The sequence below is a fragment of the Cygnus olor genome, chromosome 4 (assembly GCF_009769625.2).
Source record: "Cygnus olor isolate bCygOlo1 chromosome 4, bCygOlo1.pri.v2, whole genome shotgun sequence".
Lineage (NCBI taxonomy): Eukaryota > Metazoa > Chordata > Aves > Anseriformes > Anatidae > Cygnus > Cygnus olor.
In genome coordinates this window covers 14,108,442-14,180,530 of record NC_049172.1, presented here as the reverse complement: position 1 = coordinate 14,180,530, position 72,089 = coordinate 14,108,442, and the positions used below count along the sequence as shown (strand labels likewise).

The following is a 72,089-nucleotide window of genomic DNA, read 5'->3' as shown; positions in this document are numbered from 1 at the left end:
AGACTTAGGTACATTATATTTCAGAAATATATAGCAAGGAGGCTTATAATTTATCCTCATCTGTAGAATGTGAAGTAAGGTTTTAGAGACTCCTGCTTAGGGCTATTCTGCAGTGCAACTTTGATAAAATTGACAACCTATCTTTTTAGCCAAAGATTTATAGGACACATGACTGCTTCCAATTTGCAGATACACCATTTCGACCAGAAAAAGCATTTCATGTTGAAGGCTCCCACAGAAGACTTTGGGTGCAAGCGTAAGTGTTGAGAGGGAAGGGAAATGGCTTTTACTGACAGAGATTGATTTTTATACCTAGGTGAACCTCTCAATCCCTGGGGCTAGCTGGCATAGAGGCAGGGTGTCTAGCCAAATTATGGGCAAGAAGCTTAGTGGAAGGAGCGTGTTCTCACTACGAGCAAATGGAACTGGCAGGCACATGATTTCCTCTACATTTAGGATATTTGACATCACAGAAAAAGGTAGCTCTATATTACTTAAACCTCAAAAGCTCTAAGATTGAGATCAGTGGCTCCATCCCCTGTCCGTAGTGACCCTGGTCTTCTGGGGCACATGTCCCCAAGCCTACCTCTGCTTTGCAGCCAGAGCCTATATATTCCCCACAAGTAAATTACTGGAAATTGGGTATCCTGAGTTTTGTAAGAGAATAGCATTTGAAGGTGAGAGCAACAGAAAGCTAACCTCTGGCACTGCCAACAAACAAGCATGCCATCAAAGGGAGCACGGAGCTCCTTTCTGATGGTTTTAGGGGGGGGTCACAACTTGATACTTGAGGCTTCCCTGAAACACAGGTAAGGGGATTGGGGTTAATGTGATGGAGAGGAGGGATCAGTGTCTTCTCATGGCTGGAAATGAATGTCAGATTGGAAAGAAAATGGGGCAGAGACTAAGTGATCATCTATGCCCTGCCTCTGTCATTTTACAACTATAGTTTTCCCTCATGCTAAAATAACAGACCAACACAGACAGCTCTTTACATCTTCCTGCTTTTTACCTGCTCTGTAGGGTGTCCCTGCCCTGGTGTGGGTTGCCTGGGGGCTGAATGGATACGGGGTGCACCCTTGCAGCATGGAGTACCTCTGTCCATGAGCATGTCTTCAGTCTCGTTTCCCTTCCAGTGCCACCCCATGTTTCCTAATATCCCTTCATGTTTCTACTCCCCATCAGGCTCCTGCTTTTAAATATGTCTGACAGAGGTGTCGTAGGGTCATACAGCAGGCTGGTGTTTTGGCCCACAGTGGGGCATTCGCATTGTTTTCAGAGCTTTCTGGGGCAGGCACAGGGCATTTTCTGGCCTCCTCTCTCCCAGGGAACTGTTGCAGCCTCTGGCTTCCAAAATCCTGTGACATATTCCCAATACAGCACTCACGTGGGAACTAACTGGATGCCTAGGTGCAAATGCAGCAAGTCCTGTAATTTATGCCCAATACAACTGTACCTGCTTAACAAGGGTGTTATGAGGATTAATTAATTCATCTTTGCAAGCACTTTGAAAGATTAAGAACTGCAATTAAAGCGCTTGGCTTGTACAAAGCTGAGACAACAAAATGCCATGCGAGAAAACAATAACATAACTTTAATATTAGCGCTGCTGCTTCAAAAGAACGCACGGACGGTGGTAAGTTAATGAACTGCTTTTTAATGAATACTCTAACCTGAAGGGAGGGAAAAATGCAAAGATGTGCTAAAATATTCTGAATCGCTGAACAACTGTGGATAGTATCCAGAGGCTATACCTGGCTATATATAAAAGATGAGGTATGGGTTTTGTGTATGCTGCTTACTGAGTCTAGCAGAGTTACTAGAAAGACAGTTATCTTTCTAGTGTCTGAACATCAAAGGAAGATGAATCATAAGGCAGATACTACTCTGTCTGTCGTGAAAAAACTGTAACATGGTGGAAAAATCTGACCTGCCTAGGAATTGTACTGGAACAATTAGTAACTGCAGTTTCATGCTGTAAACCCTAATCACTGCACAGCAAAGCAGCAGCCATCTTTTCATCTGCTAACAGTAATGTGGTTCCTGTTCTTTAATTTGCACTTGGAAAGAAAACAGATTTGTTCTCTTCAGGAAAAACAAACAAACAAACAAACAAAAAAAAACACTAAAATCCCTACAGAGAATGAGCCCTTGAGTAATTTGTTTTGTTACCAAAACTTTCATGTTTTTCAGCGCAGGTTGGTTCTGTGAACTTTGAATACCACAGTGACTACAAAAGTAAAAGAATGCAACTAGGAATATTTGTGCAAATGTACTCTGACACCATTTTACTTCCTTCCTGCAAAGAAACAAATTGCAGATCTAAGATTAATGGAAACTCAGCAATGAAATGAGCATCAACTTGTCCTGCGTCTCTCAACTCTCAGGGCAACCACTTTCAGCCAGGCTTCTGTATGGGTACGACTCAGCAATAGATAATTTGAAATACATCCAGGGTAGCTCTGAAGAAACTCGATATACCTCTTATTACACCTTGGTGTTGTTTTACGTTTTGGTTTGGGTCCTTAGTTGCTGTCAACTAGACTAACTTTATGAAAGCAAAAGAAATTTGTGTATAACCACAGCAAAAAGGAGTGCAGAAACAGGTAAACAGCAGTAGATGGGAATAATATAAAGAGCAGAAACAGCGCTTGGACTTCCTGAAGGGCCCATACTACTCTCCAGAATTACTAAATGTGAACCTAAGAAGCAATTAGAAAACCAGAACCTGGAAACTTGTGCAGTCACATCTCTTGTCACTGAAATGAACCTGAACTATGGGCTAATAGCACTGACCAGCGTATAAACATAATGAAATTGTTGCACATATATCCCATTAAGATTTTCAAATAGCTGTATATCTGATTACTAGTTGATCGTAATGAACAAATTATCCACTGCATACTGGCTCCAAGCATTGCTCAACACCAGAGCATTCACTCCCTGATTTTACAGACCAAATTTATTCACTATTTGGCTGTTAGATTTATGTGGACAGACAGGGGAGTAAAACCATCCATCAGCTAAAGCTGAGGAGTCAGCATTGTTTCTTTTTCTCAGCTAATCAAAGATTATATTTCTCCCAGAATTGCAAGTGCAACTATCACACAACTCGTTAGCGTCTCCAAGTCTTTATTTGGCCTGGCCATTTCTGGCTACAGTACAGATGTGTATGGGCTGCCTGTGCCAGCAGGTCCCAGTACAACCAGATGAGCACAGCAGTGGCCGGTCTCACCAAGGAACACAGATGTGGTGCCTACCCCATCCACCTGTCTCAATATCAGAGCTCCAGTCCCAAAGAAGCATTGCAGCCAAACACTTTGACTGCATCGATATGAGCAGACCCCAGCAAACACCCTCATAAGAGATTTGCTCCTTGCCCACCTTACCCATTGCCCTCTTTGCTAAATCACATTCTCAAGGCCAGCGTTTCTGCTTCTCTTCCAGAACAGTGCACACACACTTTCAAGATAAAGCAGCAACTCTTGAGCCAGTGTCTACTTTGTGCTCATTTCCTCGAAGCTTTGTTGATTTTTACAGGATGTTGCCCTACAACAAAGATGCTAGTAGCTCCATTGGCACACACAATTCAAAACTTATTACGGAACACCTGCACATCCTTCACATTTTTATTAACATAGCTCTCACAGACTAGTAAAGTTTCATTAGCTACACTTAAAGACATGATTATTATGTTATGTGTTTATGTTATATAGAAATAAATCTAGAAAAATCTCAAGTCATATTCATCCATAAACACATATCCACTTCCACATGGCTATGCAAGAATGCAAGGTATCATATGAAATGCAAACTTCTCTACACTTGCCTCATGATAAGACCCACAGGGACCATTCTTACCTTAAGGATAAATTGCTTCTCTATTCTTAATCATTCCTTGCCTCTGTCTGAGAATACCAAATAACCATGGGTGATAATGACTTTGTGGTGTGGATACCCAAGTGCCCAGAAAAATCCTCAGCCACGCAGGAATTTGCACTATTCCTGAACTTAAATCTGAATTAGAATAGACTGCCAACATTTGAAATATCCATTAAAATACATATTTATGCAAAGATTTAATTTCATCAATTAAAACAGAACATCTTTTAAAATATCATATTGTAACTTCTCATCTAAATTTCAAAGAAAAAATCAAAAAGGTATCTTTTAATGAGGTAAAGCTACTTCATTTTGTTTTCTTTTATAAATGGAGTTTGATTGAAGCCTGAATGTTTCACAGAATGTTTTGATCTTGTTGAATAAGCAGTTTCTGTTGGAAAATTGTATTTTCATCATTTCTGTGCAGCTTGACGAAATTGGTATTGCTCTATTAACTTCAGTGATTTACAGCAAGTAAGGACCTGGCTTGTAACAGCAGCAATCTCTGTCAGTATCTCATGGACACCTTTAAAGAGAAAAGGTACTGTACAATGACAGAGCATATACTCTGGAACAATTGAGCATGCTAGGTACACAGTAAATTATTTCATATTAATAAGCTTTGTTTCAATGTCAGTCTTGGCAAGAAGAGTAGATGAGCAAAGAACCATTCCAGTGTATGCCCACAAATGCCTACCGTGCTATTTGCTTTACAAAACAGACTTCAAAATACCACAGAAATCTGGCCAGAAGGAGTAAGCAGGTTCACAGTAAGCCAAACTACAACCACACAAGAGAAAAAGCTGTATTTCTCTGAGAAGTGACAGTGGCTCTTATCAGCCACTACACAGTTTGGACAGACACCTAGAACTTGTGCTCATACTTGTTTAGTGTGTGTATAACATGCACATGCACTGACAGCATCATCTTTAATTCACAAAAACAGCTGCTGGCTCGTTTATTTCCGCAGATGACTCTCCTTATGCAGTGGACACCAAGCAAGGATTTACTGAAAGGTCTTGTGAGACTCAGCTCCCCTCAGCATCCTTATGGCACATATATTCACCCGATGAAGCGGGCCAGTACTTTTTTTTTAAGTGTATTAACAGCAAATGGAGGACCAGAGATAACATCAGGCCATTCCTTGATGAGGTTGATCACCTCACAAAAAGGGACATAGATAAAGCAGAGATGTTAATATCTTTTTTGTCTCTAACACCGATGATGGGCCCTGGGATTGTTTTGAGTCCAAAATGATCCTAACAGATTGGGCATAGTGCCGTGGAAAAACAGGAAGCAGTTGAAAGAAAGCCAGAAGAGAACAATATGAATAATTGAAGTCTAGAAAACAGGACCTACTCCAAGAAGATGGAACGAGTTTAGGGTTTAACCTAAAGGAAAGACTTGAGGGGAAGTATAACTATTAAGTGTAAAACATCACTCCTCAGTGTACTTAAAGATGCAGAGGAAAAGTTATGGAAGCAACTCGTAGCAATATGGTCTCAGGTTAGATACAGGAAAAAATTTATACATGATGTTCTCCAAAAGGCTGCCTGGGAAAGATGAATAATCCTCCCTGCTGGAGGCCCTGAACAGCAGGTTAGACAAATGTCCTCTGTCAGGGACAGCAGATGTAGAGTAGGTCCCAGATCTGTCCAAGTGCAAGTGATTTCTCCATCCCAAACCTCGCAGCTCTCTGAAGCATAACCTGATCCCACTGACCTTACTGCAAGCAGCCTACCAAACCATGAAAACCTCTCTGACAGCATGGAAAGATACGACAGCGGTTCCAATAATATTCACGGCTGGCAAACAAGTATAAAGAGGGGGATCTTCGTTGTGTAAGAGGTGGTAAATTCCTAGGTGAAGGTAATTCCCATAGGACCATTTTATACATCTTTACTCCAAGTGACACACTACTTTGCTTTGGAAAGAAATGCAACTGCAGAAGGGACCAAAAATGAACGTGATTTAGATGGTTTATACAAGACAGGATAGTATCTTGTAAAGACCATCAAAAATTTAAAGGCTGCATTGCCATTAAATTAACAGGAAGAATAATTTTGATTCAAAGCAGATTACAGGATATTCCAAAGACATAAAATATCTTTGAAATACATCAAGCTGTATTTCCAGTGCAGATATTTGAGCAAAATGCCCACAGGACTACCAGCTCTGCTCGTTTGACTTGAGAAGTTCCCCAGAGCTCAGTAAGGCTGCTTGGAAGGAAAAACAAGCCTGATTTTTCTTCTGGGAACAAAACCAAAACATTTTTCTTTCAGTTACAACCTTCTCTAGAAACTAGTGTGGGAGCTGAAGCTGTCATATCTACAGTCTACCTAAAAGTCATTTTCCCTCTTCTTTTGAATTTGGAAGGAAATTACTCAGTCATTACTGTGTTACTAATGAGGAAAACCCACCAGCTCCCAACATTAGATGATTAGGTATTTGCAATTTTGACTCTGATCAAGAAAAAAACCACCACCACCACCACCAACAACAAAAAAACCACATTGCTTTTGCTCAGGTATTTAGTGACAGTGAAATTTTAATGCCAATAAGGAAATGATTTTGCTTTGTAGATACAAAACAATCTTACCTTGTTATTACATAGAGCTTGCTTACTTTGAATTGCCAGTTTTAAATGGACACAGGTCAAATATAAGGAGGTCACACTCTATATGCCACAGTATATATCTATATATAGTATGGTATATCTATATACCACAATGAGAAGTCGCACTACAGCCCTGGTGGCCCAGCACATCATTCCCTCGTGGCTGTAGCACAGAGCAAAGCCTTCCTTCATCTCATTTTCCTTCCTTCCACCTGTCATCCTGCTAACTTTAACGCCACGGGAAACAGTCCGCACAAGGCAAGTCAAGGCCCTAATCTTGAAAAGAAACGACAAAGCATACACAAAAGAAAACAAAACCAAGAAGGGTACAAGTATGTCTCTAATGTGATAATGCTAATGGAGAGACAAACACAGACGAAGACTACACCTTATGGTTCAACAGAAAATATATCCTCTAGAATATTGTATTTTGGAGATTTATTATAGATGAGTTACAGTGATTCGTTTCTCCAAAGTAATTAAGTTTCTGTTGACACAAAAATCTCATAACTCAAGAAGTTCAGCAATCCCTTGAGTTACTTTCAAGAGAAAATGAAATTAAAGTATGTTGGATATAGACAAAGAACAGACAAGGCTCATAAAAGTGAGCTAATCGAAAAATTGTGTGCTATGGACACACACACACATTCAACTACTTCTGTAACCACTTGATTATTCTAATGTCCTTCCTTTTATAGCACATACTTTCATTAATTTATGGTCCATTGCACCAAAATGTCAACTGTATCAAAAGTAAAATTTTATAGTGGAGGAGGAAAGCATGATTGCACTCTGCTGCTTCAGGCTAATACAGTGGTGTTATGTCACCTGTTCTCCAAGGTTTACCTTTCCAATCTTTTTTTTTACTATTTTATTTAATCTTTTAAGATTACAGAGTAAACAAGGATCGGGGTTTTCAAGCTAATTCCACTGTTTCGATTGGTTTTAACTAACATATAAATTACATGTTCAAAAAAAACCTTAAATTTTTAAAACATTCACAAAAAAAAACTTAAAATGAAGTTAAGGCTGTAGTTGTCTACCTAAGAGACTACATGTTTAATACCTCTTAGGAAATCAAATCAAATCACAAGGGTCAGTAACTAAGAGCTACATAAAAGCTTTTCATGCCCTCACTCATAGAAGAGCAATCTTACTTACACGAGTTGCTCAACTCCCCAAAATAAAAGTGTTCTGTGCAAAAAGTCAGCACCACTGCCTGGTCCCAACGGAGAAACAGCTCTGTAACTTATTTCCTAAGCGCACACAGGTCCTGGAAATTACACAAACACATCACCCTCAGCTGACCCTCTTGCCAATCAGCTCCATGAAGAATAATTTTTTGTTTTCAAACTAAAATTTACAAAGCTGGCTGTCCATAGCAGCATTTCTAGCTTAAACAAAAAATTTGAATCCAACATTGTTTCAAGATGCTACCTTCTCTTTTTGCTTGGTTCATCTAGATATTGCTTTTCACCTTGTATAGTTTAAGGAAAATCATTTAATAAACACCTCCAAACATTCTTGATTTTGGTCTCCACCTCATGGGCAGATTCCTGCCTGGTATAAACTGGGATTAAAGTCATGTCAGGGATTTTAATTTACCCATATATAAAAAAAAATGTTGCCAACTGAACTCTAGATTCACCTCACATTACAAAAAAATCCCTAAATATCAAGAACTGATCCTAAAAAATACACCACATGAAACTTAGCAGTATGTTAAAGGTGGTTAATTTCCACCCTTCCAGCCTCAGAGTATAGATTCAAAAAAATGAGGCAAATTTCTTCAAATCAATCCCACGTGCCTACAATCCAAAGGGAAGTTTGCCAGTTTGACTTGCCACTATCTGTATATCACAGGATCCTCTAAAATATTACAAAAAAAAAAAAAAAGAAAGAAAAAAATCTCAAGGTAATCAGAAAAGAATGATTTTGAATTATGCTACCCAAAAGTAAGAGTAGCTAAATCCACAGCTAGTATAAATCCACATACTGACAGGAGCAAATCTGATTTACACTAGCTGATGAATGGTTTTGTGTGTTTATTTTCCTTATGAAAATATTATTAGCATTACTGCATAACTAATAGGATCTTCTAGCTTGATTTGTTCCCTAATTAGTTTTTAAACTTATGTAGTTGCTAGTCTTAGATGTCTTTATGTGTCTTCACTCTGAAATCTTAAATTAAATTTAAGCTAAAGGATTTGGATTAAAGCTCATCTTCGAGTTGAACGCTCCAAGAAAAAAATCTGATTCAGCTTTGACTTTTTCAAAAAGCTCCCCCTGAACATTAAAAAAAAAATTAGAGGATTTTTTTATTTTATTTTTATTTTTTAAAAATACAAGCTCCTTTTTGAGTTTCAGATTGGAGCATTTCATATGTTTTTAGATTTGGCTTCCTGAAAAAACTCCACCAGGAGCTACCAAATTTAAAAAAAAAAAAAAAAAAAGGGTCTTAAATCTACAGTTTACATATCTCTCTAAAATTATATAGGTGTATGATGCTAGTAGCAAGCAATGAGTAACCACACAATACCAGTCTGGGCAGTTAAAATCCCTTTACCACCTGACCAGACTGCAGTGCTTTCTCAGCCCTGATCTCATGTCCTAGCATAGACTGTCACTCTCAAATTAGGATATTCCTGCAGGCAGCTAAAAAGCAGCACGACTCCTGGCTCTTCTCAAGAGATGGGACAAGACCATGAGCTGAACAGGTTGCCTGCTTGAGACTTCTGAGATGCTAGCAACAGAATATAGGTGATATTTGAGACGTACCTCGTAGTACTTGATTGTACCCAATTAAGCCCTGACACTGTGCCAGGCATCCCACAGGCTCAGGGAGAACCAGGCAAGTATGAGGAAAAGGAAAATTCATCCTACTCATCATCTGAAGAGAATAAAAAAGGAGCAAAGACATCATCAGCGTTAGTGTGCAATAAGGAACTAAACCAAAGGAGTTTATCAGATGGGAAATGCATTTTGCCTGCCAGGCTATGGATTTACCTGATAACTTTGAGCACTGAATGGTATGGGGAGGGACTCAAGACTCAATTATTGGCTTTAATTAGGCAGTTGAGACTCTTGATCTAGTGTAACATAATGAAGGAAAGATTGCCAACCCCAAGTCCACCAAAACAAATTTCTCTTCCTGGGCTGTTTCCCACATCCTCCCAATATTTACTTAATAGACATGTTCACCCCACTGAAGGTCCCAATCACGTTGCCTACATCAAATTTATGAACCAAGTAGCCTGCCAAGCAGTAGGCTTGGGCCTTTTTTAGAATCATAGGATAGTTTGATTGGAAGGGACCATAAAGATCACCCAGTACCAACACCCATCACCCTAAGTCTCCTTGGAAATCAAAGATTTCTATGCAAAGCCTACTGAATCGAGCAGCCAGCAATCCATATGACTCAATTTGCCATGCTGGGTGGAAAAAAACTGAAAAACCTATTCTTGCAAGAAACAAAAATCAAAGTGCAGGAGAAAAGCAAGGAAGCACAGCTCATCCTCAAAAGGCACTCAATGACAAAAGAAATAAAAAAAAAGACATGGCTCAATATGAGGAAGCTCCCTTGAACGTGCAGTTTGTGTGGCTCTGTTTCTCATCTCTGAATGAGGTGTACACAAATTTCTCTCCGTGACTGCCAGCACCCTTGCAGTTACTCCACAGCAGAAACAGGTGAGTGCTGTTTCCTGAAAGTTATTGCACATTACCACAGTTGACTTCAACAATAGCTTCAGAATGAAATGTAGATAAGCTCTCTTAATTCCAATTACCCTTTATTTTAAAGCTTAATTACAGTAGTACAAGACTGTCATGGAATGATAATTACAATTTGTTTAAACATCGATAAGTAAACATTAGGTTTTATTTTCCTGCTGTGAAATGTGTCTAACCTAATGGGCTGATAATGCCATTTAATTGTGTGCAATCAAAGAAACTGGGTAATTTCTGTCAGGTATCATAAAATGGCAATGGCTGCTTTATCACAAGATATTAACATTTCCCAAAAACAACTGTTCTTTTTATGAATTGGCAGTTCTGCTCAGCTTTATTTAGTTCTCAGTAAAAGGGCAAAGAAAAAGTTGGAATCTCGTGCAGCTGGAGAACAAGGCCCCCTTAGGGCTTTGCCAGCGGAAATGTAAATTAAGTTGTGGTAGAGCTGATCTTACCCCCTTTAGGCTTCAGGAGAACTGCAGTTACTAAGCCACGACATTGTGAAAGCCCTACCTTGAGGCCTACAGGGTATTAATCAGTCAAGTCCTTCAAGATATGTCCATTTACATTAGCTCAAAGCTGTCCTGCACCTAGTTATGGCTGTGCTCCCAATTCAGGCAGACAACTGCTCTCAGACACGCAGCTCTACATCAGCAGCCATTCATTAATAAACTTGAAGCTGGGTTTTAAAAAGGTTCCCAAGATGAGAGTCTTCCTAAATGGGCCTTGCTATCCAAGAATCCCAATTGTATACAAGCACTACTTTACTGAAATAAAAGATTTGGTGGCAGATTTGCCTTTTTTTGTTTTACTTATAACCAGGTGCTGAAGACAGTAACAAGGGCTCAGTTTAAGACTTCAGGGCACCATCAAGAGGTAACAAAACAGTTGGATGAAGCCCTCGAGCAGTTTGAATTTTATTTCCACTCCAGGAAAATTAATAAGAGAGCCTTGCTCTGAATCCCACCTACCAGATGGTGGTTCTCCTTTTGCAAACGCTCTCGGGTCTATTTCAAGATATGAAAAAATACTTTTTAATTGGGAAGAAGTAGGGGGATGAAAGACATAATAGCATGGGTATTGAAACTAAGGATTCAAGTAGAGGAAAATGGAAACTTGGTTCTTAATTTGAAACTTTCCTCACAAATATCAGAAGAATTTTAATAGCTGTAAATCCATACAACCAGAACCTGAATCCAGAACCTCCACATTTGAGGCAGTTATATGTGCCATTCCACAGCGCAATGAATCAGCTGCAAGGAGGCGTTTAGCTTCTTTTAACATCAATTAAACCTTTGTCTACTTGGAAAAGCACCTCTAGAGACCAAACATAACACCCACCCTGTTCTTCACCACTACTGCCACAGCTCAAGCCAGAATCAGCTCGATTTCTTTCTCCCACATCAGAGGGGAAACAAAGCAAACCAGACACTAGGAAAAAAAGCCTTGGCTTTTTGAGAGGAAATATTCTCATTATGGACCTCCCCTTTGCCTTCTCTGTGTTGAAGCTTCCTCATCCAACTTCCCAAATCCAGCATTGGCAGTCCAGCATTGGCAGGAGAAGGAAACCCCAACTCCTTTCCTCAGGCCTTACTAATGGGAACGCACTTTTTTTTCCTGACAGGATTCAGCATTTTTGACTAATTCTTCAGGAACAGTGAACTGCTCATGCTGACTTACAAAGTCTAGCATTGGTCTTTAGCCAGCCAAACACCATTAGTGTCTGTTTTTGTTCCCTGGAGCACTTTTCTATGATGAGATTCTGTCCAGGATCCATTTATTAGCTAGGCGGAGAGCAGACTAAACACCACTATCTCCATCTTCTCTCAGTATCAACCACTTACTACTCTTCTACTCTTCAGCCCGGAAGCACGAAGCCCCCGAGCGCTTTGCTCAGATAAAGACAGGCAATGTCTCTTGAAATGTGTGCAAGCAGCTCAGCGCAGCACTTGCATGCTAACTAACACCAGCACCACTTTACCAGCCGGTGTCACAATGAGAAAGCTGATGCATCTAAATTTAATGCAGACAAAAAAAAAAAAAAAAAAAAAAAAAATTTGTAATGCTCCCATTACAAGAACCTTCGCTTTATGGAAACAGAATTTTCCTAGTCTCTGCACCAAATGCTTCCTAATGACTCAAGAAGCTGCTACGTCCTGCTGCATCGGACTGAAGGCTGTTTGACCTGGGGTATTACTGACGAAAGAAGAAAAAAGTTGTGGAGGGGAGATTACCGTCCTCAAAATGTCATTTTTATTAATAAAAACAAACCCACACGGTTTTCACATGTGGATTAAACTGGCAACAGTATAGCAATGCAATTTTCAGATTTGTTCTGCATCAGTAATAATTTTGATTATATTTCTGAAGAGAAGAAAACATGAGAAGGGGGAAATATCATACAGAAAGAACTGCAATTTTATTATTGCTGTGTCTAAAATCATTACATTTATGGCAATACCAAACACAGAAGCCTCTGCATGCAAATTATCCTGATATCTAGGTCACAACATGCTGCAACGTGATTACTAATTAAGAAGCACAAATTACCATTCCCATCAAACATTTCATAAAACTGATGACAGTGAACTTAACTAACCTTTACCAATATGGTAAGCAATTCCAAAGACAAAAACTGGATATTTATATTGCACACAAACCACGTTAGCTACAGGAATCATTGCTCACACCTACCACGCTCACAATCTCATTCAGTTGCAGCTCTTTGGCTCATATGAAGCTTTTAATTACCATGCAGATGGAGACTATGAGAGTCCAGGTTCAGGTAAACAGACTATTTGGATTAGGTACATTTCTATAATTTTGGATAACTGCATTGAAATCAATAGATTTGTATCAAGCAAGAGCGGACTCTTACCTTCCAGCCCCTAAGATGTTGATATGAAGCAAGAATTACCAAAAAAAATCCCAATGTTTCCTATTACTAATGCAGTAGAACAGATCTTTGTGTGGCCTAATTTAGGCCCAGCTATGTCAACACATTTTTCGGATTGTTTTCCCCAAATAAATTCTGATGGATTATTTTACCCTGTTCTCTTTCAAGTGAACTGGTAATGGACTGTTTGCCTAATTGACTCCAACAGACCTTTAATTACGCTGTGGATGTTCCAGTCATCAACACCCCCTAACCCACCCCCTGACATTTATTTCCTATTTAATTTCTAAAGATGGCTCTACTACAAGGGCAAATTCCTTTCCAGTTAAAAGCCACAGTTTTCACCAATGACTGGAGTCACAGTATGGCTGGTGCCTACGTTATCATTATCATAAATTAGAGGTATTACAATCGAGTAAAAAAGTGACATGCATTATTTGGTGCGCATGTGAAATTAGCATAAATGAATCATTTAATTTACTTAGCTTTACCGTATCTCGACAAATTACAAAAAGGCATCAGACACTCTTTTCATCCATATTTTGCTCATGAGCATATGTAGGTTAGATTCACTCTGAGTGAATAGTATCCTTTACTATAAACAGGAAAATGCATCTCCTTCATTAGGATAAAAAAGAAATATTCCCAAAGTCAGGAATTAACTCCCAGAATGGTCTAACTGGGGCTGGGTGTAAATGCTGTTAAAACTAAAAGCATCAAAATAATATTACCCTGTCCTGGAATCACATGATTGCTGCCTCAATAGAAAAAAAAAATAAGGGGAGAAGTCCTTTGCCTGTTGAAGTCGGTAGGAAATGGATTTGGACATTACTCAAAACACCTACTCAATATTTAATAAGCATAAGGTAGAGAAACGTGCACAGAATAGCAGTAGGGTGGTTGAAATACTCAGAACTGCAGGATGGGGAAAGATGCTGAATAATTGCATTTCAGCTCACTTTTCCTCACTCGAGGAAGCAGCTTTCCCACTACTGCCTTTTCTTTTTGCACATGTGTATGATGGGATCTCATTTTATGTAAGAAGGTGAGGTGGGCCCCCCATTTCTCCTGAAATCACCACCAAACACACTGCAAACAAGTCATGCTCATGTTCTTCAGAACGCTGATTCTTCACAGGTGTCATTAACTCCGTGAACAAGAACATGGTGGTGAAACCAGCCTTCTTTTCCCCATTTTTTCCTTATTCATTAAACGCAGTCCCAGCTCAGCCCTGTTCCAATTAATGGCAGCGCCACAGCAAGAAACATTCCCTCATCCCCAACATTTTGACATTTCTGTCCCTGCCAGCTGGGAATAACTGAGTTGTGAAACTCTTATAGAAACCTCACCCCAGCAATTTAGTAATTTAACCTGTGGTTTCATGACACATCTAAAAAGATGAGTGAAGCCTGAAAACCTCACCAACACCCTGGAGAACAAGCCAAAAGGTGGCAGCTGGTGATAACCCTGCAGCACTCAGTGCTGCTCTTTTGCCAAGGCTGATGCAGAAGCACATGCTACAAGCAAATGCATTTGAAGCTGAGCTTTGCATCCTCAGACATAAAGCCATTTTCTACTTTAAATGACATTTAAATGATCTCAGAGAGCATGAGATACTGTTGCCTACTTAACATCTTACATCCACTGATGGCTTTTATTTATTTATTTTTTGTCTACAACTCTCACAATGGCCCTACTTCACTTCAGTGTATGCGAGGTTAGAGACCCAACAAGGGCATGGGACACTTTCCTGGGACATTGGTGGAGACAGATGATGGGCGTCTAGACTGGAAGAATACTGACTGCTGAATTAATCTCCATGGGTTTGTTTACTTCTAGCTTCCATCAAGCCAAATCCTAATCCTTTCAGGAACCCACACCAGGCAAGGTTCAGAGCTCATGCAGTTGCACAAACACTGCATCTGGAAGCCGAAAAAGGTTCTTCAGCTTTACAAAAACATACAACAAAGCAGCAGAAGACAATCAGAAGGCTAAACCTGAAATGACAGTAGAAAACTTCACTTTCTCAGATGATGAATTTAAACATAGATCGTACTTCTAGATAGAAACCATGCCTCAAATGTTGGACTCTTAACCACTCCTCCTGCTTTGTGCTATCTCACCTCATGCTTCTTCTCCTCCCTGCTGTGCACAGGCACTTTCTCAAAATCTGCATGTTTGTTGCAAACTCATCAAAAAGCCCAGTGTAGACATTTGGGGGTGAAGTGTCAGTTTTAGATAAAGGTCTAAGAAAGCGTGTAAAGCACTAACCAGCTAGCATTTTACTGGGTTTAAATAAACCATACCTGAGCAGCTCCAAAAAAGAAAAAGATTGCAGCCAACAAAAGTGACAGCCAGGCAGTACTTTGAGTAACTAAGTGAAGGCTTCTGCACATTTGAGATACAGCTAGAGCTCTCCAGCAAGCAGTTCACCTCAGATGAAGCTCCAGAGTACTCAAAAACACCCTCCAAGGCTCCCTGACTACACGAGGCTGGCGCTGGCTCAAAGCTCAGGTAACTTCCTCGAGGCTCCCAAGTTAGATGGTACACATCGCTTCTCCCTCTCCACCTTTTGCAAAAAGGAGCTATGCAGTAGTCTGGTGAGACAAATATATCCTTCCTGGGGACTTGTACATTTAAATGTCACTCCTCAAAAACTTCCCTGTAGGTACTGCTCCTGGTGTCACTCAGCAGCACAGGACAGACCCCACTATGAAGGACCCCAGGATCCCTCCCTTCTCTTGGTCTTACCTATCTACTAGGTGCACAACTGATGATCCTAGGCTTTATCTTGCTCAGCACACAAAGCACCTTGGATCAGCAGGAATTTCTGCCTTTGCTCCTGTACTGCTTACTATCTCCCCATCACCCATCCAATGCTATATTAAATTATTCATGAATGAAAAAACAGTTTTCAGCATTAATAATTTACTGCTGCACCAAGGGGATGTGTAAGATAAAATGTAACTGATATGGGAGTCTGAGCTTTGGCAGCTTTTATAACACTCATTCATCTAGTATTTTCCACCATTAATCCTTGTGTTTTGCTGACTAGAACATTCACTCAATGACAGGCACAGTTCCCCACTGACATGGATCTGGAGTGTAGGTTCAGTACCTGAAAACATAAAGCATATTTTTGTTTGGGGGGACTTAATTTATTAAATTCCTGGCATCAGATCTTGCAAGCCTTACTCTCAGGAGGAGTCACATGGACCTAAGTATGTCTACTTGCTGAAAAAAAGCCTGCTGACATCAGTACAGGCTAGTGAGGATGGGACCCAGGTATGCATGTAACACTAATGTAATTAATAATTATTAATAATTTACTATCCATCTTCACAGACGATTCCTCTGCCTTTCTTGTCAGAAAAAAATGAGTGCCTTCCTCTTAGGGGAGACCAGAACTAATTATTATTTACCGAGAGCCTCCTCAGAAAGCTCAAATTCGCTGTGGTAGCACATGGACATGGCAGGGATGCAGGTGTGAGGAACCCCCCTAGACAGGCGCTGCACACAGTAACAGTGCCTATGTAAGGTACCGTAAAGCTAACAGTGCCTTGCACACTTCCTTGAACCGATCCCTTTAGGAACCCATGAGGTGAAAGTAACAAGATCAAGAGCAAAGTACCTGAGGAAATTCTTTAAGAGTGAGAAATTCAAAATTAAACTTTTTTTTTTTTTTAAATAAAAAAAGGGGGGGAAGGTTCCCTTACTGGATGCTGCTTCCTCAGAAAAAAAGGTAATAAAAAACATAGCCAAAAAAAAAAAAAATCTATGATTAATTCTATGATTTTTCTATTCCTGGAAATTTTCACCCATGCAAGACAAAAATTGCTACTTTAAAAATCACCATTAAAAAAAAAAAAAAAAAAGATTTTAAGTCATAGTTGGCTGAACTCTGAAACTCTAATTGCTTGGCTTGGAGAATACTCATATATTCAGTCAATTTTAAACTTTCAAAAAAAAAAATCATCAAAACGTATTTCAACTGACCCCCCTGACAAATGACACTGAAACCTTTTGTTGAAAAAATTCCCAATTGACAGAAAATAGAGAAAAACAGGATTTCCACCTAAATTCAATGACATGGTGATTTATTTGCTTAATTTACCAAGCGAGGATATGAATATCACAATGCATCTGAGGATCCAGGTCACAGTTATATGATCTCTACTTACTGGTAGTAGCTATGTTATTTGGAAAATGTTAAGCAACAAATTGAACACATGTTTTTTCTATTGAGATCTGGGCAAAGCCCTAACAAGTTCTATTAACTTGGCATCCCGACAAGCAACTCTCACTTAAAACATGCCAGAAAACACATCATGATTTTCATTCATTTGCTTGCATTTGCAATGATTTGGCTGAATTTTCCTGAAAAAAAAAAAAAGTGGTCATCCTCCAGCATGCTCCGGACGCATTCCTGGAATAAAACTCTGAAATTTGCCCACCTCTCTGACTTTGCCTGTTCATTGTACTGGGTCACCTGCAACAGACCACATTCTTCAAATGGAGAAGACAGAATCAAAATACAAAAGCGAATTGCTTTCCAAGACACCGGTACACTAGCGTTGGCTTTGCCAGTTGCCTGTTGCATCATGCTGGTCAAGTCACCACTTCATTTCTCCCACCCTGGAAGCTTGCTGGCTGAGGACCTGTCCCTTACGATTCACTCACACGGTCAATAGCGTAATGGGGCCTTGATACAAACTGGAGCTGCCAGCTGCTACGCTTGACTGCATCTTAACAACAATAATCAGAAGAAATAAGAAAAGCTACAACAAGGTTTCTGGTGGAGGGAAGGATTTCGCTGTACCGTGCAGTTCAGTAACAGTAAAGCAACCAGCAGTATTTAGAGGCACAGAAGGAACACATTCATTAAGCAGATCCCACTTGATGCAGTTGCTCTTTTTACTGTAATCACAATTTAATGATATTGAGGCTTTTAGAGCATGTTAATGGGAACAAACAACCAACAAATAACACAACTGTTCTGACTCTCAGCAGAAAATTGCTGCTGTTTCACGACGAAATTGCAAGAGCTAATAATGCGGTGAGCTCCATTGCACTTCCCCTGCTGCACTGCTACTGCAGGGCACTCCTCCCCCGGCTGGGACCGGGACGTTTTCCTGTTGAACCTCATGTTACTCAGCAGGTTTCCCACCGGCAAAAACAGGGAAGAAAAATTATTCATGGTCAGATCACATTTTTCGACCTCAGTTTAACCAAGTTGCTTATACGAGACATCGCTATGCTTACTAACCAGGCTTCACAAATGGATGAATGGCTTCAATACACGTTAAATGGGCTAGACTTTCAGGGAGACTGGGATGCATACAGCTGATGACAAAATTAAGTATTTTCCCTGCACGCTTCTTCCCAGGGAGGGAAAGCTGAGGTACCTCTTCCTTAACAAATATAGATAAAAGCTCAATAACCTACACAGAGTAACTCTTAGAAGAGAACACACTAAGTAATGAAACAGAGCCCTAGATCCTGATTTAGTCATATACTTAGCTTGACAATATCAGCACTTATCAACAACACTTTCCTCTTTGACTGGCATATTAAGTGGAGTTGAAAATTGCTTCCTAAACCCAACATGCTTAAATAATCAAGACAATCTTAATGTTAGGGACGGGATATTTCCTTCTGGTTCTAGCTAAATAATTCCCATTTTTCACAGTAAAATTTTCTCAAGCCTTGTGATCAATCTTTTGATCGATGAATATGGAAGTGAGATCAAGGAAAATTATTAACCTCCGCTCAATTTAGCACTAAGGCCTTTCTCTACCTTAGCCATGATATGGCGCTCCTAGGATATGTTATCCATGCTGCAGACTCATGTGTCCTCACAACATGTATTCCAGCTCTTAAATAGCTGGTATGAGCACATCGGACCCTACAGGCACACCACAGAGCTCAGCACTGCTTAGTTATCTGACACCAGAAACAAGTTTTCCAGAGCAGCTTAAATCCAGTGTTGAATAAAGAGGATCAGGGGAACCTGTGAAGCCAAAGAAGCAGAAGCTTTTCACTTTAAGCCTTTCTTAACTTAATTTCTGTGGAAAACGTTAATTAATTTATACTTCAGTCTGGTTTCTTCTGCCTGACACCCTGATTTTCCCTACTCCCCAGCAGCCGTGGAAGATGTGACACCTCTCAGGTGACAAAGCTGCATGCAGCACTGCTGTGTGATCCAGAGAAGCCACTGGGCCCCTTCTCTTAATAATGGACAAAACCACCGCCCTCCTGCTGTAAAACATACCAAGATGTACAATTAAAAACAAAGCACTATTGCTTATTTCTCTTCACTTAAAAATTAAAAAAGGAGGTGGTCTTTCAGAATTCACTCCCGCGTGAATCTAAGGCTCTGGGATGCTGCAGGCTGCAATATGCACCTACGAGGGATGTTTGGAAAATAAGGAAATAAATTCTGCCATCAGGCAACAGAGGCTGACTCTAGGAACCATTAAGAGGTTTGTCAATCCATTCTGCAAATAGACAGTCTATATTGGCAGCTCTCTTCATCGAGCACATTTCAGGAATAATAAACTGTTAAAATACCAGATAGTATGTAAAGTGAATTGATCGTGATGTCTGAGTGCCAATATAGGAAGCAAATAAACTGAAGTGGAAGAGTTTTTGAATCTCTCAGGAAAGTCATAACATTGAATAACTGGAACTGAAGTGAGAAGAACAGAAAGGAAAATAAGGTCAATTTTAGGTGAATATATTTAAGCAGAAGTGATTTTAGGTACGTATATTTAGCAGATTGGACAATTAATCTTCAGAATCAGTATAGAGAAACAGTTTGGGAGGGGTTATGGTTTTGCATGGTGCTAAATACACTGACCCCTCTGCAAGCGTGGCAGCAACTGGAAAAGCTTCAGGCAGCTACAGCAGGACCATGACGACCGCTCCTCACCAGATGCTGGTGTGGGAGGCTGAGGATGTGACTGACCAGAACGGCCTCTGCAAAATGGCTTCAGTTACAGTGAGATGAAGTGCCTCTAAATCCTGCATCCCCTAAACTGTATGCTGCCCTCATACAGATGATACACTATTTAGCATGTCACCACTGTCTGCTTTTCCTAGTTATCTGCCCATTCAGCTTCAGGCATCTCACTGGGGAGACTGATACCTACTTCCAGAACTGCTGTGATCAGTCCCAGCCCAAGGGACTGCGGGCAGCTGGATACCTGCAGCGTGTGGAGGTGTGAAAGCACCATACAAAATGCACCATAAACCCTGCCTGAAAGAGTTCTGCCTAATTAGGTGAGAGGATTAGTGCAACAGAGGAAAACAGGGTCTATTCTCCACAGTCCACTTTTAGTTTCACTTCTCATCTACTGGATGACCAAGAAACATTTCTTGCTAAAATTTTTTTAAGTTACTGTAGTAGCTGTTTTAGTATAAAGAGTTAACTAGGGACAAGAAAAACAGCTGGAGCTGCCACCTTATCTCAGCCCACAGTCTGACCTGTTCAGCTCCTGTAGCATGGATAATCAATTTTTCTCACATCAAAATGTGTTGGCAGTTAATAGCGGCAACTCTCATTTTTTTGTTAATTAAGAATGAAATGTTCCACAGATCATAATTATTTTGAAAACGTCAAGGATAATTCTACACGCGAACAGAGCAAACATTTTATCATCCTTTTCAGAAAAAAAAAGCAAAACATAGCCAGTGTTCTTCAAGAAAACTCTTTTTATCTTCCAGTATTTTTAAAGCAAAGAAAGAGAAGATAAGATTCAACAATTGTATGGTATTTTAGGAAAAATGAGTAAAAGGATTTTCTTTTTGTTAATTCATTAAAATCTGCCCTGTGACCCTATCACAGTACACTAAGGCCTGGAGTGCAGAGGTAGCTTAATAATTGGGTTGTATGTGCAGCATATGCTTTTTAATGAACCTGGTACACATATTTCACTTCAGCCAGAGCAGAAGTGTGCTGCTTCAGTGCCTTTTGCTTTTTTATTTTTTAAAGAGATCTTCCACATATTTACAAAAGTGTTTAACAAGGTGTTACGTTTACCAGAGAACAACATAGCTGCAACCTCTCTTGAATTTTGTGTTCCTGTTGCGGATTTGATCTGCTAGAAGCCTGACAGCTGCACGTATATGGACTCACCACTCTAAAACCACCTCAACAGTGACTCGTCCTGCTTAGCGCAGTGTTGAGCTCCAGATGGCTGAAATAAATACCTCCGTTAGCCTGTTCAGTCCCCGAAGGGCAGCAGCCAGGTCAAGACAAAAAGGCTCTCCTTGCTACTCGGCTTTTTCAATGCGACCTTTGAAAGAAAACCAATGTGACATGGTGCTCACACGGATCAAGCTCTCAGCAGGCACAAGCTGAGCACACACACACTCCCTGCTCCAAGCCCCAGCACACAAGGAGCAGAGCTCCCCCTTGGGCTTTGCAGCCCACTTGCAGGACAAGCCCCTCAGCTGCCAGGCGGATGCTCATACCTGCTCCAACTTCCCCAGGAAAGGACAACCTCTGAAGTAAGCATTGGACTGAAAAAATAATAAATAAATTAAACAGACAAACAAACAAACAAAAAAAAAAAAACAGAAATAAACAAAAGAACCTGAGAGACGAGGCGAAGGAAAGGTCTTCTCCGTTTGGGAAGTGCTCACATCATCTCTCGCACTGCTGACAGGACTGTCTGGATATCTCCATTTAGTTTATGCTACTAATGACTGCAGCAATATATTTATAGCATTACAACTCAGCTAGCTGCCTTAAATTCTGTGCATGAATGTAATGATTATACAATTCTAGATGGTTGTGAATAGTAGATTACCTTTTTATTCCCCTACCTCTAATTCTTGAGGTGAAGAGTTGTTACAAAAATCACTTACAAACTAATCCAGATTCATCAACAATTTGCATTTGCTAATTATGTTTAACAGACCACAGTGATTGCTGTCCAGAACTCTTCGAAGAGGCAAAACAAACATCTAAATTATAACTTTCTAACATCTGCTTCCTCTAGGGGAGGATTTGTATGAGGTTTGACAGATGCGAGAGCTCCGAAGAATGGCTGTTACAAATGAGCCATCTAGCACAGTCTTGGAAAAGGCAGCCAATCTCAGCTTACTGAAATGAGCTCCAAACCAAGGCAGAAATAACACGCAGCTGTTCCTTCTGACTGCTGTTCAGGAGAGAGACAGTATCTCATGACGGTATTAATAGATCTCTTACTCTGCATACCACCTGGAAAATGAGAGCCCACCATTTCATCTCATTTGATGCTATTTATAGCATATTAAATAAAATAACGTCTCAAAAAGAGAGCCAGTGCAGCAATGATGCTGCTGAATAAAACCATGAACAGCTAGCAAAGCCCATATGTTAACTTTTCCTTCAAAACATGAATCTAAGCCTGCTGCAGTTGGTACTTTAAGGGTCATTTCGTCTTCAGAGAAGCCAATGACAATTCTGTGAATAATTCTTACTACAACTTGCTGCGCATTTTATTTACTAAGCCCAACACAAAGAAAGTTGGATGCAACACGCCAGCAGAAATTTCCAATCTCCTTTTCCACCCTATTTCCAAGACCCTCCTCTGAGCAACTTCCCTCTGATACAACTTCCCTCCAAAGAGACAAGAAGAAATTCCTTGGTTACGACAGGTCCTGCAAAAAGGAGTGACATCATGAAGCCTACACCTCTTTTTTCCCCCCATAATTTGTTGAGGCTGGGGTTTGTGCTGGAGCATGCCTGCGGGACCAGCTGGCGACTCCTTCCCTAGAAGAGGCAGACAGAGGCTGAGCAGACCTCTTGCACCACTTTCCTGTCAAAAGACAAGCAGAGTTAACTTTGTTTTTGGCAGCAGGAGGGTGTACTCCGGCCATGTGTTGAGCAGTACATTTTAGCACTGTTGCTGATCAGGGGAGCGGATGTTTGACCACAGAGCTGTTTTTCCCTTGTGTGAGAGACGCCTACCCATACAACTGCTTCCATTCAATTTTGGATCAAGCTGTGCACAGGCTGTCCAAATCGCACGCAGGGCATGAAACCACAGCCACATCTGCTTCTCATATGGAGATCCCGCATGGCAGCACGCCCTTCTGGCCTAACAGTCCGTAATCCCTATTAAACTTGGCCTCTATCTGACAGCATAAACTCTCATTAGCATCTTGTGCTTTCCTTTGCGAGGTCTCACAGGGAATAACACACATTATTTGCCAGACTAAATGGTACCCATCCCCATGCCTAGCCTCTAGCACAGAGAGAAACAAAGGCTAACTACCCTGCAAGGGGGAGCGTCTGCTCATCCTGCTGAATTTGCAGCAGTGAGGAACTTCCACCGATGCCCACGCTGACAGGATGCTATCAGCTGCCAGACCAAACAGAAATTTGATGGACACATGGCACCAGTGGAGCATGCGAGGCAACACTGTTCCAGTCCATGCTGGAAAACACACGGCTCCCACAGGAGTGTGTCTGTACCGCCCAGCCAGGATCAGCAATATTGCTTGCAGCTCTTTGTAGTAGTACCGGATCTGGTTTGAATTTCTTGGGTTTGCTCAATTTCCCTGAAGACCCTTACCCAAATAGCTTGAATATTTAACCCCTTTGTTTCAGAGATGTCCTGACACAGAGGAACAAAATCTTAACGAGGATAAACCATAAGGATAAACTTTGTCAAGTTACGGTGCCATGGAGCCATCCTAAAGAAACAGAGAAGTTTCCCCTAGAGTATCCCTCACAAATTTGTAAGCATTTCCTGAGAAAATTAAGGGAAGAAGTATACTGTTGACCCGTTGTACTGTTTCTGCAGAACTTCACTGCTATCAGAAGTCAGCATTTAAAGGCCAATGGACTTTCTATACCGACAATTACACTCCTAAATTCATACTTGAGCAGCTGTAAAGTTTTCTGGAGGAATGCCTTTCATTACATCCCTGGGGAAATCATCTCAAGTGTCAAATCACAGAAACCCGCAGATGGAGTAAAGGCAACCCCTCCTATTACCTTATGCTATAGCAGAAAGCTGTTGTCCTTTTAATGGACCAGCCAGAGAGGTGGAGGCGTGTGGACATGACATTGAATTGGGAACATATGAGTGAGAAAGCAGCAAGGATCACATCGCGGGGAAATGGATACATCCACAGGCAGCATGGACTGGGATGACCAATGGCTTTGTTCCAACATGAACATTTCTGAACTATGAAGCCACTCCTCCTCCTCCCTCTCGTCTAGTGAAAAACAAAATTGCGCTTTGGGATGAAGAATTTAAAGTCTGAGCAAACGATGCTTTGATTCTTTACTTTCCCTAAGTACAATAAAATGAAGGGATTAACAACAAGATGAAGGACAGCAGTATCCTACAGTCTGGTTCCCAGTCCTACAGTCCATTCTCAAATGCACAAAGCAGAAACCTACTGCAGGGATAGGATATATATGGAGTTGTACATTGCCAGCAGCTTTTATTTATTTATCTATTTATTTTAACCTTTCAATGACACTATACATGAGCGGAGAGCAAGAATTTAGCAGTACCTGGGAATGGATTTTTTTTTCCCCTGGGCACAGCCATATAATCTGTGGATGGACAACTCTTACTACCGACATTTAAAGCTGTTTCATCAAACAAGACTGACAAGAAAGGAAACCTTTCTGGATCAATTTTTTTTCCCCCACTCGGTTTGATATAAACAGGAACATCGGAGTACTTGCTAATGATGCTACCTAGAGACAATGCAGTACAGCAAATATACAGCAGCTTCTAGTGCATGATGAGCTGGAAAAGGACACATACTTCAACGCAATAAAATCAGGAGAAGAATCATTTTCAAAACATCTGTAATAGGACAGAAAAGGGAGAAGCTGCTAAGTGGGATTGATCAATACGAGCGACCTTGCTGCTGAGTAACTGGGAAGATCTTGAAAACATTAAGTGAAGATGTTGAACTGTATATCACTTCTCAGGTTATGTACAAGGAGAAAGGAATCTAATAATTCAGAATATATTTGCCCTAGGTTAGTGATGGTTTCACATCCTCAGATACACATCTCAGGGGATCCGAGAGTTTTGCTCTGTAGTTCTAATCAATGGCTGGGAAACAGTGCTCAGATGTCTGCTGCTCAGCGATTAAAGGATCAGCAGAGCAGGGCAGCAGCTTTCAACCTATAAAAAATTCTGAATTTGAGTTTGTACATGCTGAGCTTATAGGGCTGTCCAAGCAGGAGATCATTTGAATAGGATTTTCAAAGGCACTCAGAACATACCTAGACCCTTTTCATATCATAAAATGAATGAAAAACACACTTTTCCTGAAATTAAAACCTGATACTCCAAGAAGCCCAATGAGAGTTCAGACCTCTTCACCTGTGCATGGTTCATGGAGGGGCCAGTGTTTAGGAGGTAAAGCTGAAGGCCACGGAATTTTGAGCAAGTTTTATCATTATCCGGCAGGTCCTAGAGCTGAGATATAGGAGTGTGAGGATTTCACCAGCAATCTCTGCCACTAAGTACTACATAAATCAGTTTCCCAAATGCCCAGACTTAAAAATAGTCTTAAATTAATGAGTGACTGGATTAGATACTGGATTACCAAGTATTTGAAACTCAGTTTTGAAAGAAAGATTTATCCTGAGTTTGAAATGCATCTGGAGTGCATCACCTCTGTTTTGTTAAAATCATAATAATGCTGCCCATAATTCCTGACATAGTTTAATTTTTGATACGGCTCACATGCTTTTCAACACAGAAACTGCCAGAATAAATTACGCCTGTTCTGCAGCTCATCAAGGGTCCTGAACCGGGCCATAGCAGTGCAGGCTGCTTTGTAGGTAGAGCACAAAAACAACATGATTGACAGCACAGAACAATGCATTTACGGGGTGTGCATCTGCAGTGCTTTCAGCTAGCAGCCAGCCTACCTCCTAAAGCTCTTCCCTTCCAGTGTTATGAGCAGTCGTACAGATAGCCATTTTCTCATTATCCATAAAGCTACCTCAGCTTTGCTGCCCACAGTGCCTAGCACGTTAGCAGTGCCCCCGCAAATGCACACTCTCCCACTTTCCATCATACCAACCCAGCTTTAGAGATCTCAACCTTCTCCTTTTTTTTTCCTAGACCTGTGAGTTTTGCTTAACGGGCAGGCTAGAGTTTTATTTTCCATTTTCAATGCAAAGCTAATTGCACAGTGGCAGCTCAAAACAATCTGGCATCTCTTCAGGTAAGCATGCTAACTACAGAGCTCTCCTCCTACTCTATGGCTTTGTCAACCCTTTACACCATCTTAAGAGCTTGACACTACCTAGAGTCCCTATAAATGTACTTTCTCAGGCTAAATTAAGGCAGAAGGTTTTTATCTGGGCTCTCAAATTACTTTAATGCTTATTACTTTATACCAGCTCCTGTTCCTGTCACTGTTACTCAGCTATTCCTCAGAAAAGTTCACCAAACTTCCTTCAGAGGGCTGTTTCTGCTGGAGGCAAGCACAGATGAATACCTGGAAGCTCTGAGGCCCTCTTCATCAGTTCGAGGAGCTGACAGCTAACAGGCAAAGCAGCTGAGGGCAGGAAGAGCCCCACAGGTAATGGGAACAGCAGGTACCACAGGCCGTGCCACCCTCCCTCTCCTGGCATATCAGCCCACATCGTATGGCAAGAAACTTGAACATACAGGCTCATTAGATGCGTCGCACGCTACATCTGGCAGCTTTTCTCTGCCTTCAGAGGAGGTGGAGAGAGACCACATCACTGCGCAGAGTCACACGGGTTGTCAGCATTACAGCAAATAAAGTGAGAGCAAGGATGTGGAGCACAGGGAGAGAAAAATAAAACTTGTGCCCTTTCCTGTAACTCCATATGAGGCAGAGTGCAAGAGTGATGGCTGAAATTAGACAGTCTCGAGCAGGAGTACGGTACCAATTGCTGGTGAGAATAACTTGCTTCTCATTGGATTCTCTAGCACCCTCCCTTCTTCCACTAACAAGAAAAAAGAAAGAACTAACCTCTGACCAAATTATAATTATCAAAATTAAAGTAGAAACAATGGTGAGTTTTTATGGTTATTATCACCATCTTACACAAAATGTTAAAGTAATTGACTCCCAATGATCTAAAACCACATATATCTGTGAAACTGGAAGGTTACAATCTGACATAAAGCAATGCCAAGATGCTCGATATTTCAGCCTGAGGCTTGCTGGTAGCAGTTGCCATATGGGTCACAGCCTTGCTGCACCATCCTTCTGCCTGCCCTGCTCTCCTTGCCTTTTTGTGCAAGGACCCTGCATGACCCCAGGACAGTCAGCCAGGCACCTGCCTTGCCTATAGCACCAGCAGCAGAAGAACTGCACTTCCAGCCCCTTGGGTATGCATGCCTGCACTTTCCCTGGGAATAAGAAAGGGATAGTTTCAGCTCCCTTAAAAAAAAAGGTAGGGGGTATGCTTCTGAAGACACAAGAACTGGTGAAAGACATGACTTCTGGTGAAAATGTTTTAAACCCTGAGTTGCAGCACCTAGCTCTGTATCTTTTCTGCATGACTAAACAAATGCATCACTGAACTTGTGTGTTGTTTGGTTATCACTAGATCCACAGCACAGAAGTTGAAACTGGGCTCGTGGTTTGAGGAAAGAAGGAAAATAACAATTTTGTAAGCTAAAACTATGCCAGCCATCCGAAGCTGTTAAACATTGTGGATCTCCAAAACAGTGTTTTTGGCACCAATGCAAATAAATGTAAACTGAGTGAAGACTATATGAAAACAGCATGATGAAATTTAAATGCCAGTAAATAATGTTTTCACTCAACAGGAATTTAATTTAGGAGATACTGTTTTAAATTACCAACTACTGTAGCTTTTGCAAACAACCAAGGAACATTAATCATTGGCATTTTTCTTCATGGGACACAATATATTTGTAAGTATAAATACAAAAAAATAAATAAATATTGACATTACAGAGAACCTGCCATCACCATATAAGCATCAAAATAACATACAAAGTAGCATACACTGAGTGCCTGATAGCATGCAGCTTTATCTTTAGTAACACAAGGTGAGAATGAGCCACAAAAACCAGAAGTTATGGACATCATCTACAGTACTGTAATATTTTTTTCCCCACTGTATTTTACAGTTGCATATTCTCGAGACTTTTTAATCAGACTAAGGTAATATGTTCTCATAGCAGGCCTTAGAAGGATGGGGAAGGATCGGTTACATGAAAACAGTACTTATAAGAGGAAAAGAAGACGAAAATATTTCAATTTAAGTAGCTCATGTGTGGCTTAAAGAATAAAATTACACAAGGAAAAAAAATCCTTAACAACAACAGATGAGGCCTGAGATTTGCTGCTGCCTGGAAGAAGAAAAGCGAGAGACAGGCTGTCACCCATCCCCACTGCCTGTCTCTCTCCCACCAGACTGGCACCGTGACTTGCAGCATGCTTCCAGCAGACTCAAGTCCCCCGTGACACTTCTTCCATACCCTGCAACAATGCCGTCAGGGTCACCTCTGCCTGCTGAGAGGGGTGTTGCAGGTAGGCCGATAGGCCAGGCCAGTTCTCTTATCTGTCTCCAAGCACCATCAGTGTGTGGTGGCTTCTGTAGAGGAGCAAAGACAGAGGAAGATGGGCTACCATGGATCCTGAATGTTTGGGATCTTGGATAGAGATGCCTAGAACTGGAAACAGTGGGTTAGCACCCTTGCACCACTTACCACCCTTTGCAGCTTCTTAGAGTTGTGTGTGCAACAGCTTTCCTTTCCCCCATTACATTAATAATGTGCTCTGCTGTTTTCTCCCCGTTTTATCTATCTGCATGTGATAACTTCAGGCTGAAAGCTACTCCTGTAATCACAATATTTCTCCCACATTCACCCTGTAACGTCTCATCTGCAGTACTGTAGAGAAGTGTTGCTTAGTGACCAAAAGTATTTCCCCCAAACCCTTCTTTCCTGCAAGGGAGGCTTTTGCCATGGCAAATAATAGAGTATTTTAATGTTATGGAATTAAGTTTTATTAGATGTCAGCTTCCTAATAACATTGGAGAGATCTGTAAAATAGAACTCCACACATCTGCTTGCCAAATGGCTTTCTAAGCCTCCTAATGTTTTCATTTATGCAATGCAATCCTATTTTATATGGCATTTTACAGCTCCAGGAAAAACACTTTCCAGTCAAAACACATTCTAGTACATATATTGGGCTTACACAAATACATACAGGAGACAGTCCCATGTCTATCCAAAGGATTTGCTCTCTTTTCTTACTCTAATCCCAAACAGTCTGTATTTCACCTGTATCTTAAGTGCCCTTCCATTGCACAGTAAATATAAATTGCAGGAATTACTCAGCAAGGTTCTTTCATTTGTGCTCTGCAGATGATGATAATGGTCCCCTTGGCCTTAAAATCTGTGTGTCTGAGATGAAAACAGAGAGAATGTGGGAAGCTGCACAGAGCAGGATGTCAGCGTCAGTACTGCCAACAGCCAGCTCAGAAACCTCGGGTCCGGTTCCAAGATTACACAAGGCAGGCTTAAAAAGCAAGGATTTTATATATAAGATGGGATGCTTATTTGTTTCAGTTGCCTCCTGTTTTTTGTGCTTCACTCACCATTTCTTCCCTCAATAGATAAGGAAGAGGGCAGCACTTAGAAACACGCTCTGATATTTTCAATGAACTCTTCTGTTCCAGTTTCTGGAGTCTTCTAATGAATTAAAAACAAAGTACTACAAAATTCAGTCGGTTCACCTGACATGGCAGTAAAATTCCCCCGACCCCCAGCTGTAATACCTTTCCTGTGGGGCTGCAAGATACTGAGATATCACTTTCTCTCACCTCTTTGGGGGGAAGCATCTGCTGCACCCAACACCCAGGCACAGGCAACCTCACTGAGGCACATCAGGCCGACCTCACCTGCCAAAGGGCTCTCGTTCCCCATGCCCCTTTCTCTTCCCCTCATTTTATTCTCTCTTTTCTGTGGAAACTGTGGGCTCCTTGCTCTGAACTCCGAACCCCGGTAGTGCACTGATATTTGGAAGGAGCGATCCAACAAAATTTCAGGTAAAATTTTTTTCAGACAAGGCGGCAGAAATTGAAGGCGGGAAAAACCTGAGGCGAACCTTGGGTTCCTTCTGAGAGACAAGGCCTTCTCACAGGGCCTTTCAGGTGACCCTTCCCTTCTGTCTACCATGAAACACAGCACTGATGCCTCTGAAGCAAACGACGACTAGCATCCACAAGTTTTATCTGTAACAAGGACCAAAGAGATATAAAAGCATCCCCCGGCAATGGCAACTCAAGTTCACACAGTAAAATCTGGCAATTTCCTGTGTTCTCTAGAGCAGATTCAAATGTTGACTTAAACATGGCTGCGTGAGGTATTCTCAGCCAAAACGAGAAGATTAAATGTGCAAAGACTGAGGCAAAAATACTCCAAGACCCAGGAGAAATAGCAGGCCCTTTCACACACCACGCTGCCTAATGTTAAGAGCATTAAAATCCTTGAATGTCACACTACACAAACTCTCTCTCGTGGAAAAAGAAGTATCATCTCTGTTGTGAGGAAGCAAGAGAACAGCTTAAACAAAAAAAAAAGGAGAAAAAATCTAACCTTTGGGATTTGGTTATAAAGTTATATTTACTCCAGTCCTTTCTGAGCAGGGGTTTGGTTTAACATTTTAAAAGGCTCTAATTCCCAGCTCCATAAATGACTTGTATTTTTTAATATAATTGGCTTCTAATTCAGTTGAGCATATCCGAAAAGTACACAGTTAAGTAGAAACCATATAAATATCGTTCAGCTTCCAGTAACCCTTGCTGCAGTTGGCAACAGTAAGAGCCCCAGCTCAGCTGAGGAAGAACCAAGAGTAAGGACATCAAAGACACAGGTGAATTAAGTGGGAAATTTCAAAGAGAGGGATGGAGCGCTTAGCTGGACATTATCAGAGCACGGGTAAAAGGAAAAGACATTCAGACAGCCTGAAGGACTATGTGTTGCCCAAGTAGTATGTAGGGAAAGCCACTGACTGATGTCCCTTAGGCTGTCAGTGAGAAAGCTTTCCTGCTGTTAGATTTCATTCTTGTTCAGTGAAATTGGAATTTGTCCAGCCCTTCGTAAACGAGCAACACTCTTCCAGCTAGAAAGAGGATCAGGGATGGAACCGCTGAGGTACATTTCTGCTTTCTGAGTTGGCTATAGCACTGATGGTTGGCATAAAATTTTGCTATGGGTTGCACATTTATGATCTTCGATTTTATTAAAAAGTGATGGAAAATATTCTTTATAAAGGCTTCCTTGGGTTTTAGTTATGAATACCAGGGGGCTGGATTCATAAAGTGAATTTGGGTTTATGGCTCTTTTTGGCTGCAAGAAGCTCCTTATGCCGCTGAATATACAGGGAGGGAAGAGAACAGAGGCTGGTGTAATCTCTTGGATATGTACCACTGCCTTTGCTTCTTACTTGCAGCCTGCTCCTATCTCTGCCCCAACTCTGCCTCTTGCCCTAAGTCCTTGGATAGCTGCTTTGAGAAATCCAAGTGCTTGCTTTCAAAAAGAATTACTGTGAAACCAGGTCGTGGAGCTTTTACACTGAGCAAAGGAACATAAGTTTGTTTCATACCCCTCCATCAAGAGAAAACACCGGCACCTGATGTGTGGCCAACTCAGCTGGAAAGTCAAGGAATGCAGAGAATTCAGCAGGTGTTGTTCATTTGGACAGACAGTAGGATCATTTCCCACCTTGTACCAGAGCTTCACTCATGCCAGGTATTCCACCTTCCTAACTCACGGCCTAGAGACTACAGCCTGAGTTGTTTGGTTTGGGGTAGGTTATTACTCTTGATAAACAGAAGCAAGTCCAAGCCCGTCTGCACTGCTGCCTCTCCACCACACACGTTAACTCACGGGGTGCAGACTCCTGCGCCAGCTAAGGTGTGCTGGCATGAGCTGCCTCACGTCTCTGCAGCTGAAACAGCACCTGAAATGTGCTCTGTAAAAGCACAGTAGGAAAAGCACAGTTCCTTTTGCCTGTAGGAAAGCACAGAAGAGACGCTCTGAGGACCCTCCTGGGCCTACTAAGCCGATGCTTGTGAGAACAGGAATCTTCCCAGCCCAGTTCCCTCCTCACAAAGCGTTTATAACGTGATGTCTGCTTTACCAGCCAGGAGACAGAAATAAAACTCTGAGCTTCTGATTTTAAAGTTGTGTGAACCCTCTCCCCCTTCCAAGTTCCCCTTATATCCAGCTTCTCCTTGCATTTATACTCTGTCCTGCACGGCCACTATCTTAGGACCTTTCAACCCGCTATGGACCTGCCCATAGCACCTTGTTCAAGTGTTTTTATGTTTTTTTTTTTTTTTTTTAAAGAAAATTCACTGTGTTCTACCAGTTCAAAACCCAATGAGTCAACCTCAAAAAGAGAGAAATAAAAGAACTACCTGAAAACACGGCAAAGAAATGAAGCTTCTGTTTTGAGTAGCTATTCACTATATTTTCAAACATATAGTTTGCAGTATGGATAGCAGAAAGCTTTTATGAAGTCCTGGGACTTGAAAGGCAGTCCTCATATAACCTGCATACAAGTCAGGATAGGCAGAAGGGAGCCAAAAGCTAAAGAGCTACTGAGAGAAACAAAACAGGCTACTAGGAGAAGTGAAAAAAATCAGAAAAAAAGCAAGAGGGTCCTGAGGAAGTTTGTTTTAGCCCCCACATACACAGGGAACCTGCAGCGCAGTTGAATCAGCTTTCTTTGCCTCCTTTCTAAAGACAGGCAAGCTAGGGACTGTGGGTGTGAAAAATCCAACATTGTTCCCCAAAGCCCAAGTGCCACCATAACAAATCACAGCTTGTCTTGTCAATAGGACTGTGGATTTGATAATGTGTGAGTCTGGGCATCACAATGTGGACCAGAATGATGGGGGGCAAAAACCTAGGAAAGGATACATCATGGGAGTCAAGCTGGGACAGATGCAAGGTAACTAAAATGTGGGCTGTATTTCAGGGGAAAGAAATTAAGAGGTTTCCCAAAGGCTGCGCTAGATACCCATCATGTGCGTCATTCAAAAAGGAAGGGAAAAAAACAAAAACAAAAATAAACAAACACTGGTAAGCTATAGCATAAGGGATATTTGTACACTGGCAAATGGGGAAGTGCTCTGATTGACAAGGTAGAACTGCAAAAAGCTTTGCTTTATTACACCTGAGAGACCAGGAAGGGTTGTCTCTCATCTACTTTGTATTTCCAACGCAGAAGTTACCCAAACACTGCAGGTAAACATCAGAAAAAGATACTTCTATATTCATTTGATGCTTTCAGTGTCCCAAGATTTTAGAGCAAAACAATAAATCTGTGTTGTTTTTTTTAAATGTATTTTTAGTGTGAGTTTCATGAAACAACTCTGAAAATTCTTCAGTTATTCTAAACTGGGGGACAGTGGGCAAATGTTTTTTTAACGTTTATTAGACGTCAACATTGTTACATATTCTCTTTGCAGTGCCCAAGTTTCACATTTATGGAATTGATATGACTTATCCTCAATATTTCCTCTCCTCCCCTCTCCCATCCTGCACCTTTGGAACAAAAGAATCTGGTCTAAAATGGTGGATGAACATTAGGGCCATTTCCTCAAAGAAAAAAAAAAAGTACCAAGATTAAAGTTGTATGTAATTACGTGTGTATATTAGAACATGCCCTAATACCTGCCACAACTTGACTGCTCAACTGTGTGACAAGCATGATCAGCATGTTTTCCAGATTTCTTAACAGAGGAGGGGGGAAGATTCCATCTCCTTGTGGATTTTGACCTTTAGATAACTATGCTAAAGGTCCCCTTATACACATAGACATACAAAATGCAAGTAGCAGCATGTGCAGCTTTCTTCTATACCTTCTATTTATTCCTTATATATATATACACACATACATATTGTATTTTCAGCGGTAGTCTTGGAAACTCAGACACTAAGCTCTCCCTGGAAGAAATGACTACTCAAATAAGGCAAAAAAAAACCAACACAGTAAAAGATAAGCAAATTAATAATTCTTATTTTCCTGGAAACCACAAAAAAAGCAAAAGAAACACTGCACATACTTCAGTAAGCCTTCAGTCATTTTTTTGTTTTTACAGACAAGCAAAAAGTTTAAAACATTCAGTGGCTCTTGTTATATATCACACACTAATCCTTTTTTTAGGTAAATACAAGCAAACCGCAACACAAGTTATTTCAGTAATACAAACTGAAATATTTCACTTCCAAAAAATCAACAGCAATGCACATTTTTCAGTTTTTCTTTCCTTTTTTTTCTTAAAACTTTTAAACTGGCTGCAGGCGGAAGTCTATCACAAAACGCATCTTCGACAACACTACTATTCACCCAGAGGATATACCACACTATAATAAACAATATGGATATACTGATTTATTCCAAAGCTATAATAAGACTTATTGACAAACAATGATATTAATATTCTAAAAATAAGTATTATCTTGCAGCAGAATGTCTTCAACTACCCACGCACTGAAATGAACAAGACTCCTGGGCATGCATCCATTTCTTAAATTGTAATGAAAGAGATGCTTGAAAGAAAGCATAATATACATGTTGGAGGAATTACCCTGCCAACAGAAAGCATGTCCACAGGCTCTGCAAGCCAGCAAGATAGCTTTTCCACAACATTGCTTTCATCAGAACGATTATATTACTGTATAATCTAGAGGCGTCACTTAAAACAGACCACACTGTGCTAAGTGCTAAGCACTCTACGTACCCACAGAGAGCTTGAAACTCCCTGTAATGCCATTAGCTAAGTCCTGGGAATGGAAAGGAGACCTAAAAAAGCGTAGATATCTCTTGGCCATAAAAACCAAATGGTGGCAAAGTTATGAGCAAAGCTTCCAACTTCTAATTTTTTGGCCGAGAGGAACCTTATGAAGTTCAACAAGGGCAGGTACAGGGTCCTGCATCTAGGGAGGAATAACCCCAAGCACCACCACAGGCTGGGGGCTGGCCTGCTGGAGAGCAGCTCTGCAGAGAGGGACCTGGGAGTCCTGGTGGGCAGCAGGCTGCCAACAAGTCAGAAATGTGCCCTTGTGGTCAAGAAAGCCAACTGGATCCTGGGGTGCATTGGGAAGAGTGTTGCCAGCAGGCCAAGGCAGGTGATCCTGCTCCTCTACTCAGCCCTGGTGAGGCCACACCTGGAGTGCTGTGTCCAGTTCCGGGCTCCCCAGTACCAGAGGGACATGGAGCTCCTGGAGCGAGTCCAGAGGAGGGCTACAAAGATGATTAGAGGCCTGGAGCACCTGTCGTATGAGGACAGGCTGAGAGAGCTGAGCCTGTTTAGCCTGGAGAAGACTGAGGGGAGACCCCACCAATATGTATCAATATCTGAGGGGAGGGTGTCAAGAGGATGGAGCCGGTCTCAAGATTTAATCTCAAGATTTAATTCATCAAGTGCGAAATGTTCCAGATTGTTTTTGCAATCTAGGGAAGAACATAGGTCATGTTTGCAGAAACAACCCAGGAAACTACCTATGAACAACCCCATTGTTCAGCATCCCAAACACTCAAGAGTCAAACTGAAATCAAGGTGACAAGGGACCATGACTATTTAAAACAGGACATAGCTGTTCAGGCTGAGGAACTCGGAGTTGTCCAGCCTGGAGAAGAAATGGTTCCTAGAAGACCTCCAGTGCCTAAAAGGGGCATACAGGAATCATAGAAGCATTAAGGTTGGAAAAGACCTCCAAGATCATCTGGTCCAACCATCACCCCACTACCAATGTCACCCACTAAACCATGTCCCCAAGCACCACGTCCAACTTTTCCTTGAACACCCCCAGGGATGGTGACGCCACCACCTCCCTGGGCAACCCGTCCCAATTCCTAACTACTCTGAGAAGAAATGTCTCCTCATTTCCAACCTCAACCTCCCCTGGTGCAACTTGAGGCCATTCCCTCTCGTCCTATCACTGGTTATCTGCGAGAAGAGGCTGGTCCCCAGCTCCCCACCACTTTGTGACTGAGGAGCACAAAAAGGAAAAGGCCATCCCCAGCGAAACTACTTGCCATTCTAGATTAACAGCCAGTGCATCGTAACTCAGAAAAGAGTGAAATAGCAGAAAATATTTTAATATTTTAATGTGTACTTCACAGTATTTGTGAGTACTTCGCTTGCTTGAAGGCTGCCAGCCAAATTTCAACAAAATCTAACAGACTTTCCTCTTTAGGAGTTAAGCTCTGTGTCTTTCAATTAGAAACATTTTTGATTTATTTTGTTTGGCGCTTTTCTTTCTTTCCACCTCCAGTGTATGCATGTGTGTGTGTGTGAGAGAGAGAGAGAGAGATGTGATAGAAGCCCTAATCACACAAACACTTCAGCACAGGAATAATCTCATGCATTTGTTATTCTGCCAAACTCTCCCACATAGTTTTGATCCAAATATAGCCCAACGAACACCTTTCCACATGCTCTGCAGCTATCACGCAGTCTGATTCAATTCGGCTCACACCTGTAAGCGGGGTTAGACAGTAGTGGACAGGGGGAGGAGAGAAGCAGCTAAGCTTCCATTTATCTACCTAAATATAGCATTAAAATCTCCTAAACCACTCAGCTTCAAAGGAAAGATGATTCCTTCTGCTAAGCAGCCTAAATATTTGTCCATTTCCTACTGGACAATCATGCCATGCAGAGGTACTTACTATGAGATCTGAGAGTCATGAAGAGTATTTGCAGTCATACAGACCTTCTCCTGGGATCTGAAGACTTTATGTGACTGCATGGCTTGAGGTGAGCTATTTGCAGCATTCCTTTGTGCTGAGAATGTTTGCAATTGGAAAATTAGCAAAGGACCTTATTAATATAAAATAAAAAATTCCCAGACACTGAAAGTGTGCAGAACCTTGAAAGCGTGCGTGTGTTTGGAAACCAGAATACAGAGGAAAAAGGTCTGCTCGAAAGGAGTCTCTACTTTCAGTGCTATCTACCTGCTTGCTATCTATGTGTTTAAGAAGAACAAACAGAAAAACCCCACACAAGAATCAGAAAATAAAAACCCTTCAATTATTTAACAGCAAACATTTGTTTCACCCAACAGAAATCAGTGCCTGAAACTGTAAAGAGGAACTGTAAAGAAAAAGGGCTCAGAAACGATGAGGGCAGTCCCATGACTATTTATTTATTTATCTGTTGAACACAGGGAAACTGGATGCCTAGAAATCTGCTCAGGGATTCGCAAGGAAAGAATAAAAGTACCCTAATAAGAAAGGCAGGCTATTTTAGCAAACAAACAACAACAAGAAACGGTGCTCTTTCAGTACCTTTTAAATCCATGTTTATGGCTGGGCTGTCGAAGGTAAACACAGATAAAAACAAGAACCACAACAATGTTTACATTACACTTTACAAAATTAGTCATTATATTGCAGTATAGGTTTAGACAGACACACTGAAGGATGAAAACTGCAAGGAACTTAATTGTGTCAATATTTGTCCAAAAAGTCACTTAGTGCATTGCATTTGCTTTGAAGAAAGCAAACAGCTAATATTTTGGAAACAGTATTGTGTTCAGGGAGAAGATTTATTTTATTTTTTGCTCTAGAAGAGGCATCAGGCCTTGACAAGAAAGTAAAGGAAGTATGTGTGGCAAGGCACTGCTGTCTTGCAGAGACTTGTTAAGGAACAGCTGAAGTTCAGCCAAGAATGCTGACACTTTACTGTCCTTGCATGAAAAACTGAAGGAAAAAATCCTTCAAAGCTTCTTTCCAGAGTTCTGGGAAATACTGTAGTGACCACACAATTTTGGTTTGACAAAGCAATAAATCTGTTTTTCATTTGAAAATCTAAAAATATTAATCTGGAAATACTCTGTGAAGAGTGAAGAAAAAATTATAATGAAAAAGAAGGGTAGAGAGGGGTCCAAAATGCTCCTTTTGAAATGGCCAGAAGGAACTCAGAACCTTATAAAATAAACCCATTTCCTTTTCTGTCCTAGAAAATACCTTGCTTAAACTGACATCCTCAACCTGATTGACCTAGGGATATTGCTGGCTTCCTAGACACTTTCCCACAGCCTGAATTTAAACACTGGAGTTGGGGGGGACATTTTCCAATGCCAATGCAATGCCCATAAAGTAGAACTGAAAAACATATCACCTGTTTAAAGGAACTGGCCAAGCTGAAAACTGAGTCCCGGTCAGTATTGTATGGAGGAGAGAAAAAAAAAAAAAAAACAATACAGTGACCAATGCCTGAGACTGTCCAGAAGCAGACAGGCAAATTTTTGCCCTTTCAGTTTACCTATTGGCAAGGCGTGAGCTGTATTTCTTGATGGTATTTTCAGGTTTCATATATTTTCCATACGAAAAATCAGTTAAACTTTTCTTCCTATAAAGCACATACTGTTCTGTACATGCAGGACAGAACAGGTTGCCATGCAAGGATTAATTTGGTGTTTTCCACCCAAATAAAAGATGTAAGGTTCTGCAGCAGAATTCAGCCACTAATCTCTCCTTATTGAAGGCTAGAGCTCTCAAACTCCAGCACCAAGACACCCTGCTGCCCCATGCTGACACTTCCCAGTGCCATCGTTCAGACAGTTAGCCACTGCTTTTTACTGCTTATCTCCAACCACAAAAACTTGTGTGCCCCTCACTGTCAGAAACCAATGGAAGTTTTCTGCCTTTAAAAGCAATACGGGGAAGATGTCCTTCTCAGACAGTAAGAAGTCGATTCTCTTTTATGACCAGCCATCACCAGAAAGCAGCCTGAAAGAGATATAAAAGTACAGCAGCTCTTTTTCAAATAATTATTTCATTCTAAGCTACGTTCCGCTCTCTAGACACTCAGCAATACACTGAGGAGCAACCCCACAGCAGGTGCTGCAGCAGCTCAAGAAACTATGGAGATGGTGGAGGACACAGATAAATCTTTTGCATAGACTGGTTCTTCCCTTATTCATTTTCCAAAAGCCGAGAGCCACTTTCAGGTTCAAGAAGAGGAGGACAAAAAGTTCTTTATTACTGGGTTGTTCATGTTTTAACTGTTTTAGTGCACCACAGGTCATACCCACACTTGTAGGCTTTCCACTAGCAAGAATCAGGCTTGATGCATTAATGTGGTATAAGACTCGGACCCAGGATTCCCAATCTCTTTGTAGTCAAAGTTTGCTTGAGATGATAGGAAATGATCTGTGTACCACTGGGTTAAGCTCTTTCTCCTCTGCTTATTTTATGGCGCAGGGCTGCAGACAGCTCCCACTCCCTCCAGAGCAGCTCTTCCTCCCTCACCTGACTCTTTCTAGCATCTGTATCAAATCTGCATGAAGACATCCATCTGAAACAAAGGTCTTTGTCCAGAGGTAAGCACAAGCTCTGCACTGCACTCTTCCATCCATGGGGATGGTTTCTCCTCTGGGGAGCAATTTATCACCTCATTTTTGCACAGTCTAAATGCAAATAGTGCTTCCCAGCATTTTTTTCTGGGAGATCAGCATCTCCCTTGTCCTACTTCTTTACATCTCAAGGCATTTCACCTGCCCGATATGCGATGCATCACAGAAGAGCCAACAGAGACAGACAGATGCATTGTACAACTATGTGGGTTTGCAGGAGGTGGGGGCAAGGATGTCTCCTTTTTGAAAGGCTCTTAGTGAAAAACAGGAACTACCAAAGCACTGTGCAACTTCACATTATTCACAGCAAGCACTGCTGAGTCCTGTTGGGTCCAGGTATTCCCATAACACTTTCAGCTAGTTTAGTTAAAATCAAAACAAACAACAACAACAAATCAGGGATAAGCAATTCTATATATCAATTGGTAAAGATGCAGAGGTCTTTGTTCAAAGCTGATTTTCCTTTTTTTCATCTATACCTTCCCTGTTAACCCTTTATCATACTCCCTATGGTGCAACTCATTCCAACATTTTTATATTCATTAGTTTTGTTACTTCAAGAGGATTTCCCTTTTAGAGCAACATTTAGGGCTGCTTTTACAGTTTTCACTGCAGGCAGATCTGAATACAGTTTGTAAATTCACGTCTAACTGACATTCTCAGATTTTGACTGTACTTGTAACACTTTGGACTACCTCAATTTTCGTATTTGCTGTGTTTGCACCACTGAAACCTACAATCTGGTAACAAACAGGATATCCCCCAGCATGGTAGGGAGTCCTTCAGCTTCGCAGATGTGTCACAGTGTACTGGGCAAGTGAATTCATGAATTTTAAAGCATTGCTCTGGAAGGTGTATTACAATATGACATACCTTGATGCACTCAAATGCTAGAAAGTTAAAATAGTTATTTAACACGAAGACATATCTGTCCTGATAACACACAGCTGTTCAGAATGCCTTCAAAAGCAATAAAACCAGTTATCTTATTCATGGGTGCAACTTACTATTTATACAGACTGGGTGACTAATTTTGAAAAAATTTTGGCAGGAGTTTTTCAAAGAACCTTGCAGAGGTGTTTTGTTTGTTTATTTGTTTGTTTTCAACAGATCAGATCTCTCAAACAGCAACATTAACTTTTAACTTCACCACAGTCAGGGCCAATAAAAAAAAAAAAGGACTTACTCCTAGTATCAGTTTCAACTGGAAAACACCATTTTCACTTATTCATATCAAGAAATATTTTTCCATGAAAGAAAAAAGATTACAAGTAAAACAATGCAGAAGAAAGGAAAGTTCAACACATTCAGTGAGAACAACTTGGCTACATTTGGTATTTGGATTTGGTATTTGGAGCAACTTTATTTATTTATTTATTTTTGGTTGTCAGCATGAAAAGAGATGATTCCCTTTGCTCCCTTCTCTCTCCTACGTTTATGTCATCACTTTCTAACAGAAAAGGTAGGAAAAGGGGGAATTGTGGTACCTCAGTTCCCCAAAACTCACTCCTCTAACACATTCCTTGCAGCAAAGTGTCTTTAGGAAGAGTTAAACAAGCAGGCTGAATTCCAGATTTATGCCAAAGCTGTTTGCATTGTATCTGCAGAACAGAGTTGGTTGTGATACCCCCAACTTTCTATCATGCGTCATATTTGCCCCGATACCACCCTAAAATAATCCCGTCTTAAAAAGAACAGGATCTCACTGGATTTCTAGGGAGACAGCTCCAGCCTGTCCTTACCTTACAGCAGTCGTACAGCTATGCACATAAGTTAGTGCTACTTGTTAACATCAGCAGTTCAGCAGCTGAAGGGGAAATTTGTTGCTCAAACAACTGACAGTAGGTCTCCTATTTCGATACAGCTTTACTGGTTCTCCTTTATTGGATTGTCCTCAAAGTTTATTGCCTAAATCAATTGTTATTAATGCTCAAGGAAACAAAAAATCAAACAAATAGCTTGTGAAAGAAAAGCAAACTACTAAGGTGGAAAAATCATTAAAAATTATTAGCTAAATCACCTTAATGTTAAAAAAATCTACATACACCTGATACAGTTTAGCTATCCATTTATGCAAATAAGTTATTTGCTTAGTCTACAGAAATTTAAAACAAAATAAGACATTGTTTCTTATGGAGACTAAGGTTTACTTGCTATTAAAAGCATTGGAACCAAGGCCTTATGCTCTACCCACCACGCACCCACCCTTTTGAAAGGTACTATCTTTTTACATGAGTAGGAAAACTACCTTTGCACTATGGCCTTGCATACTGCAAATTCAGCATATCTAATTGCTGATTGAGGGGAAAAAAAAAAAAGCAATAGCAGCTCTTTCTTCTGGCCAATGCACTTTTCTGCTCCATCTCCTCCTAAAAGCACGGCTCCTAAGGGGCCACAGAGATTATGGAAGAAGTCCTGGTTCAGGTCAATAGATTTTGCCAGCCCTCCCCATGCTGCTCAGCCTTCCAAGGCCACTCCCTTCTCAGGGACTGCTGCACCCCAGCAGCAGGACAGGATGTCCCCCTCCATCCCTTCAGTTGTTACATACCCTGTACCCCCCCTTTTTTTTTTTTTTTGATGCAGCAGCTGTTCACTGCAGACCTCTGCAAATCCGACAGGTGAGGACTGCTGTAAATGTCATCAGTCTCCAGTTAGTTTTGGTGGGGTTCATAGACCTGACAAACCCACTTAGACCAAGTTGAAGACTTCCTCCAAACACGTGTGTATTTGATAATCCAAACCCTTTTGAAACACGGCTGTCAGAGGGCAAATGCTGGCTGCACATTGCATTCCTCAGGTTTTTAATGCATGGCTACAGATTTTTTCTTGAATGGAACAAAGCAGGATTACTTGTTTGTTTGGGGAAAAAAGAGCTCACAAATGTTGTTCTTGTACAAATAAGGGCACGTGTCAAACATTCACAAAGAGCAGCATAATAAAAAGCAGGTGCTATGACAAGCTTCCGAACTTGCCATACAAGCACTAGCAATGATTTATTTATAACTGTAGCTCATCCCTCTTCAGTTGCAGGTGGTTCATCTGTTGGTCTAGTATACAAATTAAATCAAGCACTTTCTCTTCCTATTGTCTCTCTGTTACAGGGACTGTTCTTGCACTCTGAAGGGCCAGTTCTGCATTTATTTTGGGACATAGGAAGGGAGAGAAGAGGTGAGGACAAAAAGGATCATACCATGTGTGACAGCCAAGATGAGCATAAGGTGCTCTGAGAAATGGAGGAGAGAGAAATATGCACAAAATGTCCGAGATGTACAGTCCCATACAGGCCCTACAGCAGTAAGAGATTAACAAAACCAACAGCACAATTTATAAATGCTGAAATATTCCATTATCACCGCAAAATAATGAAGTAAAATAACTCTGTGCCTTGTGAACTTTGTTTCAATTCTTTTCCTGACTTGAGATCAACGGTGGTGAAACGCTGCCATTTTCTGAGATGTCAGATCTGGTTCCTTTTGTCGTTGCTCAGTTTTAGACATTGAACTGACATTTCAAAAACCACATATTTCAGCCCTACAAAGCACTTTCTAGTTTCTGTTGAGAAAAAAAAAGGTGAAAAAATGACCTGATTTAAATGCCTAACCTGAGAGCTGATCTCCTCTGAACACCTGGTTCCCCGTGCCTGGCCATAACCCTTTGCAGGATGGCCTAAGAAAAATGAGTGACATTCCTTTCACCTAAGTTTGAACACCTGAGCCACAGTCACTTTACAACCCTTGTAAAAGAACCAGACAGATCGGTCTCCAAAGATGGTTCGCTGATTGTAGAGGGCTTCAGTGAGTAGTTTGGAGTACTTAAACATTTAAAAGCCCAGAGGGATCCCAGCTCACACCTTTGGGGTAGTTTAAGATTATGGTGCTGCTAAAAATTGAAGCCATAAGTGGAAGAGACCTTTGAAAACAAAAGAATTTCCCAGTGGTCAGTTGTAGCAACCCACAAAGAGCAATTTGGGAAGACAGAGGACAAAGTCCATCCAGAGCACAAAACAGCAGCCACCACAAAAGCAGCCACGTGTTTGCCTAACAAGGAGTGGCAGCACCCCACTATCAGAGAACTGCTGTCACAATAATGAGACAAGCTAACAGAGACAGAGGTCTTTTCCAGAAAGTAATCAGTTTTTAAAATAACACAACACTCTTTCTACTTCAGTTTATTTCTACATTTACAAGCTGACGAGGCTATAAATTTGAAGAGAAGTGTCGTCCATCCTACTTTGATAAATAGATTGTAGACAGTATGACAGCCTTTTTAAATTAAGGACCTGACTTTCATCAAGAGGTTTTGCTGAAATATCCCCCTCAGCAAACTTAACCTGAACTTTCCCACTCATAAGCAGAAAGTCATGCAGCCATCCTCCAGGAAGTATTTGTTCTGTCCAAAACAGCTTTTTTTTTCCTGCAGTAATTCTTGGCACAGATTCATTCCCTTCTCAGTAATGATTGAATTTCAGCTATTACTTGTAGGTTTTGGGCCACAGTCCCTTAAACTGCCCTCCTTAGATAAGTGTTTACTGTAGATATATTAGACAATGAGTCAATAATATTTCTCTTTGCTGAGATTTTTCCTTAGATACACAGTTTGAGACAATAAAGGGTTAAGGGAATACACTTTATAGCTTTAACCAGCAGATGCTACATAGCCTTGGCAAGAACTACCTTTATTTTTTTTTCTTTTTCCCCGATTTGAAAATGAGAAGCAGTACCACACCCAAGATTTTAAAACCACAGTAGATACATATATAAACCAAATGGATGAGGTAACTTTAAGGTGTTAGCAAATTCAACGTTGGTAATTTTTCCAGATGCCAGACCATCAAAGACTTGGAAGCACAGAGTGGCAGACATAGCAGTTCACATAGGACACCTTCTATACCTTTCCCAGAGCCCCCACCCATTGTCCAATGCCACCAACATCTTGAAACAGCAAGAGGAACTCAAGAACTCACTTCAGTTGAGAGTGCTAGCTGGATTTCAGAGGTCATTCCCCACTTTTTGGGTTTGGTGACTTTTTTTTTGGGTTGGTGACAAAAGAGTGCTTTTGGTGACCATGAAGTAGATTCCTCTGGGCTGAAAGCACCCCAATGCACACAGAGTGCTTAATGACACATGGAGAAAACAAGCATCCCAGCTAGCAAGCAGACCGCATCACTGAGAAGTCCTGCCACACATACTGAACATATGCACTCCAGTACAAGTGCCTGAACCTTCATATTTGCTGTAAACCTCTATCCCCCATTTCTTGACAACTTGCTCTTCCGTCGTTCACCAAGATTCCTTGTCTTGATATCCTAATAGTTTTAAGCCCAAAGAAGAAATAATAATAAAAAAGCAGTAGCAAGTATCAAGTTAGTTGTTGGAAATAGTCATTTAAGCCTACAGAGCACTAGTTTGATAGTCGCTTCAGCTCCACACACAGCCATAAACTTTCTCATTTATGAGGTAGGAGGCATTTAGCTCAGGAGACCTAGGAGTTTCTGTGATCAACACAGCAACACAAACAGTAGGGACAAAGAGAACAGAAGCTAGCACCGTGTAGGGATGGAAGTACCTTCTTTTTTACACAGTGACCATTCAACAGAAAACACGTGATGTCTGCTAATCAGACATCATTACCTCAATCATTATAATCAAACTAATTACCCCAGGATCAACTGCCCTTATCCTTACGGAGGACTTCAACTTGCCAGATGTTAACTGGGAATATCACACAGCCGACACAAACAGGTCCAGAAGGTTCTTAAAGCACCTCGATGATAACTTCTTGGTGCAGGTGCTAAGGGAGTCAACTAGGAAAGGTGCCCTCCTATATCTGTTGCTGGAGAACAGAGAGGGTCTTGTGGGGGACATGGTAATTGGCGGCCATCTTGGTCACAGTGACCATGAAGCGGTTGAGTTTAAAATTTTTGGTGACAGGAGAAAAACTGCCACCAAAACTTCAGTCCTGGATATGGGGAGAGCAGACTTACGTACAAGGATGCTGAGGTCACTAGGCCTGTTCAGCCTGGAAAAGAGGAGGCTGAGGGGAGACCTCATGGCGGCCTACAGCTTCCTCACGAGGGGGAGGGGAGGGGCAGGCGCCGATCTGTTCTTTTTAGTGACCAGTGACAGGACCCGAGGGAACGGTGTCAAGCTGTGACAGGGGAGGTTCAGGCTGGATATCAGGAAGAGGTTCTCCACTGAGAGGGCTGTCATGCACTGGAACAGGCTCCCCAGGGACGCAGTCACGACACCAAGCCTGTCAGAGCATTTGGACTGTGCTCTTAGTCATATGGTCTGAATTTTTGTGTAGACCTGTGTGGAGCCAGGAGTTGGACTTGATGATCCTTGTGGGTCCTTTCCAACTTGGATATTCTATGTCTCTGATTCTATAATAATCAGGGACTTAACCCTACTCTGCCAAGCTGACTCCCCTCATCAGCAAGTCCACTCCACCCTGGTCCAGCAAGTCAGGCACTCCTGTCTGCTTGGACTTTTTGCAAGAGGACACCTTACTCCTACCACAGAAGCGTCTTAATTTCCAGGCTATAGCTTATTTTGCTGGGAGATTTGAGACATGCTTTGGACCCTTTAAACAAAGCTTGATAACCAACCTTTGTCTCTCCACATCCCAAAGGCACTGCTGCCTAACCCCTAGCCACTCTACTTTTATTCAATAGCTTTTGGATACAAGCTTCTCCCACCCTCTTCAATCTTGTCCCTGATCCTTAGAACACAGACAGAGAACTGCCTAGGCCAGAGATGCTCAGTTGAAGATGGCTGCTCATTTACCTGTGCCCAGGTGGGATGAGGACAGTCCTGGGACCACATAGAACTTAAGATGCAAAGGCAGTATGGGCACTTAATGAATGCTGTAAGAGGTTTGTGGCCTGCACACCGATTTAATCACAGAGGGGCATTTAAACCCTACTGGCTGCTGAAATCTCATAGAGGAATCTCATCTTAAGCCTCTTTGGGTTCTGGTTCGCTAGGTACAATAGGGAGAACTGCACTTTCCTGCCTCACAGTGTGGTTTGCAAGGACAAACCAACCTATGCAGCTCAGTTCTGTGTGTTACAGTACCAAAGATTGATTTGAAGACTCAATCACTCCAAGTGTATTTTTTCACCCAGAGCATCCACTCAAAAAAAGAAAATTACATACATTTTACATCAGCTTGTGCATAAAGAAAAACAGGCTTAGATGTAGATACTTCACAGTACCTTCGCAGTGTAGAAATTTGGTCACCATGAGAGTGAGGGGGATGAAAATAATTCTGAGTCAAGGAATGACCCCTAAGCCAGTTCAGATCAGGAAATGTCATCCAATCTGCAAAAGTAGCAGCTTCATTAAAAATAAAAAATAAAAAAATAAAAAAATCTTCATTTAAATTAAAAAAAAGAGAGACAGAGTCCTTTTGATTAGAGGTGAAAAGCACATTCCCAGAATAACTTAAATGTAAACACATTTTGGAGGGACTAAAAGTCATCAGGTATAAGGGCTAGGATTCTCTTCCAATAATTTTCCAAGGAGAGCAGATTAGAGATGTAGAGAATGCAGGAGAATCTATAGGAACTCTGCTGAATATAAGGGAAGAATTTGTAGATCAGTGAATTCATATATCATGTGATTTTCTTTCATTCCTTCAGGTATTTCTTTAAGGATTCACATCTTGGATCTAGCTTGTCAGCTGGGTTTCATTCAGGATGTTTTATGTTCTTTTATTTTCAGTCTCACCTTCACCTAGTTGGAACATAAAGTTTTTCTGATACTTCTCTAGCATCAAGACAATATAAAAAAATCCTTAAAATCACACATTAGTGAAACCATTGCACAACTCTGCACAGTACTCTGATGTACAAAAATGGTTACTGGCTATGCCAACTCAGAAACCGTGTAGGCCATTTTGGTACTGATAAGAGAGAAGGAAATGGCTACTGGTGGTCAGAGAGAGACAGGAAAGCCCTTGGATAATGGGTAAAGCAACCAGAGCATACCTGAACCTTAGGGAACCATTTGCAGCAGTACACAATGTTACTGAAAAATAAAGCCATCACACAGTTGTGGTTTAGAGAATCAATTTGCAACTTACAAGTCTCAGCTCTGCTGTTTCTGTCCCGCAGTGCAAGAATCTGTTTCTAGTAAGTTTGCTACAAATTTTTAGCAGGTACCTCAACTTCTCTCACTGTGGGCTCAGACTCAAACAAATTACTAGGGAGCAACAAGAAACTGCATGTCAAATAACCAAACGTGCTTAGTCTTCTTCCATTCAGCTACTCTACATGCTCCTGAACTAGCAAAGACACATTTGGCCAGTCATGCCATAACTTGTTGATAACCTCAATACTTTGTTGTAGCACTTCAGTCCCCAAACTACTCATCCAGCTATAATGGTGAGCCTAAAATTCAAGAATTACTGACCTGCCCACAAATTATACCTGACACACAATGTTACAGTACCAATTTCTAAGCTGAGTTATTTATTATTGGCATTCAACGTCACGGTTTTGGCTAGGAGAGAATTAATTTTCTTCGTAGAGGCTCATATAATGCTGTGTTTTGGATTTTCAATGAAAATACTGGTGATAACACACCAATATTTTTAGCTGTTTTTACATAGAATCAAAGACTTTATCTGCTTTTTATGTTGCCCTGACTCCAAGGAGGCTGGGGTTGCACAAGAAGCTGGGAGAGGACGCAGGCAGGACAGCTGACACAGACTGACCTGGATATGGATATTCCATACCATATGATGTCATGAAATAAAATCTGGGGTAGAGGAGGAGGAAGGGGGGGGGGACATTCTGAGTGATGGCATTTGTCTTCCCAATAAACTGGTATGCATGATGAGATCTGCTTTCCTGGAAGGGGCTGAATATCTGCCTGCCCATTGGAAGTAGCAAATGAATTCCTTGCTTTACTTAGCTTGAGTACACAGCTTTTGTTTTACCTAGTAAGCTGTTTTTATCTCAACCCATGCATTCTCACACTTTTACCTTTCTGATTCTCTCCCCCATCCCACCTGGGGAGAGTAAGTGGCTGTGTGGTGTTGAGCTGCCTGCTGGGTTAAACCACAACAAACAAACAGTCTTGTAACTTCAGTTATCTGTCATAGTACGACCACATCCTAACAGACTCATCAGCTCAGATCTGTCCTCTGTAAGCGGTAATTGAGTAATATTCCCATAGCAGGGGCAGAAGATTATTTAGAGCGAGAAGCAATAATAAAGTACTTTTTGCTTCTTTAAATACAGTTTACCAGTGGGAAATGAAAGGCAGACTGCTGCAGCTGCATGGTCACGTGTTTGAAAGAGTGGCGATAGAGTCTATGCAAACTGTTTTGTCCTATAGGGTGTTCATACATACTCCATTTCATCTTCATATTCTTCTCTACTTACATCTCACAAACAGGCTCTTGAATGAAATGGAATTATGCACCATGATCAGGTAACATCAATTGTATGGGATGAATAAGAGAGGTAAGTTATGCGAGCACATACAAGTTAATACGTATGAAAATCCTTATGAATTTTAAGTATTGTAGAAGTACCAGCAGTCATACCCATACACACACAAAGGGCATAATCGAATCCTTCAAGCACAGGGGAGCTTACATTTTCCCTTTCACTTGGAAGAAGTTATTTTGGTATTAATTGGTGAGCTTTGATCAGCAGGCTCAGAGATACCAGTAACCTATTGCACAAATTGTATGTCAACACCTTAGAGTTATTATTGCATTTGCATGAACATTGTCACGGTGGTTTGATGGTTATAATTGAGACATGTTTTCTCTGATTATATTTTAACAAGATTTATGAATAAATACCACGGCAAGAAGTCTGCAACATCTGGGTGAGGCTTGCTCAGAATCATTATGACAGCATTTACTTTATCAGTCACTGGAAAATAGTGTTATCTCTGGTTATATGTATGACAAGCAGCAAGAATTCAATGTGTGTGTCTGGTGTGTAAGCTGATTTCTATCCCTTCAGTAATCTGCATAGTTAACAGTTGATGAACTTGAACCATTTAAAGTATTTTCCTCCATAATGGAACATTCCCACCATCACTACCAAATTTAACCACTTGATTTTGCTTTCCATGGGGACGCTTGCTTCTAGGGCAGCTGAATCCCTGAGTCCCAGCATAAGCCATAAGTATGCTCTTCTCAAAGCTGAATGGTATACAGATGCTGTCAGTTTTAGATCAATTAACATTTTAATGTAATGAGCAAGGGTGTAGTAATTAGAAACTAGTAGTAATTAGAAAGTAGTAGTTAGAAACAAAGCAATTCAAACTAAAAGGACATACCCAGTCTTCCATTTCTCTTTACCAGCACAGACCCACAGAAGAAAAAGAGAAAAAGGATGAAGATCAAGTTGTAATTCTCTTTAGTTACCAGAAGGAAAGCTATTCCAACATCATAACATGGACATATTACTCAATTGTTTACAGAAAACACACCTTTTCTACAGAACTGTTAATTCTACCATCAGCGTATTAATTTATCCTGTTTAGCTGCCACATGAGATGGTAAACCTCTTTGCAATGAATGATCAGGAGCAAAGTTGTAGTAGCTACTGTATCCAAATGTTAAGAGCATCCTACTATTGGACATCCAATGTGACCTCAACACAGCTTAGCATTTTTAGTATTAAAAAGTACACTCACCATTCTCTTCCTGCCATACTTTTGAGAACAGAAATGAACAGAAGTGAAAATTCCTTCAACTCTCAAAACTTATTCTGTGATTGAATGAGAATGCAAAACTGCTGCATGCTGCTACACGAAACATCAACAGCAATGACTAGTGGAGAAACACAACAAAATCCTTCATTAGGACTTATTTTTTCCTCTCACAGACAGACTCTGAAGCATCTTAATACAATGCTTTCAGATGATTAACTCCACAGCAACACACAAGCACAAGAGGTAGAAACCTTTTACGGTTACTGCAATCAGGAACATACCTACTCTTCCCAGACTAAATGCTAAGTCACAGCAAAGTGAACTATTTGTGTTTAAGCATTCAAACCAACAACTCAATGATCTAATGAAGTTCTTTGCCAAGAGACCCATGGGGGGTAGGGAGAGGTGGAGCAGACAAGGGCATTTACTGCGTTGGTCTCGTTCCCACTGACTGCATGGTTTTCTATTATTATTATTATACACAATATGCCAGCTGTATTTAGTGGCAATATTTTTATTAATTATTGTTCAGGGAACTTACTTAATTCTGAAAGAACAGATGTTGCTTCATTAAACCACAGCATCTCTTTTGAGGGAATAAATGATGTTTACTAACCTGAGACAGTGATTCTGTGAAAACATTTAGGCCTTTACTATTTTACTGATATAAAAAATAAGTCTTGTATCAGTGGAATTCCACTAAGAAATATTACAGTACAAGAGAAGATGACTGATTTTCTGTGCATTTCTTCAGTGAAGCTGAAGATCAGAAACTCCACTATGGAGTTTGCATGACAATAATACAGATTTTTCAACATGTAATTAGACACACGTACTTTTTTCCTATACCAGGAAGGCAGCCTCTTAATTCAGATGGCTAGTGTTTACATTTGAACCCATAACTACATATTTTTTTTATTTGTATTAATCATTCCTGCAGCTAATCTTAGTTGTGCTTTAAGAAAATAACACAGATCAAGAAGTTGGTGTGTAACTCACATATATAACAAGTTCAAAAACTAACAGTCACGTGTTCATTGCAAAAGGCTACAGAGCTAAAACACAGACTGAGATTATAGAGAAATGCATTTGCCCACGCTGTTACTACATGCTTTATGTAGGGACCTGGTCAAAGCTTCTGTTAAATCCACAAATCAAATTGTTAAGCCAAAGCTTTCTAAACCATGAAAGGACCTGTATCCCTTCAGAGATACTCCTGGATTCACACACTTCTTTGCATTGTTATGACGGTTCAGCCCAGGTAACCAGGCTACCTACCATCCTGGGATAACTTCCACAACCACAGTGGGAAGGAGCAACCATTATGAATTCCACTTATAGCCAAAGAGAGTTTCAAGGGCTCACCACCTCCCAGATCAGACTCATTATCCAAATCTCTGCAGGTCAGCAAAGACCTGCACCCCAGATGGGCACACAGGCATCCTAGCTCATAGCTATTGGATTAGCTTATCAACTCATCCTCTACGGTACCACCAAAGAGGGAATGGACTCCCTCTGACATGACAAGAGCTGACAGAAAAGAAGGCCTCTTCATCAGCACACAGCCAGACCTGTTTACCTTGCGTTAATCATTCTCACAGCTCCACCACACCCCTACTCATGCAGCCCCATTCCTGCAAACATGAAGAGTACGTTATACATTTTGTACATGCTCATTTTCACGTTGTTCTTATTATTCTACATCCAAAATAGCTGACCTTTTGGCCAAACACCTTTAAACAAGACATGTAGCCATTAATGTAACAGAAACAAAATTTATTAGTGCAAGTAGGAAAGGGGGAAAAAAAAGGAAAAAAGGAAAAGATACCAGAAGCTGAATAAGGCCACACACATATCCAGAGATACAAGCACAAGTCAGTCACAATAGCCTGCAATATCGCCATCCACAACTACATACTAACTTGTAACCTCTGTTAATTAGTCACGGAGAAGCCATATAGTACAAACGGAATGCTACAGTGGCTTTCCAGAGTAATGTAAAACTGTACAACGACAGCCAGAAACTACTGGTAAGTGAACAATTGCTCTGATTGCAAAACAAGGCACCTCTGAAATGCAGCCATGCACCTATTTTTTTCCCAAACCCATAATTTATTTATCCCACATCCACTCTGGACTGCTATCTGAATTGCCTCGAGCTGTAAGCCACCACAGATGTGATTCTTGTTCACATGAATCAGGACAGTGTAAGCCACTAAGACTCTCAGCTGAACAGGGATTTGGATTACTGAAACGTGGCAGAGAAGATACAGAACAAGAGGAGATAGGCACCTCAACTGTGTTTCCCAGGGACATACTCAGGAACTGCACCACCTCTCCAAAGCACCCACTGTGCAGTTAACCAAACACACTTCCAGTCCAACCAGTGCTTGCCTAAGAGACCATTTTGATGGGGCATCACCACCAGACCATCTCAGCCACAGACTTTTCTTCTTTCCCATGCTTGTTTTTGCCCCTCACACATGCCACCTCTATAGTCTGCAAGGTAAAACAAACAAAAAACCCACCAAACCAAACCAAAAATCACCATCTACTTTGGAAAATCATCATTTCCAAGGATGCTTCTTTCTGGAGTTTCACAAGTAGGTTTAACCAAACACTTCACACCTTCTGTTCAGATGTTTTGCTGGGTATACATGCTTTCGGGGAAGCAAAAAGCATCAGGAACATCGTGGAACTGAAATTATGTAGCACACACAGAGCGCAGCAAGCTCACTAAGACTCAAGGAGCAGCAAAGACAACATTTGGGAAGGTATAAACATGAAACTAGTCAAAGCCTCTAAGAATGAGGAAAAGTAAGGCTCTGCTTCCAAAGTACTCTGGGTCAATTTAACCACTTGCTCTCCATCAAAGGCTGTGTGGCCCTGCATCCTCCCTCTGCCAATTCCAGCCTTCCCCTACCCTGTACTGAGCCATTTCAGCTTGCTAAACTGGCAGGACACAACTCACTGCACCAGGGATGGAGAAGGTATTGTTCTCTCATTGTTCTCCCATGTAGCTTCCCACCAGGCAGCCTACTTTCTGATCAGCATGGGCAGCCCCACATCCATCCCTCAGACCCTGTGAAGAGCTTCCTGGGCTAAACTCCCAGGTCACTTATACTAAAATCATTCTTACATAACTCCGGATAAAAATGTTTTCTCCTGGTTCTCAGAATAAAAGGATAATACAAGTCCCTTTTGGAATCTGGTTAATCAGATTTTACACTGGTATCCATGGATCATGGCTGGGCTGCATGACAAACCACAGTGCTAGCTAATAGAAACCGCTCTCCTGAAGCCCTTCTAGAGTAAATGCTGCCAAACAAGTGTTGTTAGCCCAGTTTATTCCATTAAAGACCATCAGTCCATCTCTTTTAGAGCATCCATGCTCCTCTGAGTAAACAACCTCCTAAGACTTTAGGATGTCTTCTCCTCCTTTGGATCCTTTAAAATGCACAGGGCCAGCATAAAACATCAGGGGTTTCACATACCACCAGCATCTTTTCTGAAGGATATTTTTTTCACCCTTCACGCAGTGAACTCATCCTTCCTTCTCTCATCCATACAAGCCGTTATTCCATGTTAGCAGAATAACTTACCCACTTATCCATCACATCCTCCTGTCAATTCTTGCTTGAAAGAGGAGGAATCAGCATCCCAAAGCAACGAGAGCTTTGCTTCTGGACATAGAACTCAGATATTGCTTAGGTAAGGTCTCTGTTAGTTCTCAAGAGGCTTCCTACCCACGATGTTCCCTGAGAAAGGCTGTATGAAGGGGCTGATGTAAAGAGGAGTGTTTCGAAATGGGAGTTCAACCGGAGAAAGGTGAGCCTGAAAGCAGGCATTCAAGTTATTGTCCTGGGGCCGCCTGGGTAAAAAGGATATACCCCTGTCCCTCCTCCCTCAGGACCCTCACAGGGAGAAACAAATGAAATAAGATGACAGAAGGCTGCACAGGTCACCTGCACTGCGACATGAGTACACTTGACAGCAAAACGAATGCACCAAACCCGATGTTTGTTTTGATGGTTGCCTTTTACTGCCTTCCCCCCCCTCGTTGTTTATAATACAGTTTGGATGCCTCAGGCCTGAACTGCAGATGGGCGGCCTGCTATAAAGTTGATTTCACTAGCTTTGATCCAGCTTTCTCTAATTTACCTCCACCTCAGTTCAGGCCTCCGCTGAGTACACAAGCTAAATTTGGTCATTCTCACATTAACACCTATAATGTTTGACTGCAAAATTGCTTTAGGAAAGCCTAATACCTAACCCCATAGAAATGTGAGAGCTGTTAAAGCACAGATTGCTCTGGCAATTTTAATTCTTCGTGGAATTAAAAATATTATTGTGCTTCCTATTGTTAAGACACCTCGTTAATTCCTCAGTACTCTATGTCACTTTCTTGGTATCAAGGTCCAGATGTGTTAAGCTGGCCGTACCTCCTAAAGCAAACAGGATATTCAGTTTCAAAACAAAATAAACCTAGAATAATAATTCTCCACAATGTCTGTAATTAGACATTAGCAGTCATTTTCTTTCTTTCACCCACCTTATCAAATGGAATGATTCCTACAATTTTTCTCATCTCCTACAGATCTTCTGCAGTGTTTTCCTCTTAGAAGCAAGCATCCAGTATGGAATAAGGGAACTGGCTACAGCCAGGTATGTTATAGCTAAAGCCATTTGATAAATTGTGACTACTGTTTCAAAAGCTAGGTATCAATGCAAGTTAAATTTTGTGGTGGATTTTTTGGTTTTAGGTATCTGGCCATGAAGTACTGACTTCGTTCTACAAAAAGAACTCAACAGCACATCTACAGGAAATAAAACTAGTTGTATCCCAAATTATTTGCAGCCTAAGTTCTTCGAGCATCCTGAACGTAAATATTAGCATCTTAGGTTTATTGTTCAGGGATAAGTAGACATGTTGAAGCACTCTAAACTACAGTATTGAGAGCCCATCAGTGTCACATACTTACTGAAGCTACTTAGCTGGTTACTTTAAAAGCACTTCCTTTAAAAGCTGCACAAACTGTGGATTCAGAGTTCACACAGATCTGTGATTCTGACACTTTTACAAGGGATTGCACAGTTGATGGAAAATTTGTACTTCTAATTGAAGGTGAAGGTTGGGGAAAGGGAAGAACCAAGCCAGAGTGTATTTCAAACACTCCATTCCCACGTTCTCGCTATATGGGAACACATCTATCACCAGACCCCAGGAAGCACTGCATTTACTCTGTTACCCAGCACCAGCTTGAGCAGTTCTGAACCAAGGCAAAAGAAGAGAAATAGTCTGTTGTGACAGAAAAAGCATCACATTACTAGGAAGTCAGAAGTGAAGCATTTCATGCAAAGCGAGATTGCCAGATGATTGTCAACTATTTTTAAGCTGTCCTAGGAGCTTTTCCGTGCAATAGCAATTTCTCTGATTAAAGGCAGCATTACGTTAAGAGCCATACAACAGCGTTTTTCTGACCCTGGGTAAATAGCTCTGAAAAGGCTGCATCAAAATTTTGTTGTTGTTGGGGAAACCGGGGGTTGTGTGGGTCTCATTTTTACACAATCCCCGGGGTGGGATCTGCACATTTTGGATCAGATTTTGAAATGCACTGTGCTACAGAAGAAAAGTTTTTCTCTACAGCGATCACTGAAAACATTCATCAACTGCTACAAACTGTCAGAGCAGGTAGAAGCAGTTCCCAAGGCAAAATAAAAGTTTAGGAGCCTTATTCTGGTGTGTTTCACTATTCATCCAGAGAGGCAATCATTAAAACCACAAGGCTGGGCAATACAGGTTTCTGTTGTGGGTAAACTAAAGTAGATATTGTAAACAAAAATAGCTGTATTTCAAGGGGACAGAAAAAGACATGTGAATAGCCTTGAAATGGGAAAACTTCAGGTGTGGAAGAACCTACCTTCTAGACAGATCATCACTTTGAGTTACAGTATGCTCTACAATATTCCTAGCCCTGCCCACGGGAGGCTACAAAGTCACATCCCTCCAGCTTCATGAAAAGTATTACAGATGCAACGTAGATACATTAAATTTATTTTTCTTCTGCCTTTTGCTTTGCTGGTTCACATCCACATGGACTCTACATACTAAAGAGTGAATTGTCTCCAGACAGCCACAATAAACAACGTGCAGTGTTATGAGGAGATGAACACTGCAGTGAGCAGGGGAAACAGCCTCAGGGAAAGACAGCAGTCCATCTCATGAGAATGCTTTCCTTCTGAGCAAGGTGACACAAGGACAACTTACACACTGGTTATAACTATCCCAGAACAAGCCATGAATGCTTCAAACAACCAAGCCGGCACGCCTCTTTTTGCCCAGTCACCACAGAGATATTTCTTTATATATCAAAGTTACTCTTTTGCTCTATCTAGTACTTACCAACATCAGCCATGTGACTCCTTTAAGAGGAGATGAGAATACAGGCAAGTAGGAGTAGAAGAAACAAAACAGACAAGGATAGATAGGACAGCCTACCACTGCTTTTATCCCATATAGTAACTTACCAAACACAGCTGATAGAGGTGAAAAATGACATTAAAGGAGAGGAATGGCTACACAGCTCAGCAAAGCTCAAACATTTAAAGCCATCTTGGTTTATTTCCTAAAAGAACAAAAACACGCTCAATGGAATTAGGCTGAAGCACTAAAAAAGTGGAAAAAAACTACAGGTACAGCTTTCTCTGGCAATATTAAGCAAATGCACAACATTCCAGCAAGATCTGATGTCCCTACTAAGCCTTCAGATGTTAAGACTTCTAAAAAATATGTATGTGTAAATTCAGTTAACTATGAACAGCAACAAATCAAAAAGGTGCAAAAAAATAGTAAGAGCTTGTTAAATAACCTTCAGGTAATACAAAAAGGATTCCTTATTGATGAAAAATGATTTACTATTAAAATGCTTTATCTAACTCAAAGCATTACATGAATATAGAATACATCTGTTTTAATGAGAAAATATACACCAATAGTCTACTTGGTGATCCTGACCAACAGTAATAACTTACCCTAACTAATAAGTGAAAGATTTTGCTGAGTATTTTCATATGCAGAGCTGTTTATAGAGAAGGAAGGTGCTGCCCAACTCAACAATTACCAGCTGCTCCAATTTAACCTTTTCTTCCTCTCCCTGAGATCCCTAAGAGCCTTATTCCATCAAACAAATGAACAGTTAAAGATTACTACATTCCCTAAGCCACTAGAAGAGATGGCTTCAGAATTCCAGTCATTTTGAAAGACACTGCTCTTAGAAAAGCTGCATTCTCCGTGTTAAAGATAAAAGGTAAAGACCCTGGCTAAGCTTGCAGAATAAAGAGGAGAAAAAGTAAAAAAGGAGGCTAGGGTCTTTGAAATGGTATGGTGGACCTCTTTATTTACAGTCAAGTTTTCCAATCATATCAAAAGATACGGTGTCCTTCCTTAGACATTAAACTACAAATGAAAACAGGCATAAAACCACACATCCAGCACGCACCATCCGCATTACGTTTGCATCAGTACTGTCCATAACATCTCAATTTTTCTCAGTGCAGCAAAACAAAAGGTGAAGGAAAAAAGCACAAAGACTCACATCCTGAATTTTGCTATTCTTTGGGGACATAAAGGTAAGCAGAAATTAATTGCTTGGTTCTGTATTTTTAGAACGTGACTGTAGGAGAAGAGACCTGGGAATGGTAGAAAAAAGGAAACATGTAAGGTAAACAAAGAAACCAGTCCATCAAATAGGAAAAAGGATCTGAAGGTGCTCTGCCAAAATGGGCAGGTCTGAGTAGAAAAAGAGTAACCCTAGTGTTCTTGATCAAAGCTGCTGAGGGTTAGGCACCTTTGACAGCTTCTTCCTGGGAAGCACTCATACCAGCCAACAAAACTTGGCTGGCCACCTCAGCCAACAAAGTCTGATGCTTTTAGTCCCTAATGTTTGTCTTGAAGCTTAGGGAGTAGAGGTGGGTACATCATGGCTCCCTTAGAGTGCACTTCAGAGAAGTAACCGGGCACATTTCAGGAAAACACAGAGGATCCACACCCTCCATTAGCCACAAAAATACTACAGGCAGCATGGTCAACTAACCATGCTAGATAAAATTATTGAATAAAACTAGAGATGTAGTCAGATCCTCCACTGAAATGATTCCCTTGTATTCCAGTTACCTCCACTAACAGATTTTAGGCTGAGTATGATCTGAGTCAGCAGTGGATAGGGCATGAAGGGTTTCCTTCTGGCAGTTCCAGCCCATTTCAAGTTTGAAAGCTTTTTCCAATTGTCTAGATGCAGGGCTGAGAAACAATGGACAGACTGCAGTGTCTCTCTCAGACGATCTAAAACAGATCAGATGTGCTTACCGGGAAAAAGAAACAGCTCATCCTGCATTTGACTGGACATCAGTCTAGGTGACCTTTTGATAATGCTGGCCTAAAGCCTAATTTCAGCAAAGCCTGAGCATGCAGATCTTGTGGTTTTCAAACTATAAATTCAAGACATAAGAGCCCATTCAGAAACAGTCAGGTCTGTTGCACAGCATTTGTCGTCACATAGATCTCAAGGTGCCTTATAACAGGCCAGTAGACACATCTCCATTCTGCAAAGAGGTTGAAGGGACTTGTACAAACTGAAGTGTGAGAAGAGACCCAGGCACTAGGCAGCTAGCTACCTTTCAAATCAAGATCATTCCAAAAACATTTAAGATCAGAAGTTCTGCCAGCGCCAGACCAAGGACATGACAACACACTTCTTTTGGTTGAAAGAAAAATTCAGCCTCCAAGCTCCACCAGCAATGGAATTGAGACACATAAAAAGCAGGCATTTTATGACGAGGACATCCTTGCAGTAGTTTAAAAAGAAAAAAATATGCACTGAATCCTTGCCAGCTGATTCCTTATCACACACATAAAGGCTTGGTGTTCTTCAGGCCTGGACTGCAAACAGACCCAGTGGTTAAAGGCTAAACTACATCCTAATCCAGCCAGGCACTTTCTCCTTTCTCCCTATATCAGTATCGATTACGATGGTTTCTTACAGTAGGCTTCCCTACCCCTCATTAAACAGGGCTTTTCATATATGTTCTCTTCAAAAAACTCCTCCTTTGCACCTTGTTTGTAAATTGACTGATACTGATGTATTTCCTTCTAAGAAAGCTCATGAATAAAATATGAAGATAAGTTTGTGAGCCTTTGATGTATTTTCAAGCGTTAGGAACTCGATCAGCTCTGTCAAGTTCTCCCTTTGATGTTTCAATTGGGCATTTTCTTCCTCAAAAAAAAGAAAAAGCTGGGGGAAACGCCTGTCCTTTTGAAGTATGACTTTCTTAAAGATATACTATTTATTTTAGTTTTATTCTTGATAATTATTTGAAAGTCAGAGGCCAGCGTAAGGATCAGGAAAGAAACGGTAACTATTAATAAGAGCTAATGTTGGGCTAAACATGTATTTATCAAGCTACAAGAACCCTTTGATATATTCTACCCCCACAGGTATTGACAACAATGCAATTGTTTAAGCACAAACCTGGAACAATGCAAGGCAAGCCTCATTCTTGGTTATTCATAGCAATGCATGGCAGCAGTCATTCCAAGGAACAGCTCTACCTCTGACCTTATAAACACATTGAGGAAGGAGCAATGAATGATTCAGAAAGACATACTAGAAAAAACACTAAGTTTTGCCCTGTCCCTGCTTACAGGAAAATATTGCCCTTCATATTCACTCGTGCTCATAATGTGTTATGCTGCTGCTTAGTTTTGTCAGATTTCAGGAATGAGATGTGATCATTCAGAGCCCAAGCTGCTACAGAGGCTTAAACACCAACCTCCTTGAAGTATGTTAGTGCCTTGCAGTGACATACATCATAAGGTACTGTGGAGCTCAGAGAATACTTTACCCCAAAGGGCTCCTATGCAGTCATCCTAAGAACAGAGTTGAAATCAATTGGCCTTAATTCCATTCCTGCAGACATTCTTGTCAGTCTGATTCTCGAGGAATACTTGTGTTATACACAGCTTTCTTGCACAGACATAAGATATTTTATTCTCTCCACTAATTGCTTATTTCAGGCCATATCCTAAAGAATTAACTTGTGCAATTCCTATAGTTGTGGTTTTCTGCAACAATGACACGACTCTACATCTGAGTCCAAGCTAGCATTAAAATAGCTTGTAGTAAGCTGCATTTTACTTTCAGGTCAACACAGCTACAAAATTAGTCAAATACCAAGGCATTAATCTCTGCTGGACTCTGAGGCTTCAGCATGGCCGTCACTGGCAGCCAAATGAGGTAGCTTCCTGCCACCAACGTTGGAATAAAAGTTTACTTGCCCATAAGATGATTCACAGAAGCAGCAGGGGGGATCAAACTTGAGCACCTACTATCTGTAGAATACCAGGACTTTGCAATTCAAAACGTCCAGACGTTCATACCAGAACAAGTACCCTGGCTGAAAAGCTCTGCTTCCACACACCCATGCGCAGTAATTTGGCACATTTCCTTCTAGTCATCTACTGTTTCAGGGACTCGGAGGCGCTCAGACCTTAAACCAACACTGTATATTCTGTTCAACTTTACACCCCTTGGCTCAGTCAAATGGAAATTTAAAATAACTCAAGCCTTTGTATACACTGAAGAAATCCAGGTTAATTTAATATGAGAATACTAAAAATTAACTTTTTTTTTTTTTAGCCTCCATGGCACGAGACAAATTTATTGCAGTTTAAATGGTATTCTTAGCATTTGTAGCAGGCTGTAGGTGTGAAAACCATGAGGCAGATGATCAGCTCTGCAGTGAACTGATGTTTGAGCAGTTTGATTAGCAAAGACGATGAAGCATTCTTGACCTATTTCTGCTTCTGCAGTGAACGTGGGTGCCAAATTGCACTGTGCAAATGGCACACAGATTATTCTTACATGTGACTGAAGTAAGGCTTAGAAAGTACTTCTCATGGAAAATGTTTAACAGTTCTCATTTTTGTACATTTTATCAGTAGTTAAAAATGAATGAAGATTACCTTAAGTACAGGATATTAGGCAAAGAATAAATAAAACTAAAGACTGCTGAAAGATTATTTTGATACGTTTTAACCACTGAAATAGTCTAGATATGTCGGTAATGAGAATTTTAAAACAATTTTCCTAACTTCTTGGATCAGTTTAAACGAATACATATGTATAAAAAAATTCTCTTCAGGCATAAATGCATTTAGAGTAGTTATTACAGCTTTTACGAATTGCAGTTATTTTACATGCACTTAGCTGAAAATAGTATTCAAAACACTGTCAGCTGAATCCCAAAAAGCATTGGACTCCTGTTGCTGTGGCAACACATTGTTCATGGTTTTCCTGTCTGAGACTACAAAAACTCTAAAATATTGAATGTTTTAAATATATTTAAGTCCAGCATTTAGATTGCTCCGCCATGTCCCAGTTGAAAGCTAGATTATTTTATTTCCACCTAGAGGAGTCCTCTCTCTGAAAACCAAGCTATTACTTAACTTACTCATTGAAAGCAAGAGGCTTTCCTGGTGCAGAGAAAAAGGATTGTTTAACACTGGAGCAGCACTACTAACAAGAACAAAGAAGTTGGTTTTGCCTTCTCCATTTGCCACCACATGATGTGGTATAAGTCAGAAAGAGGCATTGCTCTTAGGAGCTGGGGACATTCTGCTTGAGGAAGACAAATTAGGAACTTCATTCCCATCTCATCTGTACTGAATCATTCCCCTGACTTCCATTTACTTCTGAATAAGCAAGATTTGGACACTTTACAGCAGAACGCCCTGATGTCAGTGGTGATGCCCTAGCAGCTGCTTTTCCTTCTCCCCCAGCAGAGCTGCTGGGTGACAGGGTATAAAACCAGCAAGAGCTGTCCCCTTCAAAGGAGCACAACTCGCTCTGTCTAGTACCAACACAGCCAGCCAGCAGTAACAATATTAGAGCAAGGGAGAAGCAGAGCACTGCTCAAAGCTCCTTCACATATTGTCTTAAAGTCAACCCCAAAACATAATAGCAAGCACAGAACACACATACAGTTTCTGAGCAGCAAACGAACACCACCCGAGCATCACCACTGCCCTCACCTTCCTGAGAAAGCCCTAGTATTTGGCTTTCTGTAAGCCATCTGTGATCAGTTTCACGTGAGAAAAAGGAATAGGTAAAGTTGCAATGAACTTACTCACACGTTTACAGGAAATTCTCTACTGTGTGAAGCACATACTTTCCATACATACACACTTCCACAGAATTCCCTTGTGGATGGCTGGATGACAAAACTGTATCCAGTGTAAGTTATCTGCAGCCAGGAGACACCTAAGAGAAAGCTGTGTTTTATTACGCCCTGACTCTGTCACTTAAGTCGAGCATATTTACGACTTCTGATTACTGTGTATTGTGCTCCCAAAGGTAACATTAAATTGTGGAAACGTATTAAAGTTCAATCCAACTATAGCAGTACACAGCTGCTTTGGACCTGAATGATGGCTTCCCGAAAGATGAAAACGAAGACCTGCCATTTAATCGGAAACCACCTCCCTGTATCTAAACAGGAGGAGATATTCCCTCCTCTATGAAGCATCCATGGTGACTCTGATTTGGCTTTCATACATCTGCAAAAGGACTACCTAAAACCTACCAGCAAAGATAGCAAACAAGGCTCCCAGGAATTAAACTATCTGGTATATAGACATCTCTTCACAAGGCAGAAAGTTCCTTTCTGCTTGGAAGAATGTCAAAGAAACATCACTGAGGCCAAATCTCCAATTCGAATAATTCAAAAGGAAAACTTGCCTCAATTTCACATCCTCTTATTCCTTCAAATCAGCTGCATACAGAAATAATAGGGTATGGAAGGAAGGTCCACTGAGAGCAGTGAGATGATCTTCATATGGGATTTGTTTTGTTGCAACCATTAAATGTAACTGCAAGTAATCATGATCCTTACCTGATCCCAAGCCACCACAGCTAACCCACATTGTTCAGAGGGCCTGGCCTGAGAAACTGTTAGCTGTCCTCACAGTTTGCTGCCAGCACTTTCATCGTACATTGCTGCCCTTGGCTAATCCAGGCAGTGGGTCACAGGGAAGTCTGTGTCTAAAACCAGTCCTAGAATCAAATAGTGCCAATGTCGAAGCTCCTTCTCCTGCTGCTTGATTCTTCCTCCATTTTCTGGAAAGAAACTAGGCTGAATCACCTAACTGCTTTAACCACCAGTTCTTTCTCCTACCTATAACAGTTTGCAAGCCACTGAAGTGTACTCAGGAAACATCAGCACCTCTAACTTCTGTAAAAGAGAGAATTTACCATAAAAATCGAGAGCTATAGCCTGTATTTATTTTTAAGCAATAGATTAGAGCCCATGCCATTCCTCAAAATATATGTATTTTTCCTGAGATCTAGAAACCACTTCATGCTGCTTTTGAAGCCTGCTTTAATTGTATTTATATATATTTCATAGCCAACAATATATTTATATATAATTATATTTAATAGCCAACATTAAAGCAGAATCTGTTTCTCCTGGCCTTCACTAGGCTCCTCTCCAGCTAATCAGCTCAACCTATGTTATATCTGCCCCACCTGTTGCTTCTCCCTCAAGTCATCATCTGGATATACTTTTCAGTGTGGGAGGAAGGAGCCATGCAGTGCCTTGGTCCGCTCGGTGAGTCACAGGCTTGGGCAACTGGTTCTGTGCATTACGTGGTCAACAACAGATGTGTGAAGAAAAGAGATTTAAGCCACCCACCAATTTGGGGAGGGAGGAGATATGAAATGCACAGGTACCTGACGAAAGAAGGAGCTTTAGTAGTAGGACAGTAGTCCTAGCCTGCACTATAGCACAAGGATTTCTCCAGCCCTGGGAACAGTAACCTTTTCTGCAGTTTGGGGATGTCCACACAACCTTTTATACAACACACCTCTGAAGAGCCCTAAAATATAAGGCTCCCTTGGGATATCTGCGATACCAATTTCATTTCTTTTCCTAGATACTTCAGTTTTTCATGGGCTTGCCTTGAGGTAATCTCACATGTTCTTGTTCCCCGTCCAGGACTGATGATGGTATTCTCCCTTTAGCAGCAGTTCCCACTCTGCCTTCCTGCCTGGAGAGCCAGCCCTGCTGCTGCCACCTATTTACTTCCCTGTTCTGACAGCACTTCCCAACTTCCCTTCAGCTTTTGAAGAAATTCAAGGGAATTTAGTGTTCAAATGCTATCCAAATATTTATATTTTGCTCATATTGTTTAGTTAATATGAAATCATTACCAGCTTTTTTCAATAAAGCTTAGCTTTCATTTCCATGCCTCTACCCCCCAAGCCCCTTTTGTTTTTAAATTGCATTGTTTATGGCAATTGGCTGAAGATTTGATTCTGAAAAGTGTGCAGCTTCTGTTCCACTACTCCAATATTACTACAGCTCACATGTCCAGGGAGTAATACCTTTTTTTTTTTTTTCCAAGCATATGATCAGCTATTTAATTCTGTAACATTACCTAGCAGTCCAACCATTAATATTCTGAAAATATCAAATCCATAAAAACAGATTGGGCTTTGGTTTAGCTTTTCAGTCTTTTCCCATCCCTTCTCCCTCCCCTGAGAAATTTTTCAGGTATCATTTAAGAATAATATTAATGAAGAGGCATAAAGAAAATTCTACAGGTGCAGTGGGATTTAGAGGTGTCACTGATTTACTGATTTAGAATGATTTACTCATCTATTCCCTCAAATTCCAGTTTTCCCATTCAAGTATTTAATAACCCCTGTTTTAGTACCTGCAAAGACTACCTCTGTAAGTCTGTATTTTTTATCATTCTTTCTGCAGACTGAAGGATGGCTAAAAAGCAGGCTTTAAGACAGACACAGACATACTGGAGCATGTCTAGCAAAGGGTCACAAAGATGATCAAGGGGATTGTAGCACCTGAAATAAGAGGAGAGGTTGAGAGGGCTGGGATTGTATAACCTGGACAAGAGAAGGTCTAAAGGAGATATCATCCATGTGTGTAAGTGCCTAACTAGGGGGAACGCAGGTTTGCCAGATTCTTCTTAGTAGCATCTGGTAACAACACAAGATGCAATGGACATAAGTTGAAGCATACAAAATAACAGTTAAACATAAGAAAAAGCTTTTTATAGTCAGAGTGATTGAACATTGGAACAGGCTGCCCAGAGAGGAGTCTCTGTTCTTGGAAATACCCAAAATCCAACTGAGTAATCCCTGAATGTCCCTTCCAACCTCAGCTGCTCACGAGTTGCGAGTCACCAATCATGCTGAACTACCAACTTCAGCATGGCTTTTTTTCCCCATGCTGGGAAAAAAACAGAAAACAAACCAGGGCACATAAATCACTGTTCTTGATGAAATCAGAGACACCTTTTCTCACAGGAAAAGAAATAACATTTTATCCTCAGAAAAGTATCAAAAACTAATTTTCTTGAATCCAAACCCTGAAACATTGCTATTCTCAAAGTACAAAGAGAGAAAAGTCAGACTGTTCCATGAAAAACAGCAAAAGAAAAGATAACAATAGAGAAGTTTATACCAACCCTGGTAACAAAAACAGCTTTCCATCTTATTTGCATGTCTGTGCATCCATACAAATTTGCCATTCAGCTCATTCTAACCTTCCATTTTGCCAGCTTACATTTCACATTTTTCTTCCAGTTTCAAATGCGAGAATCTCTTCAGAAAATCCTCTTTACACAAACCCACAGCACTCAAACCCAAGGAACCCTGCTGCCTACAGAGCATTGTGTGCCTGCAGGCTGTCAGACCTCACTTGCAACTTTCTTTCTCCGCAGCAACTTCAGACCAATTTGCTTTGCAGGGATAGGTGCGGCAGTGTACGTCTCAATGATGACAGACAGAAGTGGGATAAGCTATCTGGCTGAGAGATAGTTGGAATATATACTTTAAAAGGCAATATGCTCATGGTTGGGAGACTAATGAGACTGTTTTGTGATGTAAATTAAAAATTACTTGAAATAGCATACTTGTTCCAAGTGTTGGAATAGTAACTGCAGAAAATAGAGATTTCAGACTTTGCAGTCACGCTGTGCTAACCTGCATCTCATTTATCTCCCACTGCAATTCCTCCATAGCAGACTCAGTTTATGTTTTGAAACTGTAGTGTGATTTTTATTTTTTTTTAAATCCTAAAACAGACATGATCTCACCAAGAACCGATTTTTCCCTAGCGATTTCTCTCATTTATCACTTGTATTTGGACCACCTCGACTTTACTGTGTGAAATGCAAAATTGCTGAAAATTTTGCTTGCCCTTCAGGTTCCATTATTTTCAGTTCTCATTGTTTTTATTTTATGTGCCCAGGATATTTAAGTTTTTAGATGGTGTCACAGAAACGTTCATTTCTAACTAGATGAGGATTAGATTCTTTGTTCTTCATGCACACCTAATACTCTGTTGCTTTGTCATTTGTGATACTTCCAGGATCAGACAAAACCAGCTGCTGGTAATTGCCTGATGCCTAAAAAACTGCAAATACTCATAATCGCATCATGTCTTCTGTAAAGCTTATGACAATTCGTGCATTAGTTGGTAAAAAAAAAAATAGTTGCTCTTTACGAAAGGACTTCCATTCATCTTTTGATTCACATTGGAATTAGGTGATAAATTCTATCTGCAGTCTAAATCTTGTTCTCTCTTGCAAACACCAGACCATGTATCTTGTCAGTTCGCAGATTGACTATTATAATTCCACACTGGCAGGTCTCCCAGATAGCACTGTAAGAAAATGTCAGTCGGTCCCCTGTATTTCCGCAGTTAATCATCAGTCCAAAATGTCACCATCCTATTTCCTTCTTTCTTCATTTACTGGATTTCTTTCTCAAACTTTTAAATTAACTCTAAAAACTAGAAGACCAACTCTCCATTCCACCAGAGCATAAGAAACAGTCTGGAAATGAGTAATCCACAACTGGAGTGAGGTGCACTAAAGCCTGATGACAATACAAGGCGACCAGCAACAGCCTTCTATTTTGTTCAGACTCTCCTCACCCAAGGGAACTGGGTTGTGTCAGGTGGTCCCAGGGAAGACACTGAATGGCAAATGCTGCCACATCTCCAAAACTCTAGGGAGAAATCTGATTGCTTGCAAAAACAGGCCTTCCAGTCGCGAGACTTAGCTATGCAGTTGTTGGGTAAGAGGTGTATTTCATCAGGTAAGAAGTCCTTAGGACTAAAGCTGACCTCCTTGAGCAAGTACTGCTCTGGATGAACAAGGACTGAAACTGCAGGCTCAGATAAGGGAAGGGCCAGTTTTTCAGATAAGCTGTAGGGATCAGAGGCACTAAAAAAATCATTGTCAAATATCAGCTGAGATTCCATCACAAACCTGTTCCATTGCAGGACACAGTCTTCATCCCCAAAAAGGTTAGATATGCTTTAGAAAGATTGCTTCCTCCAACCTGACCAATCTCAGACCTGAAAACTAGCTGCCCACGTAGGCACGGAACCCTGAATAAACTAAGTAACACTACTGAGAGTAGCACTTTTGTCCAGTGAAGAGTTTCATTTAGGTCAGGCAATACTCTGCACTTCACTCCACCAGTGACATCAGTATGCTCCGTGTGTTATTACGCACATTCAGACATAGTACACCCCACCTCGCCCCCATTTCTTTCAGCATCTGGAACACATCGATGCCCACATCTCAAGCTCCAGCTCTACAGGGATCTGCACATAGATTTTAAAGAACCGAGCCTGAGCCCCGTGATCAAGCATGATGTTTTTCTTCTAAACATTACCTCTCTATGCATTAAGCTCATCCAGATGGTAGGTGATACTCTATTCTTCCCTTCCCCTTTACATAACTCCAGCAATTTGTCAACAAGTCTTCTCAATAGCTTTCTAAAGTGGAAAAAACCCACACCAATGTAAGTATGCATATGCAAAACATTTTAAAATACTAAACACTCAGGAAAAAAAAAAAGGACAGGCTGTGCACCATCACAGCAAGTCATTTGTTTTGGTGTGAAATTGTGCTGCATTTTTTAAAAGCACATTTGTTTTCCTCAAATCTACAGACTTGGCGTGCTATTTGCAAGCACTTACACTCACAGTCCTTAAAAAAAAAGAATGAGAGGGGCCAAAAGCCTAGCTTTCTGGTGAACAGCACATTATTGAGATAGCTTTCTGCTCAGAGACCAAGTCCTTCCTACCTTTCAGCACGTGAGCAAATGGTAAGCACACTAGTGAGAGGTGCCAGCTCAAATTCATCTTCAAAGCCTTGATCTTCACATATGAGTACGTAAAAGTGGAAGGAAGTTGGAGCATTCCTTCAAGTTAAGACACCCGTATAAGCATAGATTTTACAGTACTGGGTGCCTTCCCACATGTTTTGGTAAGAATGGCTGTATCAGGTCAGGTGAAAGATCCATCCCATCTCTGAAACAGGCCAAAACCAAGTATTTCAGGAAAAGTCTAAGATAAGGGTAAAGGACTTTTGCAAACACCCAACAGGTTGTTTTTCGCATAGTCAGTTCAACAATGGTACTCTCCCCCCAACCAAGTAGTCCTCTGAGAAGCTTCTCTTTCTTTAAATTGCCTCTAAATTGGAACTCACGCAAACTTTTATTAGTTGCAAAAATGTGAAGAGTTGCTGGCCTGTTTTCAACCTGGCACTTGCTAGCTTCACTGGTTACCTCCAAGCTGTACTTTCTTCTCCAACATAGAAGTGAGCAAATGGGCTTTGTTTACCTACTGTATACCTCTCAAGATATGAGCCCTGTCACGCCCTTCTTATTGACTGTTGTCCAGGCAGATGAGGACTAGCCTACTTTTTTGTTTAAAATAACAACAACAAAAACACCACCACCATCACCACAAACACTGATGCCTGCTCATGCTTTCCTTCTACATCCTTTTTGAAATGCAGGGACTAGAGGAGATGGTCAAGATGTAAGCACACTATACACTACCCAGTTTGTTCTTTGGTCTTTCCTTTGGTAACTATTTACTGACACTTGGCATGCTTTTTTGGTACTACTAAATTAATATTACAATCCCAAATGTGCTTCGCAGGTAGCAACAACAAGCCCAGAATCTATCATACTGTGTGTAAAAGTTTGAGTTCGTCCCCTCTCCCAATGTCCAAATATATATCTATCCACATTGTGCTAGTAACATTACGTAGTAATTCATAAAAATAGAAATCAGCCTAAGAAATATGAATGCAGCTATTCTAATAGTGCCTCAGTGGGTTTAACAGAAAAAAGTATATAGCTTTAAGAGAATAATCCTGTTTCTGAAGGTAGAATCACTTTCACTTCTCCAGTCCCTTAAGTGTTAGAATTGGTTATATCCTCAAGATATACAACCCCAGAGAGAAGCAGAGCTAATACAAATGTTCTCCAATAAAATTTTTATATCCACTACGTTATTTACAGTAAACATGGTTGAAAATGTGGGGGGAGAAAAAGTCTTGCCAAATGCTTTTTGTTTTTCTTTTGAAAACTATAAATAAAATGCAGTTAAATCAGTTAGTCTTTTAATGTATAAAAACACGTGCTTTCAGGATTTTCTACGCCCTACCCTATTTCCATGTCCCAGAAAGGCTAGCTAGTGCCTTCCAGTCAAGCTTAAAGCACTGTGGTTGGGGTTGGCACCTGATAGACATAGTCTGGCACTCCTCAAACTGAAAGGACAGTTGTCACGGTAGCAGTGCTTAAGGGCTCACTGAATTAAGCACACTACTTTGGACAACAGAGATGATACGAGGCCGGCAGGGTCGTATGCTTTGTCACCAGTCTGTTTTTTTTCTGGCATGCTTACCACCAACTTCCTACAGAGCCACTGGCATTTCAGATGCACTTGTCACCACTTCTCTCAAAAAACTAGCTCCTGGGAGCGTTGTTTTGTACTCCAAACATCAGCTCGTTCTTGATGTTGGATCCTGCCTCTTGATTTTGGAGTTCCTGCATCTCTGAGCACCGCCTGAGGCACAAGTTATTCGTTCTTAAATTTCCAAAAAAAAGATAGACTCTAACTTCACCTAATGTTAGAAAAAACTATTTGATCACACACACACCCCAAATAAATAAATAAATAAATAAAATCAGAGGAAGCAGCTCCTTTTGGGTCCACAATTAAAGTAACAGAAATGTTTTTCTAACTTAGCCTTTTTGTTGTCTCTTTTCATCTGTAAGATGAAGCCTGAAGTAAAAGATGAATTGTTTAAAACTGCTTATTGTCAGATGTGGGCAGTGAAAAACATGACTCTAACTAAAAAAAAAAAAAAAAAAAAAAAAAAAAAAAAAAAAAACATACTCTTGGGTGAATCCAGAGAGTTAAAAGCCAGCATTCAACTGATGCAATCTGGAAGTGAAGTGTAATTGAGGACAAAATAGACACATAGCTAAGTATCATATGTGGCTTTTGCATTGTAAAAATATTATCTCACAGGTCCACTATTTTTTTTCCTTTTTTTTTTTTTTTTTAACAGAGCTAACAAACACATAAACATGGAAGTTTAGCTGTGCCAATATGTAGCCTGAAAAGCAACCCTGACTCTTTCAGTAGGGCAGGACAAAGCAGAAGCAAACAATCAACATCCATCCCCTTTTAAAGAGAGACGGCTGCATCTCTGACTATCCTCTAGAGAGATCCCTGTCTCAGTGCCTTTCCATCTCCACGCAATTCATATTGCACTTAGACATTACACTGACCACGACAACAAATCCCCCAAAAAAGATGCACTCAGGACACAGGCAGTTCCTTGGTAACACCCATTGAGCCCAGACAACGGAGAACCTGTAAGGATGGGCTCTCACTGTGTTCTTCTTCCAGCTGTGCGCCGGAGCTGAGGCAGATGAGTTCCTCCCCAAGATGGAGCTGGGGAGCTGCTCTCACCCTCTTCAAGCGAGGCTCAGGCTGAAGAAGCCATGTACAATCACAGATTTCACCACGTGCTTCCAGATAAATAACTGGTGAAACTCCCAAGTATACGGGCAGATCTGACAACCTGCACCAGGACACTTGCTGGTATTATTGATCAACTGGTAGTCCACCTCCATTTTCTTGACTATTCCAGCTCTGTAAGGCATGGACTCATTTGGTTATGTCTTGATAAATGGTCACACTCTCAACAAGGGATAACTGGTGAGTGTGTTGTTTTGCATCAGTAAGTGGTGTTTTCTCCTAGAAGAGGAGGTGAAGCAACAGGCTGTGGCACATTTCTGAAGGTGACTGAGAAATAGATGCAAATACAACCGTGAAAAGTTTGGTGTTCAGAATAATAAAAACAAAAGCTAACAGCAAAGAGCTGCAGAAAGGTTTCACAATACTGAGTGAGTGGACAATAAGAATGGCAGATGATCTTAAAGCTGAAGAAATGTAAAGTGATGGACCTAACAAAAAAACAGTCCTTACTTCATATTCACAACAACGGAGTCTGAAAAGACTATTACCTCTCAAGAAAGTGACTTCAGAATTAAGAGGTAGAAGTCGAGTACCTCGAGCACTGTGTGCAGTTCTGGGCACCACAGTACAAAAGGACACGAAACTGTTGGAGAGTGTCCAGAGAAGGGCTGGAAAGATGGTGAAGGGCCTAGAGGGGAAGACATATGAGAAGCAGCTGAGGTCACTTGGCCTGTTCAGCCTGGAGAAGAGGAGGCTGAGGGGAGACCTCATGGCGGCCTACAGCTTCCTCACGAGGGGGAGGGGAGGGGCAGGCGCCAATCTGTTCTCTTTAGTGACCAGTGACAGGACCCGAGGGAACGGTGTCAAGCTGTGACAGGGGAGGTTCAGGCTGGATATCAGGAAGAGGTTCTCCACTGAGAGGGCTGTCATGCACTGGAACAGGCTCCCCAGGGACAGCTCATGGTTAACCTTTTGTCCACCAGGACTCCCAGGTCCATCTCCACAGGGCTGCTTTCAAGCAGGCCATCCCCCAGCCT

The 72,089-nt window shown here is 41.0% G+C and overlaps 1 long non-coding RNA gene across 1 annotated transcript; it reads left to right on the top strand.

Moving 5' to 3' along the window:
• The first annotated feature begins 48,039 nt into the window (after positions 1-48,039).
• On the top strand, positions 48,040-71,031 carry LOC121069673. Its single transcript, XR_005819548.1, has 3 exons — positions 48,040-48,257; positions 61,040-61,048; positions 71,020-71,031. It is a non-coding gene; the product is annotated as an uncharacterized LOC121069673 (long non-coding RNA).
• The last annotated feature ends 1,058 nt before the right edge of the window (positions 71,032-72,089 follow it).